Raw genomic sequence first — 72,089 nt, 5'->3', positions numbered from 1 at the left:
TGGGGACTCCAGTTACCGTCCCAACCAGCCCTCGATCCCCACCCTCCTGAAGCTAGTTGTTAACGAGGGAGCTTGGTCCAAACCCAGTTTTCCGGGGTCTGATGAAAGCCATGGGCTACTTAAATCACTTTCTTGTGGCCTTTAACCTAAAAAGATTACATTTTGGGGGTGGGGGTAATGAGGTGGGTGAGCAGCAGAGAACCAGTCTGCTGTCAGAGGACAGAATCAAAATTTTTTATGTGATGTTGCTGCATTAAAAGGGCCAATCTTGTGTCATGTAACATGTGAATAATGGCTCTAGAATGTGATGTCAAAATTTTCCACACGTCTCATAAATAAATCCAGCCACACCCTCCCCCCAACCACCACCCAAAGGCTATCCGTTTTTGAACCTCAGCTTGCATCCCAAATTAAGAATGCATTCAGATTCAAGGTTAAAGGTATAGTATCCCCTTTCAAAAGGCACATGTCAGTGTTTCTGCTGAGAATGACAAATAACATTTGAAACAGGCTATCAATTGTCAAGACTTCTCTTCCTCTCTTCTTTTTTACCTAACTTTGCTGAAAGTCTGATCCTTTGGAAAGAATAGATGCTGTATCAGGCCAAGACTTGATAGAATTGTCCTTAAAGAAAACCACTTGAGTGAGACCCCTGGGGGTTAAAAGAATCACACAAATAGTCCAGTGGCCCTCAAGAGGGACGTAACTAGATACAACACAGCTGCAGTTAGTATTAGCAGCATAGCCAAGCCAAGTGCTTCATATTGCAAGAAGCATATATTTATTTGAGACATGTCTGCTTGCCTGGAGATATCAGACACAGATACTGACATTAGTCAGAAAACCTTAAATGTTGATGTTTTTTTTTGTGTGTGTTTTTTGCCACGGAGATTCTGTCTTCTCCTTATCAGTTGTGACCAACGCAGGTCACTTTCAGAAATAAGAATCCAAACCATCCTTGGATCCAACATACCCACTATCATTTCCTTCCCTTTAATGTTAAAAGATTGATCAGCCATAAATTTTTCTACAAGATCCAGCCTTGTTGAAAGCTGCTTTGCTGAAGCAGAGCTGCCTCTTTATTCCCCCTGAAGGACAGAATGCTTTTTTGTTTTTCCAGTTAATAGAGGGTCAGGAGGAGGAAATAGGCAGGAGCAGGATGGCCGAGAACCAGAGCAAAGAACAGGAGGGGAATTTGGCGTAATTTCATCTCATCTCAGGTCCGCCTGTCTGCTCTCTCCATCCCTCCCCTCTCTCCCCACCTCACAAACAAAGGCAGCATCTTTCTTAGATAATGCCGCGTGTGTCAGAAGCGAACGTTCTGGGAATGTACATGGTGACCTGCTCTGTGTAACAAACGTCAACCCGAAACCATACAGAAGTCGCTACATCTGTTTTGGCTTTGTTCGCAGCACAGAGGGGAGGGGGGTGCACTCCATGGTCAAGGGCCAAACTACATGTCATATTTCATTACCTTCATTAGCTACTACAGAAGGCTGCATTCAAAGAAAAGGTTGGTATTAACTCTTGAGCCACCAGACTTTTCTAACAACCATTTTCACCTTCACCCACTGCTTTCGGAGCTCCGTTCGTTCGTGCTGTGGGCTCTGATTTAACTAAACTGTAAATCAGCCCCAAGGTCCATGATTTCACCTTCTTAACTTAAAGGAGGCAAGCTACTGTTTTATCCTAGGTAGCTACTTACAGGATGGCTGAACATCTGGAACCTATTAGGACAAATGCTAGTGTAAACCCAATGGGGAAAGCATATTTAGAATTAATAAAACGTTCCCTTCTTATTTTGTCTGCAGTTGTCTTTTTCTTCCCCCCCTCACATTATTTCTGTGATTTAGTATTGCTAGCTCCTTTCTTGGTTGCTGGAGTGAGATAAGATTATGCTTATTGCTGCCTAGCTATTTTTTGTGGAGACATTTCTTGGTATGCTTTCTTATGATGACATTGTACTCACACGGTTACTGTACCTGGGGAAAAAATAGCCCATTTCCCCATATTCATGTTGCATTTCTTAAAGTATACTTTACAATTTCTGAAATGAAGGTAGGTGAATGTATAAAGTAGATCTTTTTACTGTATGGCTATAAAAATGGTCAGTTTTCATGCTGCATATTGAATACATCATGATTCTATTTAAAGTCATCTGTGGCCAGCACATGCTGTTATTTAATATTATGAAGAATGGCCAGTTGGCCAGCATAGGTCAGAGCACACCTGGACTGTGGAATTAGGAGTCTGGAATTTTGATTCTTTGTCCTGGCTCTACTGTTGATTTATTGCCTGGTATTAGACAAAGCTCTTGCCCTTAATTCTCCCATCTGTAAACTATGGATCATTATACCATTATAAGGTTTCTATGAGCTCAAATGACTTCATTTGAAGATACTTTCAAAAGCCCTGAGAAGACAATACTTTATTTATTTATTTATTTTGCAGTGGATTGCAGCATAAATAAAAAACTTTAACCATTTTTTCTCTTTTGTAGAGAAAAGAAAGGAATTTTCTGAAGCCCATAGACATTAGAAATAAATTCTATTGAATTTAATGGGGTAACATTGGTTAATACAATTATATAGGTTTTAGGTGTACGATTCTAGGATACATCATCTGTAAATTGTATGTGTGCTTACTACCCAAAGTCAAGTCTTCTTCCGACACCATTTATCCCCGCTATACCCTCTTCTACTTCACCCACCCCGCTTTTCCTCTAGTAATCACCATACTGTTGTCTGTGTCTATGAGGTTTTTTGTTTTGCTGTATTTTTTTTTTTTTTGGTGTGTGTGCTTAATTTTTTCTGAGCAATATTGGCACACTGAGTTCAATAGCCCACGTTGTAAATGACTCTTTGTCTAACGACATCTTGGGTACAGTTTAACATCCCAGGAAAACAGACTTGCAATGAAGATTGACAACCACCAGAATAAGGCCACCAAGCTTATATTTGGGACTCAGGTATATATAGAGGCAGGATAATGCCACAGAAGAAGGCATCTAGGACTTCTCTGGAGTTGGGAAACTAATATGAACATAGGTGCTTTGCACATTGTAACCTTTGAGGTGGAGGGAGGAGGAATGGTAAAAATCAGCGTTAAATGTCAGAAATGAGATCTCTGTGGCTGAGTCACACGTGTCCATCTTTCACATTTTACAAGAGTTGCTGTAAAATAAACTAACTGCAGAACAGACACCTGTATATGTGATCTAGTTTTGTAAATTCATAGCAATGTAAATTGTAAATGCAGGAGTATAGCTATAAATTGGCTTTTAGTTTATATCTGTAGTGTGCTGTTTTGTACCTATAATGACTGTTTTCACAAAGGAATAAAAATTATACTCCCTTTCTCATCTTTTGGTGTTTCCATAAGATCCAGGACACCATCCGAATTTGAGAGAAGGGCCAATAATTATGACCCTATTTTGTTTCCATTTTTAACCTCAGACCAGCTAACTCAATTCTACCTCCTTTAGATTTGCCCCCAAGTTGGGTCCTACAATGAGACCTTTTGCATGGCAAGTTCCAGCCTGGAGCAAATTTTTATGGCTGAATTATAAACCCTTGAAAAAAGGGGTTTATAATGGAAACGCTGACACAACCTTAACTCTAGCGGCGAGAGTGCAATGCGATAATAAATGAGGCAGAACAGCAAAGTGCTGCTTTTAATTTATCATTTAGTAGGAGAAAAAGGCCTTGTTTATTTCTTCTTTTTCATCTTCTTCTCTGCTTCCAAGACTTGCAACCATTATTTTGAAATGTATTTTATAATAAAACCTCAGTGGTTATGTTGCCTAGGGCTTGAGTGTCCATTTTAGAAAGGGAGAAGGAGAGAAAGAGAGAGGGAGAGATTTTTGAGGCCTAAGAAGCATATTCTGTTGACTGATTATGTTTTGACTGCACATTTGCTGCCTGGCAATGTATTTATTACAGAACAGATCGGCTATTCTGCTATGATCCAAAAGCGCCCCAAAGATATGATCCTATTTGGACATGTCTATAATAGTAGCAGTAAAAATAATAACAATATTTGAGGTGCCTTCTAGCACCTTTATTCCAGACATTAATGTATTTTGAGCGCAAAGAGTACAGACTTTGGAGTCAATGATGTCACGAAGCTTAGGATCATTCCCCATTTTCTGAGTTCCCATTTTGTGGATGGAGAAACTGAGGTCATTTGTTGCTGGTGTTATTTCTATACATTCAATTCAGTCCTTAGTCTCTTTATGCTAAGCACTGGGCTGGGACATGAAAGAGCATGCCCCCTGCTCTCCAGGACTTTACAGCCTAATGGACAGAGCAAACGTACAACAAACATAAAATATGGTGTAAAACATTGTAGCCATGGAAGCCTGTTGTAAAGTCGTTTTAGACATGGGCGTCCACCTTCCCCTGCCCCTCATTCCTATTTCTTCAGAAGGGCCCAAGGATACAAACTCTCTTGTATACACCCATGCTGGGTATTTTCCTTGCTCTGCCACATTTTCTGTGCCCAGAGGGGTGAATTTATGACTACAACTCCTCCCTCCTTTGTCTTGCAGCTTCTGGTTTGGTTTGCCCAATAGGAGGGCTTAGTAGAAGAAGGAGGTAAGGTTGTGGCACAGTTTTTTTCCTATATTTACACACCTGTGATAAATGTTAATTTATAAATTAGGCACAGTAAGAGATTAACAATAGGTAATAACAAAATAGAAGCACTTGATGGCTTCTCTTTGGTATACTAGAATTACCAGCATCACTACTCTTGTGCTTTAGGGCCATTATTTAGTAAAATAAGGGTTACTTGAACACAAGCACTGCAGTACTGATTCAGTCCATCTGATAACTGAGACAGCTACTAAGCGACTAATGGGTGGGTAGCATGTCCAGTGTGGGTACTCTGGACAAAGGAAAGAGTCACATCCCAGGTGGGATGGAGTGGACAACATGTGATTTCAATCCGCTACTCAGAATGGCTCACAATTAAAAACTTATGAGTTGTTTATTTCTGGAATTTTCCATTTACTATTTTTGGACCATGGTTGTCCATGTGCAACTGAAATCCAGGAAAGCAAAAGTACAGATAAGGGGGGACTACTGTGTTTATTCCTTTGGCTTCCTGCTTCTGGCTCAGAATTGGTGGTATGTCTCTATTGGAGATCAGAGCTCCTATCTACAGCCTCTCCCATAGCTACTGCTCTTGCCGGGTTCTGGCAACTCTGCCCTCACTTGGCACCTTCAAGCCTAGGGGTGGTAATGGCTCCTGTGCGATTACTAACCCCAGGGTGTTTCATCATCACTTCTGGGTTTCCCTAAACCAGCTCACATCTCTAAACCCAACTCATACCTCTGTAAATACGCTATTACAAAGACATTAGTATGGTAACAACTTTTTTATTTTTTTGGTACAAGCAAAAATCCTCTTTGGCTTTCTCCCAATTAGCAAAACAGGTATTAATGTAGGTCTTTTGTAAAGCATAGTGGCATAAAATGAACTTTTGGAAAGCAGGGGATATTCTTAGCTTTAGGCCAGTTCAACTCTGAAAGTTTTCATGGTAACACTTGATAGTGGGGGAAACCTGTAGTGCTGCATTAACTCTTCTTAGTTACCCCATTTGAGTGTGTGCAGATTATTTCCTGCTGGGCCCCTGGATGATACAAAAAACGTACAGAGCACATGTATGTGTGCACACATGCATACACACACACACAAACACACACACTTTAAGGATACAGTAAGGGTATTTAGGCAGATGTATAGAATAGGTCTATTCAATGTTGGGATTTGTAGTGAGCAAATTATGAAGTCACTTCTTACAATTTCTAGACCAGATAATGTATCCATCATGTGAGGCAGCAAGCCCCTGAAATTACCTCAGATTTACAACATAATAAACTTTCATTAAGATGAAGCTGCATGAAACTTATGCTCCTTCATTCCCAGAACTAAACAAACGCTGCTTGAATACCTAATGGATCCAGGTCCCACCCAAATTTTAATGTTGGCATGAAGATGTTAGTGAGGAGGAAACCAGGAGACTCTGTGGAACATCCTGAGGAGTTGAACAGTCCTTATATTGTTGCCATCAATTTTCTTCCGTCATCTACAATGGGACGCATGAGGCTGCTTGCTGAGGTTGATCCATGCTTGCACCCACCATATGGATTCCTGAGTGCATTTTAATCATAGTGTGTCTTGTGCTTTATTGAAGGGTTTACACTATTCGGTTGCTTTCCCCTCTGATATTGCACTGGATAAATCAGTCCAGATCATTTCTTAGCATTCCAGAGAGCAAATGCCCCAATGACAGAATAGGAGTGGTTCACCATCAGGCGTCTCCTAAGGAGACGTAATTCAGAAATATGGCTGTTTGAACACATGGGTTTATCTCTGCTCTCTCTCAAAGCCTTACTAAAATGACAGTTTAGGTCTAAGAAAGCATAAAATCGTAAGGACAACAAACAGAAGAGGAAGTGATGGCAGATAAGAAATGTCATCTAAAGTTTGGAAGCTGGAAAGCAGCTGGACTGATGATTTAGTGGATGACAGAAAAATGGAACTACATGCCTGCAGAAGGCAAAGTCAAGACTTGAGCCAGTTGGAGGTGCTAGAACATGAAAGATTCTGCTCTTGGAGGCACTGCCTGTCTCTGCAGGTTTGGGAATGGGTAGGGCTGAGGACGGAACTGGTTGGAAGTTGCATGAAAGAGATATATAAAGAGCCCCCCACTCCTTAAGGGAAGACCCCTTCATCCGAGGCTGGCAAGTTCTGAGTTGGCCCATCAGGCACAGCTGAGCGAGGGAGATTATTCCATGCAGATTGGGATTAAATGAAGGCTGCATACTGAATGGTGAGGCCTCCTTAGCCTGGTCTGGCACTTGGTGGGAGTGCGTTATTGACCTGGCTTACCATTTCCAGGCTGGAGGCTGGAGAATTCCTTTCTGATCAGTTGAACATTCCAAGAGGAAAGATCTTCAGACATTTTCAGCTGGGATCCCAAAGGAACAACCAGGTCCCCTCCTGAATGCAGAAGCCACCACACAGAACTTTCAACAACTTTTTAAGTGTCTCATTTTAAAATATGAATGAACAATTTTCCATAGACAATTAAAGAAGCCTTTATCTTGATGACAGAAACAAGGAGAAAAAGGAGCTCAGAGAAGACAGAAACAGTGCAGAAAGCAGAGAAAATATATTTAAAAAATTAAGGAACTCAGAGAGACAAGGGAAGATGCCACATCTATCCAGTAAGAGTAGGATGCTATTTAAAAAGATTTGTCACCTGGAGACAGAAGTAGCATGTGAAGCATGTACTAAGCCAGCTGCCAGCTGAGCATCTGAAGCATGAATCCTGACCAAAGAGGTTCTCTCTGTAGTGACCAGGACCCTGCACTGGCCAATGGGAGCCCTGCCCGGGTTCTAGTCTGAGGTTTTCTCAACTTCATGGGCAGGTTTTGTCATTTATTATAGAGAATCCAGTTAGAGACAGTTCCTTCCAGCTCTGAGTTTCTGTTACTCTGGTTGTAATCGGTACCCAAAGTGAGCAAACATTTTCTATAAAGGGCCAAATAATAAATATTTAAAAATGTGTGGGCCACAAGGTCTCTATAGCAACTACTCAACTCTGCCATTGCAGTTTGAGACAGCCAGAGATAATATGTAGTTGATGGGAATGGCTGTGTTCAAATAAAACTTTATTTACAAAATGAGCAGCATTTACAAAATGTCAAACCCTGATCTATACCAGTGGTTCTTAAAGTGTGATTGCAAGACCAGCAGCTTCACAATTACTTGGGAACTTGTTTAGAAATGCAAATTCTTGGGCCCTACCCTAGAGCTGCTCAATCAGAATCTTTGGGGATGGGACCTTCAGACAAAATTCTCATGAATGCTAAAGTTTGAGAAACATGGATCATACTAAAAAAAAGAAGCTTAGTGATTCCAGATTTATTTAGATATGGTGCTCTTTTGCTCAGGTAATGAGGCAGGGAGTGTTAAATAAAATAATTAGCTTTAACATTTCTGCCTCTTCCAGAGCCCCAAATTATATTAATCTCCTCATCTTCCCAAGCAAATTATCCCTTTCAGTTTTGCTCATCATAATCACTGCTAAAGCTTTAAATATGGAAGAAATGAAAGCTGTTGCTTTCAGACACTAGTCTTCTTCATTATTGTTACTGAGTAACTGATACTACCTTTCATGTATACCCAGGGGCTTCCTTGTAAATAGCACATAGGTGTGTAAAAAAAAACAGCCCTCGGATAGTATCAACACTTAGCAGCTACGTTACACTTTCATGAGAGGCAGTCTGCATACATGGCCATGCTTTAAAATACAAACTTATTCACAATTGAAAGAAATGAACAGAGGAAGATGAGTCAACATCAGAATTCAGCTGAAATGAGTCTGTTGCTGTGCAATGAGAGTGTAGCTCCAATTCTGCTGTGGCTATTGACTTGTGCTTCTATGCCTTAGAGCAGGGGTCCTCAAACTTTTTAAACAGGGGGCCAGTTCACTGTCCCTCAGACCGTTGGAGGGCCGGACTATAGTTTAAAAAAAAACTATGAACAAATTCCTATGCACACTGCACATATCTTATTTTGAAGTAAAAAAACAAAACAGGAACAAATACAATATTTGTATTTACATGTGGCCCTCAGACCGTAGTTTGAGGACCCCTGCCTTAGAGTTTCATCTGTGAAACTAGTATTTGGTTTAAGGTCCTCAGAGATGAAGATCTTATCTATCTTTGTAGGACCTAATTAATTATTTCACACACCCCTCCTCCCTCCCCACCCCCCCCAAACACACACACACACAACAGACACGACAGAGTAAATGAGAGAGTGAATAAATGAACATTGTGGAGGATTTTAGAACCTGGTACATCCAACTTCATTTTTTTGGATTTTCTTAGTCAAACCCCAGCGTGAAACACTACTGCCTTCTGCTGCTGCTCCTCCTCCTCCTTCCTTGTTGTCTTCTTTTCAGATGAATTATACACATCAGGAATTTAAAAATTAACTTCTGGACAGCCATTATAACTGGTGTATGTGTCATTTCAATATGGAATTATTGGACTCACTGATTTTACTCTTGTGGTCTTTGAATGTGTGAATTTGAGCTCTGTCAATAAAAAAAAGTGATCCCCAGAATTCCCATGATAAACTTTTGCAACTGTTGAGAGACTTATGAATGCTACAGTTCCATTCCAGTTTCTGTCTTCAAAATATGAGACTCAGGTGACTGTCTCCTACTCCTCCTGGGTATTGCACCTGGACCCCACCCTAGGGCAGAGCCCAGGGCACTCAGGGCTTATTCCTGAGAAGGTTCCTATGATGGCCAGAGAAAACACAGCTAATTAGTCCTAGCATGTCCCCTCAGAATTTGCTAGTAGCTTTGTTCATTTTCCACTCAGCTGTGAATATTCCATTTAGAAGCTTCATGATTAATATTCCACAGAAAGAGAATCATTCCTTCTTTCAGAGGTTTCCTTACCATCTACATTGCATTTTAATTACTTGATATGAGAATGTCCTTCTTTCATTAATCAAAATTCTATACCTTATTCAGAGATCTAGAGAATCTCCTTACTATGAACGCTTCAGTAAGAAGTCACCTTGACCTTCCTTGAGCCCAGATAAAAATTGTTGCTCATAATTTTTGTATTGACGTGGTTTCTTAGTGCTATTTCGAGCCATTGTAAATCCTGCATTGTCATGTTACCATGTTATTTTCATTAATCAGAGGAAACTGTAAGCTCTTAGAAGGCAAGCACAAGGTGTTTTAGGTTTTTATAAATGGTTTGGCACATAGTGCAGTGCAGAGGCACACACACACGGGACATGATTGCAGCTCTGAGTAGATAATAAGCAAGTCTATCAGTGGTTTTTCTCACATAGATTTCTCCCCTGTCTGATTTTTGAAAATAGTTAGGACCCAGGTTAAAACAGGAGATTATACATTACTGCCATCAGTTAGGAGATTATTGTGGTTTTAAATCTGCATTGGAAGAATACTTAATATTTTGCAAAGTGTTTTCACCATTTGTTTAACACAACAACTTTTGTGGACAAGGGAAGGTAATTAACAGAGAAACAAATATCACAGTGGTAATCTTGCTTGTCATGTGGTGATTGAATGAATAAATGGGCAAATGGATAAATGGTGCCATTTGAATAGAATCAGAACTGAAACTTTCATTCTGGGTTGAAGGGTAATGTGTTTTTTTCTCTTTCTTTTTTTGTATGGCCTTCAGCAGTGGTGTAGTGGTTAGTGCAGTGTCTCTTAGACCCGAGTTGTTGCATAGGAATGTAGGGTGCACCTATTTCTCTTCCCCAGCATGGTCACTTCCAGATGTTGCTTACCATCCTGGGAGTGAGTTCCTGAAGTCGGTTTTGCACCCAGCAATTGGTTTGGCTGTTTTGTACCATTTAATCTTTCTTAGTCTCTCCAGGATGCTTTTGGGTCCCTTCATCTAAAGAGAAAAAAAAATCCTATCTCCACCTTGCACTGAGCCTCAGTTTCCTACCTGCAAAATGGGGTTGAAATTGCACTTAAACATAGCAGTTGTGAGGATCGGATGAGCATTAATGTTTCATGCTTAGCACTGTAGACTGGCATATAGTGAGTGCTCATCAAATATTCACCATCATTATTGTTGATAGAATTGGAGAGAAGTATTGATAAATATAGGATTTGGGGACAGTGTCAGCAACAGAATGGAAGTTAATGCATATTTTAAAAATTGCATTAAATTAAATTTAACTCAGCTGTCTAAAGGAGGCTTGTTGATCCAGGGAGTGGTGAGGAACCGGGGTCCTTGCCACATACACAGAGAAAAAAAAAGTAGGTCTACAGTAGTTAAGATCGATGTGTTAGATGAGGGGTGTTGCTCCTTACAAAGCCTGGCAATGCTCGGCTGTGAAACAGGGTGTGCAGGACCTCTTTTACATTCATGGGAGAGGATAAAGAGGAATCCTTCTACTGGGTGCTGCCTCCCCTCCCAGGAACAGGGGATTGGCCCACTTCAGCTGCCCAAGGTACACAGATGTAAATCTGATAATGTCATGCTTTAAAAAATAAAGAAAGCAAGCCGTGCTGATTGCATATGTGGACAGCTGGCACACTTTAAGAAGTGAAAACGGTTCAGGCGGGAATGTAATAAGGCCCAGGGAAGTGGCAGCATGAAAGGGATGACCTTTATTTGCAATCATGGCTGAGATTTACAGTTTATTACTGATAGCTTTTATAAAGAGCCATTCAGTTCAGAGGTGAGAGGTTTGTCATCTGGAAATGCAATTAACTTTACCTTATCCCAATCCCCCTGGTCTAGTGTGAGAGCAGCACTCCAGCGCTTCAGCAATATTGTGATTTCCCCTCTAATTTCATTTCTGCCTATTGCATCCCATCCCCAGGTCCCTCGCATTAACGCGGTTGCATATTTTTACTATTATTATTTTTTATTATTGCTACTCCCTGTCATTGGTAGCCAGAAGGCACTTGTATGTGGGTGTTTTTTTTTTAAATTTAAATTATTTGATTTCTGAATGAGGAAACCTCAAAGCATAAAGCCTTTTTAAACGCCAGCAGTTAGAGTGGCAAACAGAACCAAGTTGTGGTGTCTTAGGAGCCTGAAATTAATTATGGAAATGGAGAGGTAATACCAAGGTGGAGTTGTCTTACATAAAGATGGGACCCTCAGAGTTTCAGCCCTTGCAGTCCCGCACACTTCACTGAGAGACACCCTGTGCCTAGAAAGACTCCTGCTCCCCCATGCCTGCTCAGACACACACGCATGTGGAGGAAGCACAACACGATTGGAAACATGAAAAAATGAAAGCGATTTTGGCATCCCCGCTGTGTATGTATGAGAAGTCCCGAAAGGTCTATTTTTGTTTCACAGGTTCAGTTTTATGACCCTCTCTTGTCTGTTAAGTCAGGTCTGCAGGAATTTAAGAGCCAGACACAAAAGCAAGAATTTAGTACTTTTTGCCAGTTGGTTTAGGTTATTTGAAATATAGCCTAGTATATTTTCCACACTAGGATGCTGCCAGATAGAATGGGGAGGGAAGTGGTTCCATGAGCCTGCATCCTCCAATTTTTCAACCTCTGAAGAACTGAAGGAGAGGAGTGGGATTCTACTGGGTGCCGCATCACTTCCTGCCGCATTGTCTGAGGCGCTGACACACTCTCCCGGTCCCAGGTAGTCCCTCCACCTGCCCAATAAAACCCCCAAACTCCTCAGGCTCTATCTGAACACTGTTTCCTCGGGGGTAAGGTAGAACAGAATAATTACTACCCCTGTATTTTTCATCCCGATTTTATTGTGGCTATTATTTTCATCAGTGTTAGAGGTTAATATCCCCATTTTTCCCCTCCACTGCCTAAATATAACTGGGGCTCAGAACACAGCCAAACCAGGTAGTGAAGGAAATAACATTGCCTCCAAAAGAGGCTCGGATTAGTCCGTCTGAAATGAAGGTTTGGGGCCCTGGGGTAAGAATCGCCCTGCTGCAGCTGATAGCAGATAGATTTAAACCCATAGTATTTCTTTTCTCAGCTGAGAAAGGTCAGGTTAAAAGATTCAGAAAGTGAATAGAGCATGAAACGACGCGCTTATATAACTATATTGGTGCTACAACAGAATGGCATTACTAAGAATAAAAGCATCCAAGAGCCATTTTTAATAGGAAGCAGGAAAAACAGATCCCTCAGTAGAGCATCCTTAAAGAACTCTTTGCAGACAAAGCAGTGTTGAAGGTGCTTAACTTAAGGGACCATACTAAATTTGAGAAGGATATAGTCAACTGCCCTTGCCCCATAGAAGTGCCTTTAAAAGGAACTTTTGGAAATCTTATGTTTTAAACCTTGTTTGTCCCTAGACTGTGTCTATACTCAAACAATAGAGATGGGGAAGGAGGCAAGCATGGAAGCAGAAGGCTGCTTGAGAATTCCAGTTGAGACACTACCTGGGCTTAGAGAAATAAGTGGATAATTTTGGGGGCAGAGCCTACAAAATACTTTGGGGTTGAATATGATCAGGAACAATTAATATAGGGTTCAGGTATTGAGAGAAATCAGGAAAACTATGTCCTGGAACCAGTGTATCCATTCACATAGACTGCTTACTTAGCATTCCAAATGCTACAGAATCGAAAAACCATTCCCACTAAGAAGAAAAGCATCATTGTCCAACTCTGATAAACTGAGATTGTGCTCTCTCGGTTACCATCTGTGTCTCAGTGATTTTGCCCAGGTGCTCCTCATGCAATTGATACCTCCAGCTCTGGAAGGCAATAGGGCATGTGTGTCCCTTTCACAAATGGCACCTTCTTTAGAGGGCATGTGTAGACCAACATCTTTTAAAACTTAGAATCGGTGTCAACAATGGATACAGGAATTTAAAGAAGATTTGGTATAGGGGTGAGCCAGGTGTTTACACTTAAGGAAGCATCTGGGTCTTTGTTAGAATACCTCTGAGTCACACCAGAAATCATGGCGGGTCATGGGTGTGACTGCTGTAAACCCAGAATGGACGATGAGGGCACCATGGATTCCATGAAAGGGATGAACTCAGATTTCACTAAATATTTAATGAGTTTATGCCAGCACCATGGGAGGCCATGGGGTTCTATAGCGACTAAAGTAGACATAGTGTTTTTGGCCTGAAGCTAAGTATTAAGCATCAAAGTTAGAATAACTAAAGCTTGGTATCTTTTCAACTTTTTAAAAGGGTTGTACCATGGAATGTTGGAGTCCCCTGGAATTTGCCCTACACCCTCTTGGATACTTGCTCCCTAGGTGTTTTTCATCCATGGCCATAGCTTTAAATATAATCTGTGTACAGATAATGCTCAAATTTAGATGTGAAGACGCTTCTTTCCTCTGAGTTCTCCAAGTCTATAGCCAAACGGCCTATTCAGCATTCTGCTCAAGTGCCTAAGAATCCATTTAAACGAAATGTGGACAAATTGAACTCCAGATTTTCTCCCTCAAACTTAGTGCTTAACCCTCTTGGTAAATTTTACTACCACTCCTTCAGCTCCTCCGGTTGCGAGTATAGGATTCTTTCACCCTCCACATCAAAGTCACCAGCAATTTTGCAGGTTCTGCCTTCAAAATGCCTTCCTATCCCCTGCTAACCACCTCCAGTTTCCACCACCCATGACCCTGATGTAAGCACTGTCATCTTTTGCCTCCTACTTGATTGATCTCCCTCCTTCCACCCTTGTCCTGTTTCCCTTCTCAATTTCCTACTCAGAAGCCAGAGAAAGCATGAATAACTAAAAATTATGCAATGTAAACCAGAACCCAGTCCTTCTCCATTTAAAACCCTCTCCTGTGACTGCCATCCTTACTAAGTAAAATCCCAAGACCCAAAAAGATCTGGTCCCCACCTATCTTTTTGACATCTTCTTTACTGAAAGTGGCTTTAATGTGAAGTGAGTGAGTGAGGGTTAAGTTTCATGGCCCCTCATTTACATAGACCCTTTTCAAGATTTGGGAGGGTCACTCAGAAATGTTGTAATTTTATTTTCTTTGTCTTAATACAGTGGGTTCACAAATGGAATAAGCTTCAGGCCCATGCTACCTGTGTTTGCCCCTTCTATCACTCTCTCTTTTTTACTTCTCTCCAGACACATTAACTTCCTTTTCCTTTTTAAAGAGGTATTTTATTTTATTTTATTTTTTCTTTATTGATTAAGGTATTACATATGTTTCATTATCCCCTTATTGCCGCCCCCCCCCCCCCCCCCGATCTTGCCCTCACCCCCCTAGTGTCTGTGTCCATTGGTTAGGCTTATATGTATGCATACAAGTCCTTTGGTTGATCTCTCTCCCCTTACCCCCACCCTCCCCTGCCTTCCCTCTGAGATTTGACAGTGGGATTGATGCTTCTCTGTCTCTGTTTTTGTTTATCAGTTTATGTTGTTCATTATATCCCACAAATGAGTGAGATCATGTGATATTTATCTTTCTCTGACTGACTTATTTTGCTTAGCATAATGCTCTCCATTTCCATCCATGCTGTTGTAAATGGTAGGAGTTCCTTCCTTTTTACAGCAGTGTAATATTCCATTGTGTAGATGTACCACAGTTGTCTAATCCACTCATCTGCTGATGGGCACTTAGGCTGTTTCCAAATCTTAGCTATGGTGAATTGTGCTGCTATGAACATAGGGGTGCATATATCCTTTCTGAATGGTGTTTCTAATTTCTTGGGATATATTCCTAGAAGCGGGATCACTGGGTCAAATGGTAGTTCCATTCTTAGTTTTTTGAGGAAACTCCATACTGTTCTCCACAGTGGCTGCACCAGTCTGCATTACCACCAGCAGTGTACTAGGGTTCCTTTTTCTCCATATCCATGCCAGCACTTGTCATTTGTTGATTTGTTGATGATAGCCATTTTGACAGGTGTGAGATGGTACCTCATTGTCATTTTGATTTGCATCTATGGGATGATTAGTGACTTTGAGCATGTTTTCATATGTCTCTTGGCCTTCTGCATGTCCTCTTTCGAAAAGTATCTATTTAGGTCCGTTGTCCATTTTTTGATTGGATTGTTTATCTTCCTTTTGTTAAATTGTATGAGTTCCCTGTAAATGTTGGAGATTAAACCCTTATTGGAGATAACATTGGCAAATATGTTCTCCCATGCAGTGGGCTTTCTTTTTGTTTTGTTGATGGTTTCCTTTACTGTGCAGAAGCTTTTTATTTTGATGTAGTTCCATTTGTTTGTTTTCTCTTTAGTTTCTATTACCCTAGGAGCTGTATTGGTGAAGATACTGCTTCAGCATATGTCTGAGATTTTGCTGCCTGTGGATTCCCCTAAGATTTTTATGGTTTCCCATCTTTTAAGTCCTTTATCCATTTTGAGTTTATTCTTGTGTATGATATAAGTTGGTGGTCTAGTTTCATTTATTTTGCATGTACCTGTCCAAATTACCCAACACTGTTTATTGAAGAGTCTGTCTTGATTACATTGTATCCTCTTGCCTCCTTTGTGAAATATTAATTGAGCATAGTTGTTTGGGTCAATTTCTGGGTTCTCTATCCTATTCCATTGGTCTATATGTCTGTTTTTGTGCCAGTACCAGGCAGTTGTGAGAACAGTGGCTTTGTAATACAACTTGATATCTGGTATTGAGATTCCTTCTACTTTGTTCTTCTTTCTCAGGATTGCTGCAGCTATTAGGGGTATTTTTTTATTCCAGATAAATTTTTGGAGAGTTCGTTCTAGGTCTGTGAAATATGCCATTGGTATTTTAATGGGGAATGCATTGAATCTATAGATTGCTTTGGGTAGCATAGACATTTTAATGATGCTGATTCTACCAATCCATGAACATGGTATGTTCTTCCATCTGTTTATGTCTTCCTCTATCTCTTTTTTTAACGTCTTGTAGTTTTCTGAGTACAGGTCTTTTACCTCCTTAGTTAAGTTTATTCCTAGGTATCCTAATTTTTTAAAAAATATATTTTATTGGTTTTTTTTTTTACAGAGAGGAAGGGAGAGGGATAGAGAGCTAGAAACATCGATGAGAGAGAAACATTGATCAGCTTCCACCTGCACACCACCAACTGGGGATATGCCCGCAACCAAGGTACATGCCCTTGACCAGAATCAAACCCAGAACCCTTCAGTCCACAGACCAACGCTCTATCTACTGAGCCAAACTGGTCAGGGCGGTATCCTAATTTTTTTGGTGCAATGGTAAATGAGATTGTTTTTTTAATGTCACTTTCTGTAAGTTCACTATTACTGTATAAAAATGCCATAGATTTCTGGGTGTTAATTTTGTATCCTGCTACATTGCCAAATTCATTTATTATATCTTAATAATTTTTTGATGGAGTCTTTAGGGTTTTCTGTGTACAGTATCATGTCATCTGCGAATAATGACAGTTTCACTTCTTTTCCAATTTGGATACCTTTTATTTCTCTTCTTGTCTAATCGCTGTGGCTAGCACTTCCAGTACTATATTGAACAGGAGTGGTGAAAGTGAGCATCCCTGTCTTGTTCCTGTTCTTAGGTGAAATGGTTTTAGTTTTTGCCCTTAGAGTATGATGTTGGCTATAGGTTTGTCATATAAGGCTTTTATTATGGTGAGGTATGATCCCTCTAGTCCCACTTTGCTGAGAGTTTTTATCAAGAAAGGGTATTGGATTTTGTCACATGCTTTTTTGCATCAATTGATATGACTGTGATTTTTATCTCTCAATTTGTTTATGTGATGTATCTTATTTATTGATTTGCAGCTATTGTACCATCCTTGCATCCCCAGGATAATTCCTACTTGGTCATGGTGTATGATCTTTCTGATGTAATGCTGGATCTGATTTGCCAGAATTTTGTTGAGGATTTTGGCATCTATATTCATGAGGGATATTGGCCTATAATTCTCTTTCTTTGTGATGTCTTTATCTGGTATTAGTATTAAGGTAATGCTGGATTCATATAATGAGCTTGGAAGTGTTCCTTCCTCTTGAATTTTTTGCAGTAGTCTGAGGCGGATAAGTTTTAGTTCTTTGAATGTTTGGTAAAACTCCCCTGTGAAGCCGTATGGCCCCTGGGTTTTGTTTGCTGGAAGCTTTTTGATGACTACTTCAATTTCCTCCATAGTTATTGCCCTATTTAGATTTTTACATTCTTCCTGATTGAATTTTGGAAGGTTGTATTTTTCTAGGAATATGTCCATTTCCTCTAGGTTGTCTAGTTTGTTGGAATAGAGTTGTTCATAGTATTTTTTTTTTTTTACAATCCTTTGTATTTCTGTGGGGTCTGTTGTTATTTCACCTCTTTCATTTCTGATTTTGTTTATTTGGGTCCTCTCTCTTTGCTTCTCGGTGAGCCTGGCTAGAGGTTCATCAATCTTGTTTATCCTTTCAAAGAACCAGCTCTTGGTTTCATTGATCTTTTGTATTGTTATTTGGTCTCTATGTCATTTATTTCTGCTCTTATCTTTATTATCTCCTTCCTTCTGCTCACTCTGGGCCTTTCTTGTTGCTCTCTTTCTAATTCTTTAAGTTGTAGAGTTAGATAATTTATTACTATTTTTTCTTGTTTTTTGAGGTAGGCCTGTGGAGCTATAAACTTCCCTCTCAGGACTGCTTTCACTGTATCCCATAGATTTTGGATTGTTGTGTTTTAATTGTCATTCATTTCCAGGATGTTTTTAACTTCTTCTTTGATATCTTTGGTAACCCAATCATTGTTTAATAGCATGCCATTCAGCTTCCAAGTGTTTGAATTTTTTTGATTGTTTTTATTGTAGTTTATTTCTAATATTATGCCATTGTGGTCTGAGAAGATGCTTGATATGATTTTAATCTTTTTGAATTTGGAGAGACTTTGCCTGTGACCCAATATATGGTCTATCTTTGAAAATGTCTCATGTGCACTTGAGAAGAATGTATATTTCGTGGCTTTGGGGTGAAATGTTCTGAAGATGTCAATTAAGTCTATCTGATCTAATGAGTCATTTAGGATTGCTGTTTCTTTGCTAATTTTTTTTTGTCTAGAGGATTTATCCAGTGATGTCAGTGGATATGATTGTATTTTTGTCTATCTCTCCCTTGATATCTTCTAGGAGTTTTTTTATGTATTTGGGTGCTCCTGCATTGGGTGCATATATGTTTACCAGGGTTATATCCTCTTGTTGTATCAATCCCTTTAATATTATGAAGTGGCCTTCCTTATTTCTTGTTATGGCCTTCACTTTGAGGCCTATTTTGTCAGATGTAAGTAATGCTACCCAAGCTTTTTTCTCATTTCCACTCTGAAAGGTATTTTTCCATCCCTTCACTTTCAGTCTGTGTGAGTCCCTTGTTCTGAGGTGGGTCTCTTGTAGACAGCATATATATGGGTCATGTTTTCTTATCCATTCAGCCACTTGATGTCTTTTGATTGGAACATTTAGTCTGTTTATGTTTAAAGTTATTGTTGATAGGTACTTGTTTGTAGCCATTTTTAGTTTTTGTGCCTGTGTTCTTTCTTCCCTTTTTATTTCTTCTTTTTACACCAGTCCCTTAGCATTTCTTACATTGCTGACTTGGTAGTGATAAACTCCCTTAGCATTTTTTGTTTGTGAAGCTCCTTATTTCCCCTTCAATTTTGAATGATATCATTGCTCAATAGAGATTCTTAGATTCAGACCCTTGGTTTGCATTGTTTAGTAAACTTCCTTCATTCCTTTCTAGCCTGATGTGTTTCTGTTGAAAAATCATTTGATAATCTAATGGGAGATCCCTTGTACATAACTTTCTGTCTCTCTCTAGCAGCCTTTAAGATTCTCTCTTTGTACTGAACGTTTGCCATCGTAATTACAAAGTGTCTTGGTGTGTGTCTTTTTGGCTTCATCTTGTTTGGGATTCTGTGCTTGTATGACTTTTTTCTTCCTCAAATCAGGGAAGTTTACTGACATTATTTCTTCAAATAGGTTTTCTAACCCTTGTTCCTCTTCTTGTCATTCTGGCAACCCTATTATTCGTATGTTGCTTCGTTTCATGTTGTCCTAAAGCTCCCTTAGGCTCTCGTCCTGTCTTTTGATTTTTTTCTCCAATTGCAGTTCAGTTTGGGTGTGTTTTGCTGCCCTGTCTTCTAATTTGCTAATTTGGTCCTCTGCTTCTCCTAGTCTACTGTTGAAACTTTCTATAGTGCTTTTTATTTAGCTGTATCACTCTTTATTTCCTCTTGATTCTTACATAAGTTGTTGATTTTTTCATCCATCTGGTTTATGAGCTGTATGACCCTTATTCTGAATTCTTTTTCTGACATATCGCATGCCTCTGTTTCACTTAGCTTCTTTTCTGGCGATTCCTCCTTTTCTTTCCATTGGGGGTTTCTTTGTCTTCCCATTTTGCTGTCACCGAAGGATCTAGGTGTTGAGTCGTGTGGTGGCTGCTCCTTGGATGGCTGCTCCTCAGCAGTGGTGGCTCCTCCAGCTGGGCTGCTTGCATGACTGCTGCTCCTCGGACGGTGGTGGGCTGCTCGTCCTTTACCTTTTTCAAACATGGTAATATCATCTCTACCTCATGGCCTTTGCACTCACTCTTCCTTGAATGCATGACATGGCTCTACTCAAGTTTCTGCTCAAATACCTCCTTCTGATAGAGGCTTTCCCTAGTGTCCCTCTCTGCATACTCTGTCCTTTCCCCTGATTTAGAGCTTCCAACTGTCACATTATTACACATACTAGAGGCCCAGTTCATGAAATTTGTGCACTGGGGTGGGGGGGAATCCCTCAGCCTGGCCTGTGCCCTCTCGCAATCTGAAACCTCTCTCTCCTTACCACCCGCCTGCTCACTGCTCCTTACTGCTCGACTTGCTGTTCCTTAGCATTGCTGCGGAAGCGAGAGAGGCTCCCGCCACCGCCACTGCCACTGAGCTCACCAGCTGTGACCCTGGCTTCTGGCTGAGCGGCGCTCCCCCTGTGGGAGTGCACTGGCCACCAAGGGGCAGCTCCTGTGTTGAGCATCTGCCCCTGGTGGTCAGTGCGCATCATAGCAACCGGATGTTCTGGTCATTCTGCTGTAATGGTCACTTAGGCTTTCATTATAGATACTTGAGTGTTGTTTGTTTTATTCAATAGAATGCAAGCTACACGTGGACTGGGACTTTGCCTCACTTACTGTTTATCACCAGATCCAGGCGCAGGGCGTGGCTGATAGTTGGTGCTCAGTGTGTGTTTGTTGGATGAGTGAAGGTGAGGACCAGCTGGCCTCTGTATTCATTGACACAGATGAGCACTGAAAATATAGCACATGAAGGAGAAAAAAATTACTGCCCGGGGTGAGGTCTGCCCAACATATAGAATGAGAAGCAGCCTGGCTGGCATGGCTCAGTGGTTGAACCAGGAGGTCACAGTTCAATTCCTGATCAGGGCACATGCCCGAATTGCAGGCTCAATCACCATGGAGGGCTTGCAGGAGGCAGCCGATCAATGATTCTCTCTCATCATTGATGTGTCTATCTCTCTTTCCCTCTTCCTTCCTCTCTGAGATCAATAACAATATGTTTTAAAAAATAAGAAAGAGAAGGAGTTGGGACTCAACTGTCTGGGGCAGCACTGTGCTCTAGAACTTTCTGGGATGATAGAGATGACTAGCCACTGTAGACTGAGCACTTGCAATGTAGCCAGTGAAACTCAGGAACTGAATTTTAAATGTTATTTGATTATAGTAAATTTCACTTTAATTGATTTATGTGATTAATGTAATTAACTTCAAATAGCCACATGTGGCTAATGGTTACCACATTGATCACCATAGGTCTAGAGACCCAGAATCTAGGGGCCAGATGCCAGAGATAAAACCAAAACCAAGTGCTTCTGATTGTAGAAAGAAAAAAAAAATCCTGTGAAATCTCTACAGATAGTGCCAGGGTGTAAAAGGAGGCAGGTTTTTCATGATGCCTTTAGAACCTCCAAAATCAGGAAGGATCTCAAGGTATCATGATACTTAGCAGCGATTTTTTTTTAAGGTTAGCCAGCTTAAAAATAGATAGCTTAGAAACACACACACACACACACACACACACACACACCATATAAGATTAGAGCCAAAGGGCAGGTGACTGACACCAATTAGAAGCTGCTGCCCAAGGATGAGCTAGTTGTAATAAATACAAAGTTCTATACTCAGACAGGGATGCAGACAGCCAAGATCCAAATGAGAATAAGACTCGCTAACTGCACAGCCGGTGGGTCTGAAAAACAACTCAAGTGAACAGCTAATGACCCAACTACATAGGGGTTTGCATGGCAACACTGGCTCCATTTTCAAATGAAGGGTCTATGGCAAGGGGGTCGAGGTGGGGAATTACATTGGTCTGCCTCGTCTGAAAAGATTCTAACCACATCTGGAAAGTTAGCTGTGGTTCACATCCCCATAGTTTAAGAAGGAAATAAATGTAGAGGAAATAAAAGAAAGGCCACAAAAATGATACGAATGTTGGGAGAGCAAACTTGAGTGGTCTGACTGAAGAAGTAATTTATGTGCTCCCAAAAGAGAGACTTCCGTGAGGGAAGTGAGCAGTCTATAAATACCTCAAGGTAACCATATAAATGAGAGCAAGGGATTAGTCACCATCTTCTCCAATGGCAGCTCCAGGAGCCATGGCCTAAATCTGAGAAAGAAAAGGTATTGTAGTCATTAGTAAAAAAAAAAGTTATTCTAGGCCATAGGGCTGGACAGTGGGCAAAGCTCTCAGGGGAAAGAAGCCAAGTCCTGTCGCTACACTCAGAAGCTGATCGAATGAGATAGTAATGGAAATAAAAGGAATATCAGACTAGGGACTTATGATGTCCTGTGAAGTAATTGGTCTGAAAGGTCCGGAAATCTGCCTTTGGCTGTGGCCCATGCATGAGGCCTCAGAGAAAGGTAAAGGCTCCGCACAATATTTCTCCAGACATGCCGGAGCAAGGCAAATGAGGAAAATTCCCTCCTGACGACTGCTTTAAATAGGCCCTGAATTTGGAATTTTGTGCAGTGCGACCTCATTTGCCCACATGCTGCTCATCTGGATTCTTGGTTTGTCTGATCAGCTATCTGTGGGAGCTGGGGTAGGAAGGCATGATGCCAGCTGTTAGGGCACTGTCCTCAGGGTCCCTTACTTAGGGGGAGGATCCTGCAGCACCATCTGTAACCTTCCAGGATAAATCCTGGCCCTGCCTGGTCCATGCAGGGCTATGACTACATTAGTCAGGATCATCAAAATGCATGAATTTGCTCCTCACCTTTCTTCTGAGGACTTTATGAATTGATCCTCTCTTCAGTCTTATCACCCCAATTGCTTAGCATCCTAAACATTTGAGTTCCAATGAGCTTTAGAGATACCATCTTCTTATATTTTACATAATGAGAAAAATGAAAGCTCAGAAATATCAAGTGGCATGCTCAAGGTCATACAGCTAGTTAGGGTCTAAACCAGACTCCTGATTTCCCAGTCCTCTGTTCTCTACATTACAGTGTCCTGCAGTACAAAGGGAGAAAATGATGCATGCATCCATCTAATAACCAATTATTGTCCCTTGAGGTAATATACTAATATATGGCACTGTGTGAGAGTCAGCAGCTATGTTGGGGAGAGGAGTTAAAATATGGATCATGTATAGATTCTAGCTTTAAGGATGATCATCTCCAAAGTAAAATGTGCCCACCTGAGGGTGTGCACAATGTAGTCTACGGAGAGTGTCGGAAGGATATGGTAGGGCTTCTATTTACATTTATTTTATCTCATCCTTGAAAAATGTCTACTATTTTGTGTTCTATTATGTAAATAATATTGGTACATTAGCTTATATGTGTGTATAGATATAATTTGTAAATGAAATACACATACATCTAGTAGGAATGAACAAGCTAACATTTTATAAACTCATTTAGAATGAGAGCAGCAAGATATACTCATGTAATTATCATCGCAGGTAGAATAGCGATACTGCTGGATAACAGGGGATCCAGAGGAAGGGTGTTGTGGAATTAAGTAGAGCATCGAGGAGGAGGTGATGTTAGAACTGTACTTTGTAGAATGGTTAGCATTTGGTAAGATAGTAAAGCAGAGAAGGTGGAGAATTTCCAATGTAGGGAGAAGAATCTTCACAGCATGAAGATGGGAATTCTCAAGGGATTACACAGGAAACACAAACTAATGACCATTGGCTAGACCTTCAGGATAAGGAAATTAAATAGTAAATATGATTGGAAAGGTAGAGCTGTGCTGGACTGTGGCCAGCCAAAAAAGCTAAGGTGTAATTGACACCTGATAGTATTTAAAAATATATATTTTTATTAATTTCAGAGAGGAAGAGAGAGGGAGAGAGAGATAGAAACATCAATGATGAGAGAGAATAATTGATTGGTTGCTTCCATGCCCCACACTGGGGATCGAACCCGCAACTTGGGCATGTGCCCCGACCAGGAATTGAACCATGACTTCCTGGTTTATAGGTTGAAGCTCAACCATTGAGCCATGCCAGCTGGGTTAGACTCAAATATCTTGCCAAGAATCATGCAGCTGGTAAGTTAGAGGGCTGAGTTTCAAACTTTCCTCTTATGAAATTAACTATAATGGTTTCCAGAACAACTTACCACATTCCTCCACGGTCTATGTGAGGATGTGAGCAGAATGTATGTAGAGTAACTCTCTATTTGTTAATGCAGCCAGAAAATTTCTGTAATTCTGACTATGAGCTATGTTCCTGGTAAGGAATTTTCCTCAAATTTACGACACCTAAATACCAGGCCTCTTCATGTTGGAGGAAATGCTGGTTCTGATTGTTGGAGATTCATTTATTCAGCAAATATTTGTTAATGTCTTTTGGTTTTTCTAAAGCAATTTTGATTTTTCTGATTCTAGCTTTGTGATGCTGCTGAATATCGACTCAGCTTTTACCTGTATGTATGTTTGTGTGTGTGTATGTAATATATACCTGTCAATTCATTTAGCTAGTTTTTCTTCATCTGGTTGATTAGTTCAAGTGGATTAATTATCTAAATTACTTGGTTGCAATTTTCATCAGTTGTTGCTCCGGGCATTCTTGTATTGAACAAACTTGATCTTTACTAAACTTTGAGGCTTTCTTGTTCTTTTGGCTTTCTCTGGGAAATTTATGTCACCACCCTATTCATTTTTTCATGGATATGCTGTGGGAATAATTTTGGTCCCATTATTCTCATTGTTGCTGCCACTGTATTATGATGTATCTGCTGTATATAGTATACTGAGGTTTCCTCTAGCTATCAAGGCTCTGTTATTTAGGTAACTTGCCTTTTCAGAGCCATGTATCTTTGGGAAGTTAAGTTCTTATACAAGGTCAATGTAGCTAAATGCCATCATTGCTGAAATCAGATGACTTTGCAGCACATGAAGCATTTGCAAATCCTCCCAGTGCCTATTCACAGACATTCCTGGCTCTCCCTTTGTCCAGGGTCTTTCATCTTTCCACGGCCTATCTCCTCCTTCTGATTAATCATTAGAAGGGGGCTCTTCATTTGTTATTGGTTATGCCTCGATTCTCAGGCAGCCTTATCTTTGATGGCTTCCGTTTCAGCAAGAGTCTCTTCAGCAAGGCCCCATCCCATTTTGTGCCATTTTGTCCTTTTATCCAGTTTTTGTCACTGTAGGATTTGGGCTGATCAATATCCTGTGCATAAACCATGTGTTCTTATCTCCTTTTCCAATTGGTTTGGTTCCAGATAGTAGTGTATTCTTGTTAATTTTGATTGTTCATTTCAATATCTTAGTTATTTTTCATATCTCTTATGTTTGAGAATGACATTGTTATCTCAATGTTTTGTTGGATACTGATTTATCAGTTCATTAATACATAATTGTTGATAATTTTAGAGAGGTGTTGCATTATTTTTCTATGGCTGCTTGGAATCAAAGCTGGGTTTCACCTAGCTAACATCATTCCTTCCTGGAAACTCTAGGGGAGAATTAATTTTCTTGCTTTTTTCAGTTTGTGGAGTCTCTATTCCTTCACTTATGGTCCCCTTCCATCTTCAAACCAGCACTGTCTGGTGGGGTCTTTCTCACATTACATCACTCTGACACTCATTCTTTAGCATCCCTCTTCCATTTTTAAGGACCTTTGTGATTACATTGGGTCCACTCCAATAATCCAGAGTAATATCTCTATGAAAAGATCATCTGGTTAGCCATCTTAATTTCTTCTATAATCTTAATTCTCCTTTGTTAGGAAGCATATCAAAATTCACAGTTTCTGGGGATTAGGATGTGGCCATAATCCTGGGAACCATTACTCTGCCTATCACAGGTGGTAATAAATCATAGCATCTAAGTACATCATTCTCATGAAACTATTTTTTTATTCATACATATAAGCCATCTTTTGCCTTTGGAGCTGTAACTATGTGTTGGAGATATTTCTGTTGACTACTGGAGCCAAATAAATGGGTCAAGAAGGAGTGATTCAGAAGGATAGGGGTTATAGGGCAGTAACCTTGGTGTTCTTCCATTTCTTCAACCCCGGGTATATTTGTAGGATAACTGATTTATTCATATATCAGAAAATCTCCAGCAAAAAATGTTTGTCCTTTTACGTATATTTTAGTTTCAGAAGCAGTTTCAGTGGTTGAAAAGATAGAAATTTCCATTTTACGTTTTAAGTCACTTTTTAGCTGTAATAGGTTTTTGGATTATCACTGATTTTCTGTCTTTATGGAAAACCAAATAGCTGCCTGATCTGGAATTCCCGCGTATAAATATAGACACTGATGCCCATTAAAATTTGAATAAGAATGGTAGCATGGTGCTATTAATTCTGTGAGCACTTGATGAATTTGTGTAATGTACTGTACATTACAGACTAACATAACACTATTATGAAATGTTATTATGACATTTTCCAGGTTGTATTTTCAATCAATCTAAAAGAGCTCGTTAGGGTCCAAGTGGCTTGGCAGTTTGCAAGATGGCTTATAGATTTACTGAAATCCTGGTGCCGTTTCTGATCTAAGGCAAAGGGGCACAGCATGGGACAGTTAAAAACTCTGCTGGTGATCCTGGTGCTGCTTGAACCAGCTGTGTAACTGAAAAGTTTCTTGATATCTGTGGGCCTCAGCTGTCTCATCTACCAAGTGTCAAAGTTAGCTAAGAATCTCATCCAGGTTCAGGGCCAGGGTTGTCCAAATTTAGCAAAAAAATAAAAAATACAAAAATACAAGGTGACCATTTTAATTTGAATTTCAGATAAGCAATGAATAAGTTTTTAGAATATCCAAAATATGGCATGGGATATATTTGTACTAAAAATTATACATTGGTTGTCTGAAGTTCAATTTTAGCTAGATAGCCTGTATTTGTATTAAGATAAAGTAGCTCAGCTGAGTATGTATGTTGTCACTCTCCCTTTCATTAGCTGTAAGAAACATGTTTCCTACTGAGTGGGTGTCCAGCTTTTGATTTTTCTCAACACGATGCTCTAGGTAGCTACTGCCAATCACTTAGAATTGGCATGGATGATAAAATCCAAGCTCAGTACATATTTGTGGAATGGAAGAGTTGCTGGCATCCCTTATTTAATGTTATCTTCATTCTATTTCTAAAATTTGATGATTCTATAACATTTACATTGTGTAGGTAGGAATAAAAACAAATAACAGGTGTGTATTAATGTCGATAAACACAAGGTTATATGCAAACCATAGAGAGATTGGTTTGAATGTGGATCTCAGGAAGGATTAGGTGACACTTAATACCTCTTTTCCTACTGAAAGCTTGCAATGGAAGGTAGGATTTCACATACTGCTTGATTTGAAGGGCCTTTATACACTAAAGACCCATCATAGGTTTGGCTCAGTACATTTATGCGATGTTCAGTTGGATGTTTTTCATTTGTCCTTTCATACCTGCTCCCTTCCCTTCCTCCATGTGTTTTGTGCCCCAAGAGACCAACCAGCATGGACCATGTCAATGGGATCCCTTGTTTTCCATTTTCCAATTGTATTTCGCAATTCCAAATCAAGATATTAGAGAGTGAGAGGAGAGTGAGATGGGTATTTATTTCACAGAAAGTGACCAAGTTTTGGCTGCTTCCCTTTTACTAAAGACCTCAGGCCCATTCTGGCAAGTTCCTCCTACGGCTTGTCTCCCCAGGTGATAGGAGTACTCCCTCTCTGTGCCCTTCGATCTAGGGATAGCCATAGCTCACTGTGGCTGCTAGTTCTAAGGTGTTGTGCTCTTCACTGTTTCCCTAACCCTGCTCTCACCTTTATAGTTGGCCTCATTATTAAACTCATCTCAATTACTCATTTTGAGTATGCCATCTGCTTCCTGCCAGGGCTCTGACTGGTACATGTGGGTAATATTATTAGCTGATTATTGTGAGAGTATGGGGTTCACAGAGGTTAAGTCAAGATCATATAACTCATAAGTTGCAGAACTGGGACTCAGACCCAGTATCTTCAAGTGAATCTGAAACAAATGAGAGAGAAGAGGAATTATGTTGGAATATATTTTTCTTAATTGCTCTGGAAAATATTCTGAAGAAATAAGCCCACATCACCATCTATTATGTCTCTTTTTCCATTTTAAGAAAGTCAGAATAAGAATTCTTCTTATGTTCCTCTTCTTTCTTAGTCTTTCAAATATGGAGAATTAAATAAAAAAGTAGGGATAACCCCCAGATTTGATGATTCTCAGCCTGGTGCTCTGTTTTAGAGAATATGCTGCATCCAGTACCTTCTGACCATCGTAATCACTGTTCTTGAAGTTCAAATAACTTTACCTTTTCTAAAAAAGGTCCTTGTGCCTAGCATGAAGGTACTCTAGTTCTTTACAAGTAGCACACTTAACATCATGTGCCTCTTTTGTCCAGAGTAATAATGAATGGGTTAGTAATAATGACTTAATTGGTTAGGAATTAAGTCACTTTCTAGGATCAGGCCATTTCCCATGAGTTTCTTTGATGCCAGTTAACCTGGGAACAGCAAGGGGGGAGCACATGTCTTTCTGACCTTTATTCTCTCTGGAGTGATATATGCTTTGGACAACTTGCCTGTCCATTTTGTTTCTGTTTAGCCTTTTATGTATCCTGAGCTCACTCAAATTTCCCTCTTTTCCTACCAAACACATCTTTCCAAAGCATCAGCTTGCTTCATGGACAGGTTCTTCTTGAATCCTGTCCATTGCTAAGTTCCTGCTTTACTCCCATTGGCACCTGCTGGCTGAGATCCATTGGTGGTCCCATGAAGCATGAGTGATATTGACAAAGCAGGTATATGGCACAGATGTCAGGAGGAGGATGTAACCCCTTATTCATGAATGGAGCAGGGATTGGTGGCACCCAAAGATTCCAGTGTGTCCTAATTGCTACAGTAGAGGATATGTAGGCAGTTCCCTGGTTCATTAGCTGAATAAATTTTAAGTCAGAATACCTTAGAGTAGTGTATAATGAACTAACAGGTTTCTGAGAAGAGGGTTGGGTTTCATTAATGGAGAGAAAGTTGCTGTTGCATGGTTTTATTTTAGCTAATTTTATAAAACTGGATTTTATTCATGCTGTCACTGTAGGGGATTAAAGTGACATTGAAAGTGAGACAGTGAGCCTTTTTCCATAAAGAATTTTCTTAGGCAATGCAGGATTTGAGGTGCCTTTTTTCAAAGTCATATGATGCACCTGTGCGAAGAAATTCTGCTATAGGGACTAGATAAGTCAGGAGCGTTAAATTTTACTATTCTACCCAATGTCTGGAAACTGAAACCCTATCAAAATGGACTGAGAGTAACTGCAAAGCTTTATCCTAAGCACCATCTATAGGATTCATCCATAGCAGCCAACTTTATGTGACCCTCCTGGCCAGAGCCAGAGGTGTGGATAAGGTGTAGGGGAGGCACAGGAACCATTCTGAACATTTGTCTTTGTGCAGGAAAACCAGGTACCTTTCATTGGCATTGAACTTCTTTCACAGAGAATTGTATCAGAACTAAACCCATTATTTTTCATGGAACTTAAACTAGACCTATTATTTTCTGATCTGTGTGGACCAAATAATTTGGGCAGTGTTTTCCAAGTTAGTTTGAACTAGTAACTGGCCTTGAACCAAAAATGAACTGAATTACTCTAGTCACAACTGAAATTAAATGTAACTGACACAAGTCCTAGGTGTCTTTCCCTAATGTTTGATTTAAAGTCCAAGTTAAGGAGTTTGGCTCACTAGCTATCAACAGGTGATCCTCAGCCTTACCCAATCCCACAACTCTTCATTCTACGCCATGTAAGTCAAATATGTAAATCAGGTAATTTCCTCCATAGGTAGTTATAGCAGTATTTAGAATCGGAATTGCTATATTCTTTACCAATCTTTTATTTCCCCATATATACACATTTCTAAAAACAAACAAACAAACAAACAAACAAACAAAAATAGTAAAGAGATTTTAGGAACTCAGTAAAGTGTTTCCCATTCAAATTAGACACCTTTGCAATTGCAAAAGCTGCTCCTACTCTGCCTGGAGAGAATCTTTGTCTTTTTAACCCTTCTATAGTGACTTGGGTTGTTTGGGGAATCCAGTAGATAAATTAAAGAATGTGGACCAGTTTGGTTTTTTTTTTTTTTAAGTTTCCCTGGGAGCAGGAGGGAAAGGCTAGGATATAAGGGAAACAAAGATGGCTTTTCTATAACTTTGAGAAGGGATCAAGAGGAGGAAACATCAGGGAAAGGGAAAGAGGACAAAATAAAGGGGCTGGGCTAACACCCTGGAGCGAAATGGGGATTGAAGAAGAGGCTTGGTGATAGAACTGTGTTTGTGCTTCCTGGAGTTACCTTAAACTGAGAACACAGAACAGAATACTCACACCAGCTGTCTACAAAATATGTATCAGAACAAAAGGTACCAGAGGGCTAAGAGCTGCAGATAGGGATTAATTTGGGGAAAAGCAGGGTGATTTAAAGTTCCTGAACTTTGGGACATTCACGTACTGGTGCGCTCACGTTAATCCTGCTTTTAGGGGTGTGTGTATGTAGGCTGTCTCCTGTTTACTTGTTAGAAGTTTTCCCAGCTGTTTGGATGCTCCTTTCTTGAATGTTCAATTTGGCCAAGTATCCTACATGGCAGGACTGAACATAGAGATTCTCCTTCTGTCTTATCCTGAGCCAGAGATCATTCCCTTCTGTATGGGCTGTTTTCCTTGGAAGTGTGAAGCATCAGCTTTAATCAGTTTATAGAGCCCCTGACCTAATTTTACATCTGCAATAAGATCACTATGAATTCTCTGCTTCCCTGTGGAGGATAAAGCTCTGCCTTCCCCCTCCCCTTTGCAATCTTTCTTTGTGATGAACGTTAGCCTGGCAGGTTCTCTTCCACACTGCATTGCTCCAAGAGCAAATTTATTTATATATTAATTTTATATAAAAAGAGATTTCTCCTAGGGAGCCAAAGATTGAATCATAGGCAGAAACCTGATTTGAGGTTGGAGGCAGGATGGCAGCAAGCATTGTCAAAGAGCAAAAGCTTTGGGGTGAGAAGTGATCAGGGGTTAAAATTGTGCTTCCAAAGAGCTCTGCACCTCTCTTTGTCCCTTCAGCCACTGGCACATGTTGAGCCATCACATCGTGTATTAGTTTTCGGTTTCTGTATAACAAATTAGCACAAATGTGATGCCTTAAAATAATACGTTTATTATTGCACAGTTTCTGTAGGTCAGGAGTCTGGGCTTTGCTTAGCTGGGTTCCCTGCTCAGAGTTTCAGAAGACTGCTTTCAAGGTGTTGGCTGGGCTGTGTTCTCATCTGGAGGTTCAACAACGGCTGAATCTGCTTCTAAGGGTACCCCAGGTTGTTTGCATAATTCATTTTCTTGCATCTGTAGAATTCATGGTAGCTTGTTTCTTCAAAGCCAGAGAAAGAAAAAGAGATAATTTGCTGTAGGTTCTTACCTCTAGATACTGTTTTAAAGAACTCCTCTGATCAGGTTAGGCCCACCCAGGATAATCTCCCTTTTGATTAACTTAGTCAACTGCTGAGAGATTTTTTTTAATAGTTTATTTGTCAATGTCTGTTTTATATTTTTAAAAAATTATATATATTTATTAATTTCAGAGAGGAAGAGAGAGAGATAGAGATAGAGATAGAGATAGAGAGAGAGAGAGAGAGAGAGAGTGAGAGAAACATCAGTGATGAGAGAGAATCATTGATTGGCTGCCTCCTGCATGCCCGGGGTTAGAGCCCAAATTCCGGCATGTGCCCTGATCAGGAATTGAACAGTGATCTCTGGGTTCATAGGTCAACGCTCAACCACTGAGCCATAGCCAGCCAGGTGAGATTTTAATTATATCTGCAAAATATCCTCACCATTGCCATATTATATTAGTAGCAAATAATAGATTCCAGGCCCACTCAAAGAGAGGATATTACATGAGAGTGTGGTTTATCAGATGTCATCAAAGGATAAGCCCTCCATATCTCATATCTCATCAATTGTCCAAGATGCACAGGGTCTCCAAAATCTCATCTTCAACACCACTCTATCTTTTTAAGCAAACATTGTGGTCAAAGGAACAGGAAGATGTGTCTTTCATAAGAGACTGCATTACTTTATTGCTTAGCAAAGTCATTTGTAAGTTTATTTAAATGGGTTCATGTGGATAATAAACAAGAAATGGGAAGGAATTAATTAGAATATATTTATAATTATACAACTCGCTCAAGCCTATTAGTTGCACTCTCTATTTTCTAAAATTGCTTTTATTTTATGAATGCCTTAGACTTTAAAGATTTGATAAGGTTTAATATTAGCCTTCTCTCAAGCCTTTAGCACATGATAAATCAATTTCAAAGAGGGGTAATTTTTTGTGTAATTAAGAAATTATAGTTTAAAACATTGTGCCCTAAACATGAAAGACTTCCAGTTTGTTTTTGTAAAAGTCTCCATTTTAAAAGACTTAATATATGGGAACTTGAAACTAGGTAAAGAGATTCGGGGGCATTTCTCTTCTAATACATGTGAGAAGAGATCGTTAGGGGAGGGCAGTCCACTTTTCTGTAAAACTGAGACAAACGCAAACATCAATTATGCTCTTGGTAGTCAGCTTCTCAAGATTATTCTGCATCCAGAAAGTGAACTCTACCTCCTTTTGGTGCTCTTCCTTCAGTCACAAAATGCGAAGGGCATAACTTAGAGAATCGGGACATGGTGCAGAAAAGCATAATATCCTCCATTTAATGGTCTATGAGAGTCAGAGTTCCCATTCCAGAAATAAATCCTGAGGAGAAGGAGTTTGGAAGACTAGAGTAGGTAGAGAGTGCTAAGAGAGGATTTTAGCTTACCTATGCTAGTTGATATTTATGCCTCTTATTTTTTTTTAAATCTATTTTATTTTTCCCCTTCTACTTCACCGAAACTTCTCCTACTGCCTTATGAATGGGAACTTGTAACTCCTGAAGCCAGGTTTTGGAGACAGCTGTTCTGCCCTTTCTTTTGAACAAGAAATTTTAGCTGGGTACATGACTTTCCAGTGTTCATTTCCCAGCTTCCCTTACAGCCAGGCATGACCATGTGACTAAGATCTGGCCAATGAAATGTGAGTAGAAATTTGTGGGCAAATTTCAGGTGATGTCCTTAAGGGAAAGGCACATACCCTCCCTTTTTCTTTTTTTCCTTTTCTACTGGCTGAATGTGAAGATGGAAGTGGGATCAGCCATTCTGGGTCATGTGATGAAAACCATGTATTAAGGATGCCTTGGCTTTTATGGGAAGATAAAGAGGGAACTAGTTCTGATTTTCATGGATGAATAAACTAAATTATAGAAAAAGAGGAACTTTTACAGAACTGATGTCCATAGCTGGCATTCTAGGTGTGCCTGTTTTCTGGGTATTTCATTGTGGATTTCCAATCCATGGTAGAAGCTTGTCCATAGACATGAGGGGGCAACCCACAGAATTTATGTGAGATGAGAGTTTGAAATAGACATAACTTCTGAACTACTTTTTCCTCCCTGTCCTCTGCACAGTGGCATACCAACTTGTCTCCATCACTTTCCCTCCTTCCCTTTCCACCAAAGCCTTACCCATCTTTTCTCATTACTGGCTTTCACACCCATCTGCTGCCCCTCACCATTTTAGATTCCCACAGCTCTACTTGGGAAGAGATACTGAAGCATCTGTGTGCCAGCGTTTGTTCCTGCATTTCCTTACCATGACTAATGGGGAGCACCTGTCCTGTGGATTCCCTCTTGCACTCTTATGATTGGATTTATCACTGCAGTAGTTTAACCATAACTAGAAAAATGTAGCTCTCTAAAGTCCCTATAATATGGTGGTTCCTAATGTGGTTTAAGTTATTCCTAGGGTCATAAATAACATAGACGGCACTATTATGGACCAATACCCTGAAAAGAAAAGGCACCAAGATCATAAATAACAGACACAATAGAGGCTTGAGGAGACTCATGGAAATGCTTTGGTTCCTGATGAGGGACAGGGGAGTGGGTGGCTCCTAGGAAGGCTTGGGATTTCAGGGCTCAGTCTTGGAGGAAAATGTCATTGTGTCTATGACAGTCTTTCTAATTCAGCTAACCTAAGTATGCAGTCGAGGGGTCTTACCTGGTCAGAGGCCAAGGTCTGCATGGTTTCTCTCCCTCGGAAGGAGGGGAAGAGGATCAATCTGTTTGTGCATTTTTCTTGTCCTGTATATGCCTTCCCCCTCCCGCTCCTCGCCCCTGGTTATTACCAGGAAAGGAATGAAGGGAGAAGCAAGTTCATGTTGCATGAGTGACCTCAGTCCCTGCAAGCACCAAAAGCTGCATTTTGTGATCACATATCTTTCCATCTATTCCATCCTGTGTTAGTCATCCTGTTGTGAGTAGCTGCCATTTTTACTGGATTAAGCCTATCAGATTATGCTCCAAAGATGAAGAAAATGCTACCACTGCAACAAAAAAAACTGTTTCCACTTTATCTCAAAGGCCTCTCATTCTCTTTGCTTTGAGGAAAAAGAGAAAGAGAAAGGGATACAGTGTATGTGCTGTGCCCTTCATTTGGACTTTTATCTTAACCTGGGAATACCTGGTCTTCTGTTTCTTTCCTTCTCATGTAACTTTTCATTGATTTTCTTTAAATCAAACAAGCCACCATCACAGACTCTTACAAAAGAAAGTCGGCCATGAAGGAGCCCTGGGCTTGGAATAGAAGCCAATCTAATTTTAGTTGCTGGTAAGCCTCTTTAAGCAGCAGTGGTCAGAAGTTCATCTGGGCATGTGCTGTCAGGACCCAGCGGCAGCCCACCACTATCACAGGACCCCTGGGTGGGGCCGGGAAAGGGGAGTCCTCACTGGCGGCAGTTTCTGCCATAATTTCCTGATGAGGAGGCTTGTCTGCTTCTAGTAGGTCTTTCATTTTTTGCCTTTTAAAAATTAAAATTATTTTTGATTTATGGATTAATATCATGCGGGTGGGGTGCTGTGACTCCTGATAAGTGGCGGGACCCCGAGCTCCTGCTTTTCTTCATATGGTGTTTGAATCTTTGCCTTTGGCTGAAGTCAGGGGCTTGGGCCTGTTGTGAGCCATCAGGAGAATTCCCAGGATGTATCTGCAGGATCCCCAAACTTCACAGACCACCCATTTAAATCTTATTATAAGGATAGTGATTCATTTTTTAAAAAGGCATTGTTTGATTTGTTCATACTAATAAGTTCCAAAGTTCTTATAGGATTTTTTAAAAAGAAAGAAGCGGTGTGAAAAATTACTCATACATTACGCTCTGTCTTGAAAAATAGACCAGGCCCTATCTACTTATTGATATAATTAAAACTGGATTAGTAGGATGGATTATAGAGTTACTGAAACCATTAGAGAGTTTGAGCTCAGAATTTTCTTGCCCTTTTTTCTTTTTCTCTACTCCCTTTTCTCCAGTTCAGATTTATATATGTCATTATATCCAACTGAAACAGGCCAAGGTCTTATACACAGGCAAGACTTTTGTTTGGCAAAAGGGAGAAATCTTAGGAAATAACATCGGAAATTTTAGAAGAAAGAGACCTCAGAGATTAATCAGGCAGAATAGATGAGTGATTGAGTGAGTTAAATGGTCTGGATTCAGACCATGACTTTGGTAGCTGTTTCAATGTGGAAGAATTCATCACTTTGCCAAACACTGCACCTCTGAAATGCAGCAACCTCACATGTAACATGGGGATGGTAAATAGCATCTCTTTTGTAAGGGTGTTTTGGAAATTAAACAAAATTGTGTATGTAAAGTGTTCACATAGTAAACAGCCAATAAAAGTTATCAATGTCATCATTATCAGTCACCATCATTATCAAGTCTAAGCTCCTGGAGTTTTTTGGGGAGTGTACCAAATTTGCCCAGGAGCTCAGAACTACAAGCAGAAATGACCCCAAGGGAACCTTTTCTTAAGTAAATGACATCTATTGTATAATTTTTAAAAACTCTCAATAATCTCTTCTCACATTTTGCTTCCCGATGTCAAATTTGCCTGTTCCTTCAACGGAAACAGTATACATGTAGAAAAGCCTACTCCGAAATCAGGTTCACAAAGCCAAAGGTGATCAAAAGTAAAAGTCTTGTGAAAGCACAAAAGTCAGATCAAGGAAACATTTTCTTGTCTAATATAACACTCTGTCTTATTACCAACAAGATTCTGGTGCACAGGGGAATGTGTGGCACCTGGTTTGGCAAGATCTGCCAAAGGATGAGGGTAAGACGGAGAGGCAGGTATATGCTGCAATTCTCAGGGGTTTCAGAGAGAGACGGATGTCTATTGAGTAGCAATGGTATGTGACTGCTGGGACACAAAACGTGCAAACCTCTCTCTACCAAGAGTGAAGAACTTGATTTTAGCACTGAATTCTTTTGCCTCCTTCACTCCCCTTTGCCATTAAAATGAAAAAATGGTTTGGGGTTGGTACCATATTTGAATAAAACTACAATACATCCAGAGGGGAGAGTCTATAAACAATAAGATAGTAGATTATGCTCTGGAAATTTTTGAATGGAAACAATTGAATGAGTTGAATTGAATTGATGTGGGTCCTATAACTGATCAATATACCCTATACATCAGTGTTTTGAAGTACCTTCTATGTGCCTTGCTATATGCAGATCACATGTGATAATGAGTTTTCAAGGAGTTTACAGTATGTTGGAAAAGACAAAATACATGAAACATTTGGGGGACACACAATTGATTCTTGTTATTTGTGGTAGTTATCTATGTATATAAAACCCTAATATGCAAATAGACTCAATGGCAGAAAAACCGAAAAACTGAGCAACTGGTCGCTATGACGTGCGCTGACCACCAGGGGGTGCGTGAAAAACATGGTGGTCTTCAGCAGCAGGCAGCAGGGCGCGGAACATGGTGGGCATTGTCCATGGCCGGATGATGGAGCAGGTAAGCGAAAGTGCCAGACCAAGGTGGGATGCCAGTCGCTGTCACTGGGGCGAGCCTCTGGTGGTTACTGAAAATTCTTTGCTTCTGCATACCGTGGTCCCGCGGGGCGCTCACACCTGCTGCTGGCACTGGCCCAGCTCGCACCCGCTGCTGGGGCCGGAGCCACCACTTGCACCCACTGCTGGCACCCAGTGCTGGCACCAATCACTTGGCACCATCAGTGGGTGCAATCGGAGGCTGCCGGCCCCAATCACCTCTCATGGCTTCTCCAACTCCCCCTGCTCCTGAGGGGCTATCGGGGCTGGCAGCCGCCTCTTGCACCTACTGTCAGCGACAGCCCCGCTCACACCCGCTGCCAGCACTGGAACCATCGCTTGCACCTGCTGCCGGCGCCGGCCCCAATTGCTCGACACCGTCAGTGGGTGCGATCGGTGGCTACCGGCCCTGATCAATCCTGAGGGCTTCTCCACCTCCCCCTGCTCCTGTGGGGCGATAGGGGCAGCTGCTGCCATTCGCATCTGCTACTGGCGTCAGCCCCAATCACTCCACGCTGTCAGCAGGTGCGAGTGGGGCCAGTGCCATCAGCACGTGGGAGTGGCGGTGGTGGGAGTGGAGCTGCCGGCAGACAGGGGATAGGGGTGGGGGTGGCGGCAGGAGGGGCCAGGCAGGGGCATGGAGGATGGGCTGAGACCTGCCCCCTGTTCTCACCACAGCCTCACGGCCCACAGTTCCTTTCAAGGTGCACAAATTCATGCACTGGGCCCCTAGTGTTCTATTAAGTCCCTGAAAACATTGAATTAATGAAAACTGAACTATTACTTCTTGGGAAATACAGATGAGTCAGATAAAATATTTTCAGAATAGTGGGTCCCAAGGAAATATGCAGAGATTAGGATGATTTTGTGTCGATGGGGATGTGAGGAGACTGTCCAATGGCTCAAAGGATGTCTGTATCACGGAGTAATGGGAGATGAGCTTGGAATGGAGTTGTGGACATATATTATTTTTGCCCACCCAGAACCTATTCCCCCTTGTTTTGGTATCACCTCAATCTTCCTTTAGGAAATAGTGCCTCCTACCCAATCTACAGAATTTGCCTGGGGCCAATACTTTATCCAGCTTTATGTGGACTGTGACCCAGGCTTGGCCAATCAGGATGTTTTGTTGCTTTGAGCAATTGTGATTGTAATAAGGAGTTGGCACATGACCCAGAGTTAGCCAATGAGAGTCATCTCTGAAAGTGTTTTCCTGCCAAGATTCATAGTTGCAAAAAGACAAATCTTGGAGCTATTGGGAACCACCATGAAGAGTCATCCTGTCTGAGAATAAAACCAACACATGGTAAAAAGAGGGAGAGAGAGAAAAACAGAAAGAAGATGAAAGTGAATGTCATTTTTTAAAAGAACCTGGATCCACTTATGCCTGCATGAAATTTAGACTTTTGATTGCATGAGCCAATCCATTTGAATGCATTTTTATTTCCTCAGATATTTTGAGTTACAGCCAAAAGACCAGTGTAGTAAATAGGTGTCCAAGTGACGAGGTTTTGAGTGAAGAACAGATATCCTCTAAAAGGAGAGTAAATAAATAAGGAAGTGGTTACATACCACAGAAACTCACATGGAATCCAAGCACAAGAAGCTTAACTGGGCCTCAGGAAAGCTGGACTTGGAAATTGAAAACTCAGGAATTAGGATAATTGTCCTGTGTATCAAGGGCTGCATGGCTTTGCTCATCAAACTTTCTCTATGGATCCTCGCTCCATCCTCCTTTCTCTCTTTCTCTGCTTACAGATTTTGCTCATGACTGAGCATAGTGACCTTGACTTTTAACATTTTTCCCAGTGTCTTAACCAGCCCAGTTTATCAGAATCCTAGTTCGATTCGAAAACCTTGAGAGAGGAACCTTATTGGCCTGGTTCATCTTTTCTTATAAGACCAGCCTCTAGATTGTTTCCTCAGATTAGGACCCTTCTCAGGTGCAAGTGCTGTAGAGCATCAGAGATAATGATTGTGTGGATACAGTAATAGACCTTTCTGATACTAATGAGGCTAGATCTGAAAAAGTTTTCGGAGTCAGATGGGCCATTTAGACTTGAGGTTGTGGCAGTAAGAAGCCAGAGAGCTCAGAAGATAGCTCAATTTTTACCTTTCTCTCAGGACTCCTAACTTCCTATTTTTGAACATGAGACAATGGGGCTACAAAAATATACATGTACATTAAAAATTTATTTTATTTAAAAAACATTTTCAGTATATTTGTACATAGATATTTAAAAAATTAAATGTATGCATACATACATATACTTGTCTGTGTATAATATATATGATATGCATTTAATAATTATATATAAACACCCACCTACACTGTGCCTATGTCTTTCCTCATATTTCACTCCCTTTGATTTGTTTGTTTTTCTTTTCTAAATTCCTATTGAGGCATCACATGTATATATACACATTATTTTGCAATTTTGCAGGTTCAAGGGCAGATGTTTTGAAAGCTGATACAGAATGTTATCAAGTTATTGAGAGTATTTGTATGTGTTTTTAAAAATCAGAATGGATTTATGATACTTACTTAAAACCCTTCAATGGTTTTCCATTATAGGTTGCTTTTTCTATTCATGGCTCTCTAATCTAGTGTATAACTATATATTGACATTATTTATTTAAAACATTGTACTCAATGCCAGGTACAGTATGGGCATACAGTACTTGTTCAATAAACATTTGTTGGATGCAAGACTGAGTGCCTTTGTGCCTATGGATTCAAGGACTTCCTTGCAATAGCTCTTGAATTTGTCCCAGAGGTCCTCTGTCCACAAATTTTGGAAAATGGTTTTGAGGTATTCTCAGCTTCTGTGAACCCAGGTCTGTTTATTATTCATAACAGAGTCTCTATGCTTCAATTAGATGAATGCAAAACGTTGTCTTTCTATTGAGTTTTCTAACGGATGTGACTATAGATATTTCTCAGAAGAACGCCCCGGCCAGTAGACCTCTAGGCCCTATTTTGGATTTTTACACTCTGTAGATGGTTATCATAGGTCCCCTAGGTTGTTATTTAGTCAAATTATGTTCATTTTATCGCCTATGCCTTTCCTCATATTTCACCCCCTTTGATTTGTTTTTCCTTTCTTTACTAAATTCCCATTGAGGCATCACATTACCCCTAATTGCCTGCAGTGTTCCAAGTCTGGGCTCATTGTTGATCACAGACACAGACTCTCAGCTGTGGGTTGGAATCCCCCTGTGAGCAGGGCTAAAAATTTTACTAGCTCAGAGAATTGCTGAACTACAGTACTTGCCTAACCTCCTGATGGCTCTTTACCACTAACTCACTATTTTGTTGTTTGCCTATTACTGCCATCCAGGAATCCCCTTAGAATTAAATTCCATCTTTAAGTTTATTCATCCCCAGATAGATCATCTGCATTTTCAACCAGTGCCTCATTGTGTTACTTTTGACATCTATTACTAAGATTCATGTGTAGCTTCGTATTGTGTGCCAGTCTTCAACTGCTGTTGGAAACCCCTCCCAATTCAGTGTCATCTGCAAAGGTGATTATCATGATAATAGCAATAAGATCTTTCCCTCTCTTTCTTGATTCTAAATAAAGTTGATAGAGTAAAGCTCTGTATTTTTTGCAGATGGTACACTCCGGACTTCCTTTCACAGCTCTGTCAATTTCCACTCATTTCTGGGCTTGTTTGGGGGTCTGTTTTTACTTCTTGTGACAATGCTGAAGAATCCACCAGACTTCTCTTTATAAAAGGGATCTTAAAATGCAATCTGCCAAACCTAGGGGAAGCTGATTTCATTCAGCCTTGGTTTCTTTCTCCCTGTTGGGTCCCTTCTTCTCCAGTTCCATCTCAGAGGTAAGGAACATCCCCTGACTCCCCATCCCCCCAAAGAAAATTGTAGATTGCCAATTGAATGGGTGAATGAATTAATAAATGAATAAAGAGTGAATGAATGAGGTTTTCAGGCACTAAGCTGTTTACTGCCCTGAGATTAGTAGATGTGGCTTGGGAAGCCAAGGAGACTTCCTGTTGGCTTGATGTAAGTTGCAGTGTTCTTTGGGCAATCAAATTTATTTCTGTGTCAGGCTGCCCTGTAAGTAGGAGGCTTCTGCTGTCTTCAAGACCAAACCTTGCATTTCTGCTTCTAACCCAGCCCTTGCGTTTATCTACTGTGTGAAAAGTCAAACATTACATCATGTAATGCTTTCCAGTGCATGTGGCATTGCTGTCCTGCCTTAGGATCCTTATTTCTTCCCTGGAACCCTCCCACATAGTCACACATAGTGTAACACTAGGAATGGTTACCACATGCATTTTAACTGTGTTAGTAAGACTTTATTTTTCACTGGTTGGTTGTTGTTATGTTATTCTATATACTTTTGAGTGTTTTAAATATTTCATAATAACTTACAAAAATAAAAATAAAAGACATGGACTTTACCTGCACAATAAATAGCTATAACAAATTATGAGAAAGTACTACAGATGAGGTATGTCTGCAATACTGTGGCTCCAGAGATTAGTTGGAGGTAGTGGTAGTATTATCTGAGGTGGTGGGAAGGGAGTGATATAAACAGAAAAAGCTCAGAAGTTATCCTTAGGATGAGGCTTGAAGTATGAATAGAGTTCACTAGGCAAACAAAGCCATAGGGATATTTTAGGAAAAGGGGATAGACAGGTAAAAACACCCAGTGCATCTTGAAAGCAGTAAGTGGTCCAATATGGCCAGAATGAGTGTATTTGGGAGACTGGGAGATTTGAGCTAGCAATTAGTTTGGAAAGGAGGGTTTGGGAGAGTTTATGTTTGCCATTCATGGCAGGCAAAGACATTTGCATTTCATTCTGTAGGCCCAAGGGCTTTTAAACAGGGGAGTGATGGAATTAGATTTGCATGTTAGAAAAACTAGAATGTGGGGTGAGCCTGGAGGCAGGAGTGGCTGGTCTTGAAGAATGTTGGGAAGAACATACTAAGCAGAGGGAACTGCATGTGCATCCATATAAAGGACGGAAATAACATGAATTTATATGAAAGTAATATAGTATAAGTATTTTTCATGAAGTTCTTATGCACAATCAAATTTTAAAACTTTCAAGCTAGCCTATGAATTCACAGCCACTACAGTGAAGCTCGCACATTTTTGTTATAGGATACAGTGTTTGTGGGATACAGTATTTTGTTATAGGATACAGTATTTGTACTTTGCTTTGTCATATTTGCCCTTGGTTTAAAACCACTGGCTGTTATTACCCATCATTAAAACACTTCAAATAGGTAACTACAACAGTAATAGCCTAAAATATAAAAAAAAAAAAACAAACACACATTTTAAGCGTGACCATGCATCCTTGAGCTTGGAAAGGTATCTTGAAAGCCAGACTAGGAAATCTAAACTTTGTTTATGTGGTCTTGAGAAGCTATTTCAGGTTTTTGAGAAAGGATCCCCTGCATGAACAGTAGCTTAGGAAGATTTAAATTCATGGTTGATTGAAGCGATCAGAGAATAGACCCAGAGAGACCTGTTTCATTATGGTTGGCATGTGGTTAGCTTCTGTATTTTGGATTTTAACTTAGATAACAAAATTGACAATAGTTTCACCTTAAAAATGTTATTCCTTTGCCCATTGTCACACACATCTATATCTCTTTCTATATAATGTAAAGCGTCTATGAAATTTCCAAATGTTAGGTTTTGGATTTTTCTTAAGAAGATTTTGAAACAATGATTCTAAGTGATTCCTGCAACCCAGTTGGTAGAATATTACACCTATACTAGAGGCCCAGTGCATGAATTTGTGCACTGGTGGGGTCTGGCTGACCTGCCCAATTGGGGCTGATAGGGCTGGGCCAGTTGCGGGGAGGGGCCACGGCAGTTGGCCAGCCGGCCCTGCCCCTGATCAGGGAAGAGGGGACAATTGGGGGCGGGGCTGGCCTGGGAAAGGAGCCATGGGCAGTTGGCCGGCCAGCCCCGCCCCCTGGTCGAACTCCCTGTTGAATTCCTGGTCGAGGGGACAATTTGCATATTAGCTTTTTATTATATAGGATTTTCCTTCTTACTGCATGTGGTGTTTTTAAGTGCACCTGTGTGGTTGGTGGAAGAGAGTGGATTTTCTTTGGTAATGTTAAATCTAAGATGCCTGTTTACCCTTTAAGTGGAAAAATAAAGTTGGAAATGAGGATATATGTGTGTGTACAGACATCTCTATCTCTCTCTCTATCTCTGTCGCTATCTCTACTTGGGGTAGGGTAGCAGCTGGCCTGGAGTGGGGGATTGGCTGGTCTGGAATACATATTTGGCAATAATTAATATAGAATTTTTTTTGTTATTGTTAAATCCATAAGACTGGTAAGATCTAGAGAATTAGTCAGGGTATGCTAAGCGCTGCTACGGAAACAAACAAATCTTGGATATCTTAGTGGCTCAACATTGTAAGGTTCATATTTCCTTACTCAGAGGCAGATACAAATGTCCTGGGCAGTGGCTCTTCTACAATCAAGGATCTCAGGAATCTGAGTTCCTGCCACTGTAGGATTCTGCCAACAGCAGTGCTGAATCTACCCAGATTTACTCATTTGTTTTCTATTTGTCCTTCAATTTTTTGTTGTTGTTTTGTTTTGTTTATATATATATATATATATATATATATATATATATATATATTCATTGATTTTTTTTATTGATTAAGGTATTACATATGTGTCCTTATCCCCACATTGTCCCCGCCGTACACCCCCACTCATACCCTCATCCCCCTGGTGTCTGTGTCCATTGGTTATGTTTATATGCATGCATACATGCCTTTGGTTATCTCTCCCCCTTACTGCCACCCACCCTTACCTTCCCTCTGAGGTTTGACAGTCTGATTGATGCTTCTTTGTCTCTGGATCTGTTTTTGTTCATCAGTTTATGTTGTTTATGATATTCCAAAAATGAGTGAGATCATGTAATATTTATATTTCTCTGACTGACTTAATTTTGCTTAGCATAATGCTCTCCAGGTCCATACATGCTGTTGTAAATGGTAGGAGTTCCTTCTTTTTTACAGCAGCATAGTATTCCATTGTGTAGATGTACCATAGTTGTCAAATCTACTCATCTGCTGATGGGCACTTAGGCTGTTTCCAAATCTTAGCTATGGTGAATTGTGCTGCTATGAACATAGGGGTGCATATATCCTTTCTGATTGGTGTTTCCAGTTTTTTGGGATATATTCCTATGGGAGTTCCATTTTTAGTTTTTTGAGGAAACTCCATACTGTTCTCCACAGTGGTTGCACCAGTATGCATTCCCACCAGCAGTGCACAAGGGTTTCTTTTTCTCCACATCCTCACCAGAACTTGTCATTTGTTGATTTGTTGATGATAGCCATTCTGACAGGCGTGAGATGGTACCTCATTGTCATTTTGATTTGCATCTATGGGATGATTAGTGACTTTGAGCATGTTTTCATATGTCTCTTGGCCTTCTGTATGTCCTCTTTCGAAAAGTATCTAAGTCCATTGCCCATTTTTTGATTGGGTTGTTTATCTTCCTTTTGTTAAGTTGTATGAGTTCCCTGTAAATGTTGGAGATTAAACCCTTATTGGAGATAACATTGGCAAATATGTTCTCCTATTCAGTGGGCTTTCTTTTTGTTTTGTTGATAGTTTCTTTTGCTGTGCAGAAGCTTTTTATTTTGATGTAGTTCCATTTGTTTGTTTTCTCTTTAGTTTTCATTGCCCTAGGAGCTGTGTTGGTGAAGATATTGCTTAGGCATATGTCTGAGATTTTGCTGCCTGTGGATTCCCCTAAGATTTTTATGGTTTCCCATCTTATGTTTAAGTCCTTTATCCATTTTGAGTTTATTTTTGTGTATGGTATAAATTGGTGGTCTAATTTCATTATTTTTGCATGTACCTGTCCAAATTACCCAACACTGTTTATTGAAGAGTCTTTCTTGATTACATTGTATCCTCTTGCCTCCTTTGTGAAATATTAATTGAGCATAGTTGTTTGGGTCGATTTCTGGGTTCTCTATCCTATTCCATTGGTCTGTATGTCTGTTTTTGTGCCAGTACCAGGCAGTTGTGAGAACAGTGGCTTCGTAATACAACTTGATATCTGGTATTTAGATCCCTCCTACTTTATTCTTCTTTCTCAGGATTGTTGCAGCTATTAGGGGTCCTTTTTATTCCAGATGAATTTTTGGAGAGTTTGTTATGTCTGTGAAATATGCCATTGGTATTTTAATGGGGAGTGCATTGAATCTATAGATTGCTTTGAGTGGCATGAACATTTTAATGATTCTGATTCTACCAATCCATGAACACGGTATGTTCTTCCATCTGTTTATGTCTTCCTCTATCTTTTTTTTCAGGGTCCTGTAGTTTTCCAAGTACAGGTCTTTACCTCCTTAATTAAGTTTATTCCTAGGTATCTTAATTTTTTTGGTACAATGGTAAATGGGATTGTTTTTTTTTTTAAATCTCTTTTTCTGTAAGTTTGCTATTGGTGTATATAAATGCCATAGAAAGATGGTTAAACATTTTTTAAATTATATTTTAGAATTTATTGAAAGGTAATCTAGAACCAAACCTTTGTTTTAAGAAGTATGTACTTTGTCAATTAAAAGAAAAAGCTGGTTTCTTAATAGTAGATAAGTCTAGAACCTGGTTAATCGGATATATGATGGACTTTGTTCTCTTTTATTTTCCAGAAATTATCTTTTTGGGGCATTTGTTATCTTGCCTAGGGAATGATTCATAATTATGCATAATTTTGTAAATTAACTTTGGTGTTGGGAGCCCAAACAGAATCCTGCCACTATCTAAATAACTGCCCCTCCATTGCTTTTATATTTATAGAAAATTGACACTTAATATAGGGAAAAATCTCTTCAGTGAAACCCGACTCAGCATAAGGACATACATCTCATGGGATTGGAAATAAGCCATGTGCTCTCTGGAGGAACTTCTCTAATCCATTGGCCCTAAAAGATAGCTGTATTTAGTATTCTGTTAAGAGACTACAAAGATACTGTATTTATATATTATACCTGAGAATGGTTTAAAACTACGTGCTGTCCAGGCTGCTTTTCTTCTATACATAAGAGATTTATACCAAATATCATAAATTAGAGACAAAGGAACTCTGAAGTTTTTTTTCCTCTTTTTTTTCTGCCTACCTTTCCCTGTTCAGTACTAGAACAATATGTGAATCTGACAAATCCTCCCCTAGATAATGGTAAGAGTAACATAGTATTCAGCTGAGTTACTCTGGGCCACTAAAGTTTATTAGACTGTGGAGCAACAGCAGCAGGATTGACGCAATAATCAAATGACATGCTTGGTTTGGGCTCTCCCTGTCTCTCTTCCCACCCAAACTGCCATTTCTTCCCTCCCTCCCTTCCTTCTACCTGTACTTAAGGAAAACTAAGTGGAGGGAATTTGAAATGGATAGTTGGCAGGGGTAAAGTCCCAATTTCCACTAGCAGCACTCATTTAGAAAGTATGAGAAGTCTGTGCCAAAAGTTTAAATGAAAACAAGGAACATTGTCATAAACATGTTTCCACTAAATTTTTGGTTTGAATCTGAGTAACCTAAGAGGCAGGAAGAGAGGCCTCTAGGTACTGCCTCATCTTAAGCCAATCATGAATTGTTGGGACACCAGAGACATCAGTAAAGGACATCAATAACTTGAGTTAAACCAACATTGATGGATCAGAGTTGGCAAGAAGACAGAAATGGAGGCACTGGAAACAAACTCTACTGTGCTTTGAAAACTGTGGGCTCCTTGGGGGTGTGTTCATTGTAAAAGCAAAGCTTTTAAGAAGTCCTAATCCAGCACTTCAAAATGGCAGCCAGAGGGTGAATCTAGCTGTACGTTCCCTTGGTTTGGACCACACTGTTTTATCAAGTTGAATTTTAATGCTTTCAGGGGAGATTTTCATAGTGCAGCCACCACAGGGCGTCACCTCTTCCTATAACTTTTTACCTCTTTCACACATATGTACCTTAACTCCTAGCCCATGAAGGCCTTTGTGTTTGAACCATAAATCCACCCCCTGCTTATAATAGGACCATGGAGTTACTCCCAATTGAAAAGACTTAAACTAGCCTCCTCATTCTTTGATCATAAGAGGATGAAATTCAGTGAAAATTGGTAAATGTCACCATTGTCCAGAAGACACTGAAGAAATTAACATATTTGAAGAAAACCACCAGGACTGACACCCGGTGCGGAAACCCTCAGCTTTTTCAGGACAGTGAGAGAGAAAGATCTCTTAAATATCAAGAAACATACTATACCCAGAGTGGTCTATGATGAATGGGGTAATAATATTCCACCCTGCCTGTAAAGAAAAGTGTTATGGACATTATTGCTTTTTTTTGGACACTGGAGCAACTGTATCACTCATTTCTGAGAGGTTGTCAAAAAAAATTGAAGGGTTTAAATATATGACCTTTTACAGGAATTACTTCAACAATAGCTTATTCTACACAGTCCACTGAAGTTGCGGTTGCAACCATGAATTTCCTCATATGAAATGCAAATTATGGGCTAATTGCAAAATTTAATCCAATCTGTTTAAGGCAGTCCTCGAGAAATGGGATTCCTACAGCACTCTTTTACGGGTCAATGCCAAATATTCTGTCACAAAGAAGAAATAACTGAAGGAAACTGAAAAAAAAGAGAAAAGAAATAGTAACATTTGAAATACAAAAGTTGTCAGAAATATAGGCTGATCTTGAAGCAAATGGGTTTTGTGCTGTGAATCAAGGTGGTAATGAGACAAGGGAGCTATCCAGATTGATGCTGTAAAAAACAGGGCAGTATAGATGCCAACCAGATATGCATAATAAAGCAAAGTAAGGAAAATGAATGTACTTTCGTTCTTTGGTTCGTCACTCTCATATGAGACATCAGAGTATTAGATCTGTCTAGACCCAGGCACACGATCTAGCCTGAACGAGAGCATTTCAGAAATACCAGGGTGAGATAGCAGAGAATGTTTACTGAAATAGATAATTGAAAGCTCCACTTCCAGCCTGTCAGTTTTGCCAACTGAATAATTGCATCTGAAACCCTGAGTAAACTCCATCTATAGATGAGTTGTTCGAATTAAGTGGTGTCACCTGTAGTCATTGGCAACTCCTGGATCTTCTCTGTCAAGCACCATATGTGCACACCCGAGATGTATCCAAAGGCTATGGGGCAAACATCTTTAGATAATGAGTGCAAATTAATAACTACTTTTGCACGTCACAAGAGATCATGACATTCTAATGTTATGCCCTTTGGGTGAACAAATAGGACACAAATCTTTTAGATACTAATGAGTAGTGTCTTGCAAGGATTAATTTGCCCAACTTTTGGTTGAATTGACATTGCATGCAACATGGCTTGATTTGGGGTGTGTGTGTGTGTGTGTGTGTGTGTGTGTGTGTGTTGGCTTGTGGAACTAAGAAAAAAATGAGTTCTAACTTTGAGATTTAAGACTAATTTAATAGTGATGTCATTCTGGATTCTCACAGTTTCTCACAGGATTATTGTATGTAGTTGTGCAGGCTGTACCCTCATTCATATACAGTGTAGTCTGTATGAATGGCACCCCCTAGAGTTGTGTGTGTGTGCAACAATTGCAACTGTTTGCAGTGGCCCCGATAACTTTTCATGACTGCCCATCATTTATTTCTGGATAACAGGGTATAATCGAAATGGTGAGCATAATACTTCATTGGAATAACAAGAATGTGGTTATCCACAAGGATTTATAGTCACTCTTATTAGGAATACAATGGCACTTGTTTTTGTGTTTTGTGAGTTATGTGTGTGCTTTCTAATAAAAAAATCAGATAAAATGTTTCAGCTATCAGACTTTCATGTATTAAAAGTATAGATAATTGCCAGTATCGGTTAGGGAACAGGGAAATAGGCCTTCTTTTAAATGCTTAATTGGTAGCCTAAATTAATGGAGCCTTTTTATTTTAGGGAAATTTGGAAATGGGTGTTACAAAAAAAAATGTGTGTTTCCTTTGACTACTGCATCCCTTTAGGACTCTAATGCAAATGCTTTCCTAAGAGTGCATTATACTTGTAAGTATTATCTATTGTAGTTTGTAATGACACAGACATTCCAACAGTTAGACACTCCCAAAGTAAGAGTTTGATTAAATCAGCTGTGGACTGTCTGTCTTTGCAGTGGATTGCTATGAAATGGTCAGAGTGCAGCAGATTGCCTGTACAGTGTATGGTATTTGCAAGCATATAAGAACTGACCTAAAAGAGACTCAAGATATACCATTAAATAGAAAAAGCTAGTTACATAAAAATTAAGTAAATAAAAATGACCTTCGTATATGTATGGAAACAATTCTGTATGAATAGACACTGAATAGTTACCTGTGATTATCTCTGGAGGATGGGATTATAAAGGACTCTCATTTCCTATGACATATATTTCTGAATTAAAGAAAAGAAAACAATGACGAAAGAGGGATGGTATTTAAAAATTTGTAATTATGAAAAAAAAATCCTGTGAGCTTCCTGGATGGGAGTGCATTTAGGGTTTTATTTATTTAGTCATATTCACCATCAAGAAGCCTCATGATAATGTATATCTCATAGATAGGGAGAGACTGGGTGCTAGACCAGCTCAGACCTAATTCCTGGCTCTGCAGAAAGAAAGGAACCTGACTCTTCCCCAATAATGTGACTATAATAAAAGGCTAATATGCAAATCAACTGAACAGTGGAACAACTGGTCGCTATGATGCACACTGACCACTAGGGGGCAGATGCTCAACACAGCAGCTGCCCCCTGGTGGTCACTGTGCTCCCACAGGGGGAGTGCCGCTCAACCAGAAGCCAGGCTCATGGCTGGCGAGTGCTGCAGCAGTGGCAGGAGCCTCTCCTGCCTCTGTGGCAGTCGGACATCCCCTGAGAGCTTCCAGACTGCAAGAGGGCGCAGGCTGGGCTGAGGGACACCGTCCCCCCCACCCCCCCTAAGTGCATGAATTTCGTGCACCGGGCCTCTAGTGTGACCTTAATCTCTTACAGTGGCTACTTGCTTTATATGCTTAAACCCAAATTATGACAGGTACTGCTATATACTATATTCCCTAAGACTGACATTTTAAAGAAATAGTCACAAACCTGGTGAACCACATCCACTCCCACCCTTCCAAGAAATCCTGTAATTTTTGTGTGTCATCATTTCATACATAATTTAGGGGCTATCTTCCCTTGTAGATAGATTCCACCAACCCTATTTTTCTTGCTATTTACTATTGGTGAACTGGAGAAACTATGTTGGCAAGTATTATACGTTGTGTCCATATGCACATTTAAAAGTGGTTGTGACTTCAATGAGAATGTGATACTTGGAAGGTAGCTTTCTTCTTCAAAAATTTGAATAATGAAACATCATTCCAGGTGGATATGTTGAATTTTTAAGTGGCCTATGGATTGATGATCACAATATTGGTGATACGCACCTGCTAAATATTCCAGGTGGATATGTTGAATTTTTAAGTGGCCTATGGATTGATGATCACAATATTGGTGATACACACCTGCTAAATGGGGACCCACTTAATCTCAGCATCTGGAATTGCTGGGTGTCTTCTGGTTTGTATTCATTTTGGGGCACTGTGCCCCCAAATGAATGAGTTTTCCCCTTTTGGCTTTGTTGCTAGAGAGCCTCAGAACCAAATCAATGGTCCAATTTAGAACAAATACATAAACCTTGGGGCCATTTTGCATTCATCTATTTCTGGGTCCAGTTTATTCCTCTTTAGTTTTTCTTTCTCCCCCTTCCCTCCCAATTTCTCACTTAGGTTGCCTTGCATAATGATGTATCATCGCAAAGCAGGTGTAAGTCTTAAGGACAGGGAAGGATATAAGTAAATATAGAGATAAGGAAATACGTGCCTGGAAAGGATGGCATTTTGTCTCTCACTTGATGAGGGTCAGGAGTTACGTTTCTCCTGTGTAGCCTGGCGTGTCTAGGGCTATTGTAAGAAACAAGGCTGCCCGCTGCCCAAAGCTGCGTGGTGTTGGCTGTGGTACAGTTGGGAATAACTGGTCAGTTTCTTCCACCTCTTCCATCCACGTCATAGATATGCACAGAGCACGAAAGGAGGAAGCTGTGGAGACTAGTCTACCTATAAGAGAACTTATAGATCTGCTGGGGCATGGAGTTCTCAGGATTCTGAAACTCAAGTCCTAGTGTTTCCTTAAATGCCACTCTGGCAAGAATAACATCCCAGTTGGACTTTAAAGGTGGATATTTTCATGAATTTGGCATTTCTGCCTGTGGTCACTTCTGAAATTACCTGATGAGAAAATGGCTCCTTTTGCTCCTTCACACCCTACCTACAAGAGAATTTCAGAAACCAGTACAATGGAAACCCTTTATAATTTCTTACTTAAAAAATTGATTCAAAATTCTAATTACGGTCATCATCTACCATGGCCAAGGTAAGGCAAACTCAGGCTGTTCTTCCAGGGAAGATGTCTTTCTTCCAGTGATTTGACTTTTCAAACCCCTTGTGTTCCATGATGCCAGACATGGTTGAAGGCAGGGTTGAGTCTCAGTCCAGAGAAGACCAACAGAAATATGCTGCTTAATCTCCAAAATAAAGTAACCTTTAAAGTATTTTGCACTTATATTTTGCTTTTTTTGAAGGCATTGAAAGCACAATAAAATGACTACTATGTTATTGTGGACAGCATCTTGCTAAATGAAGTAAATGGCATTTTTTTTTATGATTTGGGAAGTTAAGGCCCAAAGAGAGACATAGAACAATTAGGTAGCAATAGATCTGGGCTAGAATAAAACTCTCCCATCTGCCATTCATAGTTCTGAGCAACAGCCTCCATTCTAGGAGCAGAAGTCCAGTTTTAGGGACATTCACTTTAATAGAGAAAACACAAGGCTTCCCCAGCTTGCCCAGCTAATGTTCAGTCACCTCACTGTTTTTGACGGTAGCTAGGAACACAAAGCAAGCCCTGTGCCCAAAGGAATGTGTAGAGGAATGTTAATTCTAGGAGTGACCATAACTTGATTTTCTTGATTTCCTTGAGTTTAAAGTGTCAGCCACAATATTACATTACCAAGTTATTTGCATTCAAAATATAATACCTGGGGGTTGACATTTAATTAAATTACAAGGAACCGGGCTGGCATGCTGAGTTGACAGTGAAGGCAGTACCTCTGTGCCCTCCCTGAAAGAAGGAACTCCATTGGTCACCAAGCACACCAAGGCCTGGCGCACACAGTTAGCTGGTTGGCACTTAAAAACGCAGAGTGGGAAGTGGGCGTGTAAGAGCTCAGGGAGCATCGAGAAGAGCACCGCTTTTCTTCAGAACTGGAGGCTCCAGTCTGGCATTCTCTCCGTGTTCCTTAGGAAGAGAAGTGATGAGTGAGAATCTCTTGGCCTTATTATAGCCACAGTCCAGACGGGGCCAGCAGTGCCTCAGTGAGAAAGGAATCTAGTTCGTAGTCTTCAGAGTCAACGTGGCTCAGGAAAACTGGGGAACTGTGGTGCTCTTTCTCTCACGCTCTTGAGAATCCGTTGCAGTCATTAGAGTGACGAGGACACCAAAGGCCTTGCTGATCAGTGCTCCTGCCTTTCATGCCCCTATGTCCCTTTTTATGAGCAGGTGTGAGGACAGGAGCAGCCAAGGTGTATACCCAGAATTCTAGCCATTGTATTGGCAACAATATCAGTTCTCAAATGGGGGACATATTTTTTCCCCATCCCAGAGGAGATTTTACAATGTCTAGGGATATATATATATATATATATATATATATATTTTTTTTTTAATTAAGAGTGGGAGCCCAGCTGGTGTGACTCAGTGGTTGAGTGTTGACCTATGAACCAGGAGGACACAGTTTGATTCCTGGTTAGGGCACATGTCCGGGTTGCTGGCTTGATCCCCAATGAAGGACGTGTAAGAGCTGATCAATGATTCCCTCACATCATTGATGTTTCTACCTCTCTCTCCCTTCTCTGAAATCAATACACATATATTTAAAAGCTTCAGGGATGCTACTCAATAACCTACAATGCATAGGACAGCCCCCCACAACAGAGGATTATCAAGCTCAAAGAGTCAACAGTGTTGAAGTTGAGAAACCCTATTTTTACAGATGAAATCACAAAATAGTGGATTCAGCTACTGAGTCAGTTATCAAGATAGAAAATAATTTGTAAAATGCACTGCCCCACTGTGTCCATCAGGGTTGAACCAGGAAAGTAGAAACCATTTTGGTTTTCAAAAGGGAGAAGATTCAATTCGGAGATTCAGTTTGCAGGTGTTGGAGAGGCTGGGGAGCAGAGAGAAGAGTGAGGCAAGATTAGCAACAGCAGGAAGCCACTGCCATTCCTGAGAAGGAGGAGGTGATGTTGCTGTTTAGGGATCATGGTCATTTGAACCACAGAAGGCCTCTTTGGGTAGGAGCTAGAGCTCCAGGCATGAGGAAGCTTCTGGAGCTAGAACCTGAGGGAAAGAGGGAGAAGTACTTTGATTTTCCTTTCCTGCCATCATGGAGTCTCCCATCAGGGCCTCCTAGCAGTTGAGCCTCGGCAGGAAGGCAGCTGACACAGGAACCTGGGAAGCATAGCTGCAGGGAAGAGGGATGAGTAAAATGGCCCAAACTGGCCCCCGCACCTCCATAATGCACTGGGGACCTTCTGGACCATCAGAGCCGAGGGCACCATGGCTTCCTTCAGCAGCCGTTCCAGGAGCCACGCTTTATACTTGGCACTGTTCCACCCTGGGACGTCATCTTACACATATGAAAACAATGCCCTTAGGAAAGAGAGGGCAGACTGATTTTTCTTCTCCTTCAGCATTAGAAGTGGCAAACGTCACATGTTGAGTGGCCTTAGGACATGGTGGAGAGTTCCCTGTCTGTGCAGACAGCAAGGTTCACTGCAAATCCGTGTCTACATGCAGAGCACAAATTGCTAATTTTACTGTGTCTGTGGCAGACTCAACCCTTCATTGTCAGGCTTTGACTTACTTTGGTGGCAGTGATCTTGCTTCTTGCTTCACTCAGATGTATCCTCTCCACGGGCCCTGCCCCTCTTAGCTGGAGTCTGGCTGACAGGAGAAGATTGTTGGGAGGCAAGAGAACCTGCTGTAATGGGTTTTATTATTTTTTTCTTACAATGACATTTTACGAATCTAGACAAAGCAAATGAAATTAATTTATTTGTTTTCTATTTGAACTGCCCACAGGTCCCCAAACTCACAAGGATAAAAGTGATAGATTTTTAAGTGTCTTTAAAAAAAGTTCTATAGATGCTTAATTATTTTCTGCCCCACTTTTGATTATCTGCACTGATGGAGACAGGGAAGGCACAAATCAATAAAATCCCTTGATGATCCAAAAAAATCCTCCATTTTGCCATTAGTTTTGACCTCCTCCCCCACCAAACCTTTTATCGGAGCTACTAAAAAGTGCCTCTGCACCCCCTGGGCTCTCAATATATTCAACTTGTTGACAGGCTGACTGATAAAATTGTCTGATTTGAGTTTTATCTCTTTTTTCCTTCTCCTGCCCACTCTCTGGGGGAGGTGCTAATGAGCAGCACAAGAACAAAACCACAGGAAAAAGAGACGGCAAAAAAGCCAGGGTAACACACAAATGATTAAATAGCTCCCACATCCCTCAAACTTTACTATATAATGTCAGCTTTGTGGGAATTTTTTTCTTTTTTCCTAAAGTAAATTGAAATAACTCAAATGGGCCAAATATATGGGGCCTTTATAGAAGCTTGCTTTGAAGCTTTGAATTTTTTTTTATGACATTTGTTTTCTGGGGAAAGATTTTTAATTGTTCATCTTTATAAATGTTGTTGATGTTACTCCTCATGCTGGTGAAGTGCCCAGGAATTTTCTTAAAAAACTTCAAGATAACTGAGAATTGGGGTGGTGATGTTTGTCTTAATCCCATTAGGGATGACTGTAAATAAGAAAGAATCTGGGGAAGAGGTAAAATTGGTTTTCTTGTTTTGTTCTGTATTTGCCAAGTTCTTTATTCATTATCCAAAATGGAGTCACAGGTACCACAGAGAAAAATCAGAGCATAGCTGGCTGCATACACATCTTAGTGCCCTTGCCACCCTTCCCTGTATCTCCCAAGCTGTATGGATCTGGAAGAACTGGCAATGAATAAAGCACATGTTGATATGAACATGAGATTTCTTAAAAGTCTCACTTAGTATTATTATTTAAGATCTACAGCAGGGCCCTGATCAGCATTGCTCAGTATTTAGAGCATCAGCCCATGAACCAAAGGGGCCTGGGTTCAATTCCAGTCAAAGGCACATATGTAGGTTGCAGGTTCTCCATCCCGGTTGAGATGCGTGTGGGAGGCAACCGATTGATATGGCTCTCTCACATCTATGTTTCTCTCTCTCCCTTCTACTTTCTCTAAAAATCAATGGAAGAAATATCCTCCAGTGAGGATTAACAAAAAAAGAGAAAAAAGAGGAAAAAAATATAAAAAGATCTACAGCACAGGTGGGGAACATCAGCCCCCAGGCCATGTAAGGCCCGCGGAATCATTTGGTTTAACCAAATATAGCAGGCTAATTTTTAAGTTGATAATTTTGTATGGTCCTCTAATGATGTTATAAATATCCAGGTGGCCCTTGGCAGAAAAAAAGATTCCCCACCCTTGGTCTAGGGCAGCGGTTCTCAACCTTCTGGCCCTTTAAATACAGTTCCTCATGTTGTGACCCAACCATAAAATTATTTTCGTTGCTACTTCATAACTGTAATATTGCTACTGTTATAAATTGTAATGTAAATATCTGATATGCAGGACAGTCTTAGGCGACCCCTGTGAAAGGGTCGTTCGACCGCCAAAGAGGTCGCGACCCACAGGTTGAGAACCGCTGGTCTATGGTAACACCCCTGTTTGCACCATAATGCCTGCTAAAGATAACTGTCTTCTCATTGTTCCAGAATGAACCCCTAAATGAGTAGAGTGGCTGGTAAAGTGTGCAAAGGTGAAATGAGGTGAAAGGTACCCATAAGGTGGGAAAGTTGAATTGGCATATGATTTGATCCCTGTGAGGGAGCTGGAGACCCCTCCCTTTGGTCTTTACTCTCTGTGGAGGAATAGAGTTCCCTCTTTCTGAAAGAGGAAAGCGGTGCATTTTCTGATTTTCCTTTCTTTATTTCCTTCACTCATTTTTATTTCAGTTTGCCAGAAATGATTTGAAGGCAATTTCTTAAACATCAAAGTAGCTATGAAATTCAGTGTTTGTATCTGGCAGGTGGCTTATAAAATCAAATTCAGGAACCACCTGTATTTGAAGAATTAGGATGATGTGCCAAGGTTCAATTTGAGAAGCAGACCCATCATAAGTGATGAGAATAAGGGATTTGTTCTAGGGTTTACCAGTGGTTCTCCATCTATGGGTCGTGACCCCTTTGGCTGTCGAACGACCCTTTCACAGGGTCTCCTAAGACCATCCTGCATATCAGATATTACATTACGATTCATAACAGTAGCAACATTACAGTTATGAAGTAGCAACGAAAATAATTTTATGGTTGGGTCACAACATGAGGCACTGTATTTAAAGGGCCAGAAGGTTGAGAACCACTGGTTTAGACCTTACACAATTGTGGGAGCTGGTAGATTGACCCATGCAGGCTGTAGCTTCTGAATCTAGTGTTGGAACTGAAGGTACCATTGGTTAGACCAGCAGTTAGTAAGGAAAGCTCCAAATGGACCAGATAAACTAGAAACTCACAAGAATAACTGAATCCATGAACATAAACTGAATTCGCCACGTGTCTCTGACCATTTCCACTTTTAATACCACTAATGACTGGAAAGAGGAAACGGCACCCTTCACCACGGAGCTGGGTGTGTACCTGGCCAAGGACTGAGAAATTGAAGGGGCCCATTCAGCAGGAGCTGGAGGAACTGTGGGTTCAAGTGCTGCTGCACATCATCGGGGTGAGCCAGCAGATCCCCAACAGTGTATATGAGCTGCTGCGATGCCTGGTGCCCAACCAGATACACTAACCTTAAGAGCATTAAAAAAAAAAAGAAGGGGGAGTTTGCTACTTCACTTCTGCCTTAAATCTTGCACAAAATGTCACTTATGGGCAATGCTAACTCTTAGCCATGCAGGAAAGGAGATGCTGGGAGCAGCCATACTCTTGCTTAGTTAAGTTGTTACTGTACAAAGCCACATAGTGAGGTGATTCTAAAGAGAATATCTCTGGGCGCACAGATGTATAGTAGAAACCTCACACTTTGGAGAAAGACGTCTTTTCAGTTCATCCCAGTAAAAATGTGAATTTATATAATATTTAAAGAAGAACTCCATCAAAATATTTTTTTTGTACAATTTGAAATATTCTGTGGCATATTTATAGAATTTAAAAATAAAATGTACGTCATTTGAGCTCTCGTCATTTAATATGTTTAAATTTCCTTCATGCTTCTTCTAGTATAAATTTTAATGAACTCTTATGTACAAATTTTGTTTCCACTAACTGGCATTCACTGAATTCTTCAGGCTATAGTTTTTGCACTTGAATACTTGATTAATAGTGTCTAACTGATTTTGAACAAAATATAACCAAAACTCAAAGGACTTAATTATTTACAAAGTTAATACTTCTGTAGAACCTAGGTTAATTTATAAAGTAGCTCTTCAGTATTTCAAATTGAAAACCTAATTGATTAAAAAAATCAACAATGAGCAACAAAGAAAGGAAAATCATATAGTCATGGTAAAAATCTTTTTAAAAGTTATTTTTATATGAGCTTAGTCATAAAATCTTTGTACTTCATTAATTTAATTTTGAGTATATAAGATGTAAAATGTAACATCTATTTCAACTAAAATCTAAAATGAATGAAATTAAGAAAAAGAGTCATTTGATCTAAATGAAAAGTCATGTTTGGTAGAATGATATGCAATTGAACCTCTACAGCTTTGCATATCAAACCATCATTCCTTGGTATAGTCTTCTTAGAATAACTACTAGCTTTTAAAGTAGAGATGATATTTCTTCAGCAGATCCATGTCTTTTGATCCATGTTCTTCTCTTATAGTCAATGATATCACTAAGATCCTTTCATGGTAAATGTCAATATATGTTTTGTGTAGCTTACAAGCTCTCATCAACTTTTTAAAGTAGAAATTCACAAATTAAATTTTCTTTAAACATGGGCTTTTGTTTTGTGCTCATCACTGCCTAAAGAGTTTATTGCAAAATTAAAAAGCATTATCAAATATTAAACTAAATAAATAGTTGTAGGTTCTAACCATACATTAAAGTAGCAAGAGCACAGACTACTCTCTTAGGGTCCATGACAGGACTGCTGTGATTCTCCACAGAAGGTAGCACTCTTTGGAGCATTCTTTTCTCCACAAACAAATGTGGAGATTCTGAGTCAGCCTTCCGTGCCATTCCAATGAGAGTTGATCTTACTTAGTTCGATATTATCAAATTGAGATTTTTCTGAATATTTCTTAGTCTAGAAAGCTGTACATATTTTTTACACTGACCTCATTGGTAGAGATGGTTGTTAAATTGAAATCGTTTTATTCAGAGTTAGAAAACTTCTGAAATTATGGTTTTTGCTGCAACTGAAAACATGATCAACTCTTGAAAACTCTAAGGTTCACATTTTTAGCCAATCAGCAAGCGCTTGAAACAGAAAAATGATTTTATCCTGCTAGTCTATTTTACAAATTGTTACAAACTATCCTCAGTTATCTCTAGTGCATCATCCCCCAAATGTTGTCTTCACCCTTTTTTTAGTCGTTTTATGAAGAAAGGTTCTTCTCTTGCAGCTTAAGCCTACATGACTCTTGCTTACAGGAATAGGTTTTGGGTTTTAAAAATTTTGTTTGGCTTTATTTTGAACATAATGCCCCATTTGCACTTTCTTATTGTAGCCTGTCACTCGCTATTTCAGAAACTTTCCTTGAGGAGTTTGGAGTAGTTTTTCCCCACTCGGAACATCATTGATTTATGTGTATGAGCTGCTGTAAAGTACAGTGATTGCTTAAAAACACTGTAGTTACTTAAAAAAAGAGATGACTTTGATTGTGTGTTTTTTGTTCCCATCACAATACCACTTTGCAGGTGATTATTAAATTAGAGATTTTCTTTGTTTTTCTAACAAAAAAGCCCCTTTTATGTCAGCACCAATTATGAGTGGTAATTTTTCACATTTTACAAAAGATTTTTCTGTCCTACCTCCACACCCCACCCCCAGATAAAGAAGGGCTTTGACATTCTATGACAGGAAGGATTTTTTTGCATACACAGTGCTTTTGACTTTTCTTTTTAAAAAATCTGTTGACTCTATTGAAATGTGACAGGACAATATTTAACCTGAATAGAGGCATGTTGACTCCTCTTATTAAAAGTGACAGTTAAGGACGTTTCTCTCTTTATTCTTCCTGATACACGCAGACAAGTCTTCACTGCTAACTAGTATACAAAATCAAAAACAAAAAAATAAGCCGCAAAGAGATGACTACCTTATAAACAATATATGAATGACAATCGCAAGTTAAATCTAGCAAAGAAACCTTTTTTTATCCTTTAAGAAAATTAAAGCCCTTTCAAATTAGCTTGATATATGAAGACAGACTGACATCATCAATTTTCAAGTATTCACTCTTCTCCCCTAGCTGCATTTCCTCTCAGAGATATGTAATGTTCCGCCAAGCCCTGGACAGGATCACAGCGACGCCTATGGAGAGAGTCCAGGCCTCATTTGAGTCTCATATAGAAGCTCCGTGTCTTGTTTCTTGAAATTCCTTTGCCTATTTTTCTCAGATGGGACAAAAACAGTGGCTATGGATGTTGTCTCTGAGTTCCCTACTAACTGGCACTTGGTCTCTGTCTAAAAAAAAAAAATTGGCTGGAAATATCAAGCTTTCAAGGTTTTTCTGTCTTGGACTAATAAAGGGCCTCATTAGCATGAATGAGGCTTAAGTTCCTTTGAGTTGTGCATGGAGTGGGCCTCTTGGGAAGAGTACAATTGGGGACTTGTTGCCAACTTTCAAGATAGGCAGAAATCCTATGGAATTTAGGGGTCTTTGAGTACTTGCCCACTCTTCTCAGCTTCCAGGAGTCAAATCTCTTAAAAGGAAGTATTGGCTTCTTTATGTATAATGTACTAGATATTATGTGACATAAGTAAGCTACCCACTGAGATTGAGATTATATATATATAATTTTTTTTTTCTTTTTGGTAAGAGGGGTTGCTATTATTTAAGGACTAGAGGCCTGGTGCATGACATTCATGCACTCAGGGGGTGGGGGAGCTCCCTCAGCCCAGCCTCCTCACAGTCCGGGAGCCCTCGGGGGATGTCTGACTAATGGCTTAGGCCCGCTCCCCATGGGGTCGCTGTGATGTAGATCTGTTCCACTGTTCAGTAGATCTGCATGTTAGCCTTTTATTATATAGGATTAATGGTGGATTAATTTATGTTGTACTTCAATTTGAACTCTAGCAGAATCATGAATAAAACCATTTGCTATGATCCAGTCAGAAAATAGTTTGTTTCACGGAAGCCTTCTATATTAACCATGCAGAAGAGTTAGTTTTCTATGTGTTGATACCGATCTGTCTAGTTTGTCTCTAGAAATTACCCTGTTTTTCTTTCCTAAAAGGAGCCAGGTGAGACACCTTGCCAAGGAAGCCTGTAGATTATGTGGTGGAAGTAATTCTAGCAGTCGGACATCCTTAGAGCTGCTGTGGAGGCGGGAGAGGCTCCCGCCACCACCACTGCCACTGTGCTCGCCAGCCATAAGCCCGGCTTTTGGCTGAGCAGCACTCTCCCTGTGGGAGTGCACTGACCACCAGGGGGCAGCTTCTGCATTGAGCGTCTGCCCCCTGGTGGTCAGTGTGCATCACAGCGACCAGTTGTTCCACTGTTCAGTAGATCTGCATGTTAGCCTTTTATTATATAGGATTAATGGTGGATTAATTTTTGTTGTACTTCAATTTGAACTCTAGCAGAATCATGAATAAAACCATTTGCTATGATGCAGGCAGTCACCTCTTCTTCTCATTCCCCTACTGCGCATTCTCTTCTATGCATATCACCAAATAAGGGTCCTTTAAATGGTCATCAAGTTTTTGTTTGTTTTTTTAAATTTTTGTTGTGGAGAGTCAGAAAATAGTTTGTTTCACGGAAGCCTTCTATATTAACCATGCAGAAGAGTTAGTCTTCTATGTGTTGATACCGATCTGTCTAGTTTGTCTCTAGAAATTACCCTGTTTTTCTTTCCTAAAAGGAGCCAGGTGAGACACCTTGCCAAGGAAGCCTGTAGATTATGTGGTGGAAGTAATTCTAGCTTTCTTCTCTCTTGAGAAAAAGGACCCAACAGTGTCTGTCTCTGTGGGATGCAATGGTTCCTAGGGTAAAGGAGACTGCCCTCAGGTTTTCAGGTATAAAGGTGTCAGAAAACATTAAAAATTGGTGTGTAAAATTCAGTTCCTATTCTTTGGTGGGTCTACTCTAGACTGTGGAAGAGACTGTCAAGTCTGTTATGTGTTTTAGTTTGGTTTCCCTCCACATCAGACTTCAGAACAAGGATGGTTCAGTTGGAATACCAGCCAATAAGTTGTGTCCTGGGGATTTTCCATATCAGAAAGCCATGACTCTTGGGTAAGCAGTGAAATATAAGGCTAAAAGACACAGAAAAGGAGATATCAAGGTTGAAGATCAAGAGTAGAGCCACTAGCTGGAGTCAGGGGCTGAATCCTAAAAGCTGAATGGGAACAGAAGAAAATCTAAAGTGCAAAGAGTCTTGGATACTGGTTATAAACTCTGATTATAAACAGTCTTATCTTATTCTTGAGCTGCCACAACCTTTGGTTAGATTAATTCTGTTTAGGGTAAATATTGGGTTAATGTATGAGTCAACGGTCCTTTCAGGGAGGATTTTTCCTCCCCTTTTAGACAGTCTAATCCTACCACACCTCTTTGATCCCAGTAGCCTCTGGGCACAGGGGAATTATATATCTTCTCAAAGGAGCCCCTGGAGAGGTTCCTTGGTATGTGGGCTATTTTTGGCTCTCCCCTATGACATGGGTGGCTTGGGTAGGCCCTGATATTCGGTGTAAATGCCCATTGAGGTTCAATTCGATAATAGCTGGTTTTTCCAGGGGTTGTGTTGGTCTGGTCCTTGCCTTTGGTTCCCTCCATGTGTGGTGTTTTCTGGACTACTGCTTTTCCTACCAATGTTACATCTACCCCTTGGAGGCATCTATTCCTCCTTGGTTGCTTATATTCTGGCACAGGCTCTGAGAACTAGGATGCTACCTCCTACTTGCATGGTCCTCAACAGGGAGTGATTTTGCCCCCTCCCTAGGGGACATTGGCAAAATCTGTAGACATTTTTTATTGCCCCAACTTGTGGAACAGGGTTCTGTACTGGCATCTGGTGGGCAAAGGCCAAGGATGCTTTTTAAAACATCCTATAATGCGTAGGATAACCCCACAACACAGAAGCGTCTAAACCAGCGGTTCTCAACCTGTGGGTTGCGACCCCTTTGGGGTTGAACGACCCTTTCACAGGAGTTGCCTAAGACCATCAGAAAACATATATAATTACATACTGTTTTTGTGATTAATCACTATGCTTTAATTATGTTCAATTTGTAACAATGAAAATACATCCTGCATATCAGATATTTACATTATGATTCATAACAGTAGCAAAGTTACAGTTATGAAGTAGCAACAAAAATAATTTTATGGATGGGGGTGGTCACCACAACATGAAGAACTGTATTAAAGGGTTGCGGCATTAAGAAGATTGAGAACCACTGGTCTAGACCAAAATGTCATATTGCGGAGGTTGAAAATTTCTTCTAGTCCAGTGATGGCGAACCTATGACATGCATGTCAGAGGTGACATGCGAACTCATTTTTTTTGGTTGATTTTTCTTTGTTAAATGGCATTTAAATATATAAAATAAATAACAAAAATATAAGTCTTTGTTTTACTATGGTTGCAAATATCAAAAAATTTCTATATGTGACATGGCACCAGAGTTAAGTTAGGGTTTTTCAAAATGCTGACACGCCGAGCTCAAAAGGTTCGCCATCACTATTCTAGTCCATCCTTTTAAACACCTTTTTCCACCATTTCCAAACAGTGTTTTCCAGTAGCATGTTCTCTTGGCACCATGCTTACAGTAGGTACTATCCAGAGGACTTGCAGTTTGCCTGACCTTTATCCTGAGAATTAAAAAGCAAGCCCCATCATTATTGGAAGGACCACCACCCTAAGTGAGGGTTTCTATCATCCCTTAGCCCCAGTCTTTCTCTGGAATATTGACTCCAAAGAGGAATTGAAGGTACTTGTATCTGATTTGTTATTTGCTTCCTCTTTATCATATCCTACATTTACTCTGCTCCAAGCCTAATGGACTTGGGTGCCCTAGGCTTAGCTCGGTCAAGAGAAGCTTTTACCTATCCAGCCTTCCCTTGAAACAATGAAACCCATTCATTTAATGGATGGTGAGAGGAATCCACTTAAAGGAACAATTAAATGGTTTAATATTTTCAAAATATCACCCCCATTATGCTATGGCTAATAGGGTTACTACAGAGTTACCAGCGAGCATATGGTGCAAGGTTGTGTCAGGCACGGAAAGGTATGGTGTTAGAGTGTCTGTCCTATTCTGTAATGAGAATCACTCATTCTCAGTGCCACTGCCCATCCCTACTTTCAAGTAGCTTAAAGCATGTTCTCAATCTTGTGCCTAATAGCTGCTTATTTTGAGAGAATTAGAGTAGGGAGAAAGGGGAAAGACTTAAGTAGCTCCTCAGTGCTTCAATATTCCCTTCTCTTACCTCTGACCCTAAGTCTATATTCCACCCCATTCTCTGATCCTGCCAAGACACACACACACACACACACACACACACACACACACACACACACGTGCGCGCAAGCGCAGGAGCAGGAATGAGAAACTGTGCGGATAGGAGGAAGATGTCTGCTTCCTTGGTGTTCTGTTGCCACATTGATAAAGAGGAGCACAGTTAGCTCCAAAGCTTAGCACTTGCTGGGCCATCCTAGGTGCTTCGCCATCGGCAGTGTGGGCAGTGTGGGCAGTGTGCTTGATACAAGAGAGCTGCTGGCCTGCAGGCCTGAGCACACACCTCCCTCACTGCCTGAGGAAACAGAACCCTGTGGCTGGGGCCTGGCAAAGCATGGAGCATTAGAAATCAGGCTGGGGGGGGGGGGGGGGGAAGCAGGTCTAGTTTTTATATATATGCTTTTTAAAAATCTCTAAATTTGTTCTTCAAGAAGAAGTAAACCTTTATTAGACCCTATGTATCGCTGTAAATTTGATTGACCAGATGTTTGTCAGATTTAATATACGCTGTTTAAAAAGTTGCTTTCTACATCTTGACTGGGTCCCTTTCTGGTGAGAATGGAGCCAGTTTATAGGAAACAATGAAATCATTTTTTACACCTTACAGATGCTCTAATCCCATTACAGACTGAGGTGTTTAAAATTCTTGGTGTTTTCTTGCTCTGTTTTTATGGTGTGAGTGATTCCAAAAGGAGAAAGCCATGGCAAGAAAATATTTAAATGAGTCATCCCCAAGGGGGTAGTGTGGGGTGGAGGTGGAGGGAGGGATACAAGGAACAGTTGAGGTTTGTTTTTTTTTGTATTTGGCTTGCTTTCCAGTCCTGGCTACTGGCTACAGCTGAAAGGCCACTGCTAGAACTTTGATGATTGATGCCAAGCTCTTGGACCATAATCCAAGAAGTTGCTGTATAAAGGAATTAGGGCTGATTTCTCAACAATCCTACCAAACAGAACATGACTTCTGTAATCCCCTAAAGTTCTCTCCAGAAAACAAGTCATTAATGTGTGTTTCCTGAAAGGATGGAAGACTCCAATGTCTACAAGGACCAGGCATATAGCAAAACTGTCTACTGTAGCAAATGGGAGACCACAGGCCCCATCAGAGGAACAGTGCAGGTCCTCAACTATAGCACCTCTTTGTCCCAGGGGGATGTGAGTCCAATAGAAGGGTGTTCATGAGAATTTTCCCAATTGTTAACAAACAGAATTCATCAATAGGGTGATTCGCAGGTAATTGTCAGCAACACAGCAGTAAATATCAACTGCTATTTGGCCAATGGTTCGCAGATTTACAATTTTTGTTGTAGCAAAATGTGTGTAAATAGGAATGTACTATCTATATATATAAAAGGCTAATATGCTAAGTGTCCGACCATCCGACTGGTTGCTGTGATGTGCACTGACCACCAGGTGGCAGACGCTCAACGTAGGAGCTGCTGTGATGTGCACTGGACATTTATTTACAAGGAAACAGCACGTGGACCTGGTGCCCACAAAGCAACACTTGGCTTCCCCCAAGTGGAACATAGGCCCTGCCACCACCCCAGAACGACAGCCCACGAAATCGCAGCCAATGCTGCCGAGACCTTATGGCACAAAATGCAGCCCACAGCCCAGCCCAGCCCAGCCCAGCCCAGAAACGGTTGCTGTGGGCACCAGGTAACGACGTCACATAGCAATGCGTGGCTTCCTCTCCCTAGCGACTAGCCTCCTTGCAGTTTTTTCAGCCCAGGAACATGACTTGCTTTATACCCAGGTGGAAACATTTTACACTTTAACCAAATGTCTGTGAAGTGTTTTCCTGTGTCTCTTCTCATTTGATCCTCACAGAAGTCCTGGAGTAGGTAGATAGGAGACTCGGTGGAGTGGAATCCTCTTTTCTTTTCATTAGCCAGAAAATGGAGATTTAGAAAGTTTAGAAACTTGACCCGACTGAAAAGAAGTAAGAAATGGTGGACCTTGAAAATGACTTCAGGTTTTCTCACTGCACAGAACATAGTCAAACATTGCTGCAGTTAAGTATTTTATCCTTTGTTCTCACTGCGTGATCTACAATAATAATTGGCTTTGTGTTGATATTTACTGCTGTGTTGCTGACAATTACCTGAAAGAGAACTTTGAATGCTACACTGGGATGGAAAAAGTTTAGCTAAATTAGAAAGCAGTTCTAATTAAGCAGGTTTATTCTATATATATAAAAGGCTAAGCTGACTTGCACATGCGCAATACATATAAAGCTCTTGCTGGTGCCAGTCGCACGCGTGTGTTTCAATCTGTCATTGTTGATTGTGAATTTGGTTGACACTTCTATTATAGAGAAAGGGCGAATAGTGATATTAAAATATTTCTTCTAATTTCCTTTCAGTGTGCATGAATTTGTGCACTGGGCCACAAGTGTATAGATAAGTAGTTCCCAAATTTGATTAACCAGGACTAGTAAAATGGTTTTAAGAATTTGACACAGGAATTGTCAGCTTTGTTGTTGTTGTTGTTATATAAGGGTATTAAATAGACACTGTTATTATTTACCATCATCACTATATTTTATCAAAAAAAGGATATTTAAATAATCTCACCTCTCCTCCAACCCCACATACACACTTCCCAGAAAAGAGTTGGAAAGATAGCATCTCAGACTTAAGGACAGTTTTTAATATGAATAACTTTATGGAAAAATCTTCAAATTATCCTTTTGATTCTAATTTTCTAGTGAATACTTCATCATAGACCAATGGTGATATATAGACCATTGCCTAAGCTGTCCTACTTATTGAGACCAGCATACATTGCTTTCTTCAACTACTTACACCATTAGGTGTTCTTGATTTTGTCACCTTCCTCACCTTTCTCACTGTCTATTGCTTTGTCCCTTAGAAGAAGCATAGCTCATTAGAGTTGGAGGAACCTTAAAGATCATTTAATCCTACATTTGAAAAAATTCTTTCATGAGTTATATCTAGCTCATTGGCTTGATAACTAGGACTATAATTACTTAAGTCACACATGGGATTTTTTTAAATTATAAAGATAATACAAGCAAAAAGAAGAAAATAAATATTGCCCCAGTTATATTTCTAGCTGATGCCCCTCTAAACATTTCAGGGTACCCTCTCAATCTTTTTTCTAATTGTATATTTGTTTAGGATCCTACTGTCTGTGCTCTTTCTGTATTTTCACTTCAAGAATAGATTGCAAATATTTTTAATTTCTCAGTAACCTTAAACAAAACTTCTTAATGGCTGATGAACATATTTTGTGGCACAATTTAATGTTTTTGGTTGTATGTTCATATTCTTTCTCACTTTGAATTTTCCAAAGAGCACTAGAATGAGTATCATTGTAGCTGTAGAAACTACCTTCTGAATAATCAGTTTGAACCAACATTGAGCCACTTTGTTAAAATGGATCACAAATACTGGTGTCATCAGTGGGCGAGAGAACATTTGCACTATGTCATCTAGCTTCAGCATTTAACTTTGTGTCAGGAAACCAGTGGGTATTGACAAGTTCTATACTAAGACAGTTGGGAATGTAAGTACGCGTGATTCAGCCATTATGCTTGGAAAGTGATAGGAAATGCCTAGCTCCAGTTTTATTTAATAGATTTAAAACAATTCTAAAGTGTATCCTTTGTAGAGAGATTTAGAATCTTTTTGTGTTACATCCATTTTGCATAGGAATGTTGGAAATCTTCCTTGTGAGCCCTTCTTATCCAGGTTTTTGGAGGCAATTTCATTAAATATGTCATGGTTTATATTCCCATTCAGAATTTTCTCACCACATGGCCCACTTTACAATTTAGTTCCTCCTTAGGGAAAAAAACACACCTTTCTATAGATTTGGGCATATCTAATTTTCATGCAGTTGTATTTCATGGAGTATTCTGCCTACTGCACTTTGAACTATCTTCTCTGAATGGGAGATGAGAGAAAAGAACTTACACATTTGAAAGAAGCTTAATTTTGCTGCCAAAGAATCAGAACCAAGTGTGAGAAAATTTCTTGATTCATAAAGTCAAGGTTAATTTGGGAAAATAATGTTGGTGTCCCAGATAGCTTGCAATTGAATTCTGATGGTTGGAACTTGTTTGATTCACTCTACTTTTTTTCATAAGTCCCAATGAGAAATGCTCCAAAGCACTGTCACCCAGTTGAGTATGACATCCTCCTCCTTGGTTCTTTGAATTATTATCTCTTAGTGGAATATGAATACATGTTTATTTTCTGTTGCTAAATTAGCATGTAAGTTCAATGAGGGCAGGGACCTTGTTTTTTTTAATAGCTATAGGCTCAGTACCTAGTTGAGCCTTAAGGAGATGGGAAGGGCTGAATAGCTATTGAGGAAGTGAATGAACGAATGAACTATCTGAACAGGGTAATTTATTAGAGTCATTATTTATGCCAGCTAATAATAACTTCCCTTGGTTATGCACAGCTTCCAGAATAAGGCTGTTGTTCTTATGGAGAGTGGGTCTACAGCAGGTAAACCAAAGAGCATCTCCTTGCACGCATCTTCAGGACCACTGAAGAAATAAAGCCTTAGAAGGAACGAGTGGGAACACTGTGACCAAGTGTGGCTCGAGAGAGGGAGTTATGTTCCAAAGGCACATAGGCTACCTATACTATTTATGCCTTGGAGCACTTGCCCTGTGCTTGAGTACCAAGATACACTTATGCAAGCAGCCTTAGATACTAGGATAACTCATTGTCTTTATGATTTTGAGGGTATCTTTTTTCATTGACTCTTTTCTGTATTATATTAATGGTAAAATTGTCCTCTTTGATCATTTTGTTTCCTTTCTCAGTTCTTTCACGTAGTTAGCAATTAGAAAACAAAGAGGGCAGAAAAAGAAAGATGATGTGTTTTTGTTTTGGAATTGTCTTACAAAAGGGACTGTGTATCCACATTTATCCCTAACCCAACTCATTCTTCTTAGTTAATATTGTTCTAGGCCTATTTAAGAATTACAATAAATTAATAAATTAATTAAAATTGAATACTAGTTTACTAAGCCACCCCTTGAACAAGGTTACAATTACTGGGAGAGCTGAAGGGTCATAAAATAGAGGACCTTTATGTGGCAGAGAGCAGTGTGGCACAGAGGAAAAAACTAGGTTTTGTCACCATAGACCTTGGCTAAGGGTCTGGCACATAATAGTTACTCAATAAGTATATGTCGATTTAAATGATCTAATCTTTTTGTTCTTATTTGACCATTTGCGCAATGGAAGTAAAAGTAATTTTATATGATTCTCAGGAGGACTAAAATGCTTATAAACACTTAGCATATTATACACATTCAATAAATAGCAACAACCACAAGCTATATGTTATGGACTGAAACCTTATCCCCCAGATGTGATGGCATTAGGAAGTGGGGCCTGAGGTGATTATAATTTGATGATGTCCTGAGGGTAGAACCTTTTTGATGGGGATTGGTGCACTTATGTATGAGAGAGGCTGCTCCCCCTCTTTGCTCTCTGTCACACAAGGAAAAGTAGGTAGTCTGCAAACAGAAGAATTCTCACCAGAAACCTACCATGCTGCCCTCTAGATCTTGGACTTCCAGTTTCCAGAACTGTGAGAAATAAATTTATTTATAAGCTACCTGGTCCATGATACTTTGTTATAGCAGCCCACACTGACTATGGCACTATGTTTACTAAGCCATTTATAAAGCACAGGAGAGCCTTTTAAAATTTTCTGTAAGGCCCTGATTTCAAAGAAGCCACATAAAGAGTATGTATAGGTAAGGGGTAGATAATGTGCATGTGGATGCACCAGTTAGGAAGACTGCTAAAGGGAGCTTCGCACTCCAGTTAGGATTTCTGTTAATCACAGAGGGCAAGCCTAGTTCACTGAAATAGATAAGTACTGAGGTCAGTGAATCCAAGGATTGGGAATTTAACAGCTGAAATAGGATTATGTAATACAATATGGAGAATAGAGGACTGTGGCAAATTGCTAAAGATAGACCCTGCCCAGAAGTATTCAGATTTTGAAAATACCATGTGGCCAAGCAAAATGTGTCTTGGACCATACATGGCTTTCACACTGTTATTAAAAAAAGAACAACACACAAAAACATGAATCCAGTGTCCTACTTTCCTGATGAGAAAGTTAACAGTATTAACAAGGAAAGAAAACAGATAAATTGTTGCTATTCTCTTAATAATCAGAATAAAAATGGACATTATATCCTAGATATTATATCAATAAACATTTATAGAAATAAATGGCCCATTTTAGAAAATTTGAAAAAAATGGGGAAGTATTAGAGAAAACAAAATTACCTGTAATAGTATCACCTGAAGATAACTCCTCTTTATATTGTAAGTTAGTCTCCTAGAGTTTTTTCATGCATATATATAGTCATCACAAAATTGTACAAAATTGAAATCCCACCATATAATTTGTTTCATTTAACTCAATATAACTAGTGTATTTTCCTATGTCATTATATGCAACTTTAAAAGCATGATTTTAAGTGGCTACATGACATTTTATCATATGAATGGATCAAATTTTATGTTACCATTTAACACTTAACCACTGAAATGAACATTTAGATTATATATTATTTTTCTCTCTTTTAAATGATATTGTGATAATTTTTTTTTCATATATAGCGCCTACGTGTAATTCTCCCAACTTCAGGACCAATTTCCAAACACTGAAACTTGTGGTCAAACAGCATGAATTTTTTAAGAATGTTAACAAATATCGCCAGATTGTCACCTGGAAAAGCTGTACCAATTTATACCCTTGCATTCTATGTGTGCACCACTTTCTGTACCAGAGGCTGTCACTAAAAAATGAAACAAATGAAACCGCCAGTGTCTTAGATAGAAAATGTTATTTTTGTCCTATTTTCCATTTTATTCATTATTAGTAATTATTGGTGTATTATATTTCTTCTTTGTGAATCTTATTTTAATGCTTTTGCCCTTTATTTTGTATATTATTCATCAGTTTCACAACATACTTATGACACAGCTACTATGTACCAGGTACTGTTCTAGGCATTGATGAATCAGTTCAGGAAACAGCAAACACCTATTGTAAGAATTAAATGAAATCATGTCTCTAATACCCTTAACAGAGTAGTGTCTGACCCATTCAAGACTGCAGTAAGTTATCATCCAATCATTCTTGGTATACTTATGAGAGTCTCTATGCCAGCACTTTCAGCTACTATTTTGGAAGGAAGATGTTTCTGAAATGTTTCCTATATTGAGTTGGTTAGCAATGACTTAGGTGTTTATGGACATGACTGTGAACTTCACATAAATATATATCTCTAAATTGTAATCAGATTCCCAAAATGCTGGTGACCACTCAGGTGCCGCCTGGTGAGAAAGGAAGTATAAAAGAGTTGACCTGCAAAGTGTCACCCAGTGTATCTTACTTCTGCATATTTCACAAAAGCAAATGACTCTGCCATGGTCTCTCCCAGGGCCTCACAGTTAACCTTCTCCTGGGGGGGGGGGGGTGGGGTGGGGATGGTAGATGTTTAGAGCATGGATGACATCACTCAGATCCCGTGTTAAGATAGAATCTTTGAAATATAGTTAAAAAGTGAAAGTTCAAAATTGCCAAGATTCTTGTTTTTCCTTTTTGCTACACAAGTTTCTATATGGTAATCTAGTGTGCACTGCAGTGTTGTAGTTGAGCACATGGCATCAAGGGTGACAAAGAATCGGGCAGCCGCAATCAGAATTACAGGTTTTATGGTACTAATCCCATTCGTTGCCCTGATTTCAATATGTTTTCCATATGGTCTAACACAGGAGGGCTGGTTTTGTTTTTAAACACAATTCAGTTCATGGTCTAGCCACAGAAGGCCAGTGTCCAAGTGGATTCCAGATCTGGCTATTTCAAGCTTGACCTCAGTCCCTCTAACCGTGTCTGTTTGCAAATGTTCCTGCCGAATAGCTGTGAGGGGGGGGCTTGTGTGCTTTTAACGGTTGGCTCTTGTCCTCAGAGGATGGAGAGGTAGGGGCCCGGGAATAATGGAGAAAAGATAACATGTTAGGTGTCAAATTTATATCAGAATAAGTGTGTCCTTTCAAGAAAGCACCAATTGGAACAAAATGTCACCAAATCCTCGCCTTTTACCCTGAGCAAACTGGTCACTTTTCATTCTGCAGTTTGATGGCTGTTGAGCTGCATAGGTCTGAGCCAGAGGCTGGCGGGCTGTATGCAAAGTGCTGTGTAATTGTGTAGTTTGGGGGGCTCTGCCTTTGGAACAATGTCTCGTAAAAATCTTAAGCGGCTATCACTTTTCATGGCTAATGAAC

Source organism: Myotis yumanensis, unplaced genomic scaffold (genome assembly GCF_028538775.1).
Source record: "Myotis yumanensis isolate MYYU_CA2020_CCGP unplaced genomic scaffold, mMyoYum1.0.hap1 SCAF_18, whole genome shotgun sequence".
In the NCBI taxonomy this organism is placed as follows: domain Eukaryota; kingdom Metazoa; phylum Chordata; class Mammalia; order Chiroptera; family Vespertilionidae; genus Myotis; species Myotis yumanensis.
The sequence above is the reverse complement of the archived record's forward strand: the minus strand, read 5'-3'. Positions refer to the sequence as shown.